This window comes from Coregonus lavaretus (genome assembly GCF_964263955.1).
Source record: "Coregonus lavaretus genome assembly, chromosome: 2".
In the NCBI taxonomy this organism is placed as follows: domain Eukaryota; kingdom Metazoa; phylum Chordata; class Actinopteri; order Salmoniformes; family Salmonidae; genus Coregonus; species Coregonus lavaretus.
This window is the reverse complement of record NC_139989.1, coordinates 9817472-9889399: the sequence shown is the minus strand read 5'-3', so window position 1 is coordinate 9889399 and position 71928 is coordinate 9817472. Positions and strand designations below refer to the sequence as shown.

Genomic DNA, 71928 nt, shown 5'->3' with positions numbered 1-71928 from the left:
ACGGAGCACCTTTTAATCCATTATTAAAAAATGGGCCGCCCACGAAAACTCATGGACCAGACAAGGAGGGCATTAATCAGAGAGGCAACAAAGAGACCAAAGATAACCCTGAAGGAGCTGCAAAGCTCAACAGCGGAGATTGGAGTATCTGTCCATAGGACCACTTTAAGCCGTACACTCCACAGAGCTGGGCTTTACGGAAGAGTGGCCAGAAAAAAGCCATTGCTTAAAGAAAACAATAAGCAAACACGTTTGGTGTTCGCCAAAAGGCACGTGGGAGACTCCCCAAACATATGGAAGAATGTACTCTGGTCAGATGAGACTAAAATTGAGCTTTTTGGCCATCAAGGAAAACGCTATGTCTGGCGCAAACCCAACATCTCTCATCACCCCGAGAACACCATCCCCACAGTGAAGCATGGTGGTGGCAGCATCATGCTGTGGGGATGTTTTTCATCGGCAGGGACTGGAAAACTGGTCAGAATTGAAGGAATGATGGATGGCGCTAAATACAGGGAAATTCTTGAGGGAAAACTGTTTCAGTCTTCCAGAGATTTGAGACTGGGACGGAGGTTCACCATCCAGCAGGACAATGAGCCTAAGCATACTGCTAAAGCAACACTTGAGGGGTTTAAGGGGAAACATTTAAATGTCTTTGTCAAGAGTTGCTGTAGGTAGGTGTGGTGTGGAATCAGGCGCAGGACGCAGAAGTTAAGTCCAAACAAAGTCTTTAGTAGATCAACACAAAATAATCCAAGAACAGCCCGGAGGCGAGAAAAGCGAGCACAGGCGTAACCAAACGGGCGCACTAAACATGTGCGTAAATCTCTCCTAAAACAACAAGGAGGCAAACTACTAAATAGCGCACCAAAATAGGTAGCGCAGCAACACGGCAAGAAAACAATTACACACAACACCTAACTAACAAAAGGAACTAAATAGGGTGCTTAATGAGACATAACACAAACCAGGTGTGACAAACAGACAAAACCAATCAAACAAGAAACATAGAACGGTGGCAGCTAGTACTCCGGAGACGACGACCGCCGAAACCTGCCCGAACAAGGAGGAGGGGCCGCCTCGGCCGAAACCGTGACAGTACCCCCCCCCTTGACGTGCGGCTCCAGCCGTGCGCCGCCCCCGGCCTCGGGGACGACCAGGAGGACGCGGAGCAGGGCGCGTAGGATGACCACGATGGAATTCGGTCAGCAGGGACGGATCCAGAATGTCCCTCCTCGGCACCCAGCACCGCTCCTCCGGACCGTACCCCTCCCACTCCACGAGATATTGGAGACCCCCCATCCGGCGTCTCGAATCCAGGATGGTCCGAACAGTGTACGCCGGAGCCCCCTCGATGTCCAACGGGGGCGGAGGAGTCTCCTCAATCTCAAAGTCCTGGAGTGGGCCAGCTACCACCGGCCTGAGGAGAGACACATGGAACGAGGGGTTAATATTCTTGTAATCAATGGGCAGTTGTAACCTGTAACACACCTCGTTCAATCTCCTCAGGACTTTAAAAGGCCCCACAAACCGCCGACCCAGCTTCCGGCAGGGCAGGCGGAGGGGCAGGTTTCTGGTTGAGAGCCAGACTCGATCTCCAGGTGCGTACACTGGCCCCTCACTGCGGTGTAGGTCGGCGCTCGTCTTCTGTCGACGGATGGCTCGCTGCAGATGGACGTGTGCAGCGTTCCACGTCTCCTCCGAGCGCCGCACCCACTCATCCACAGCAGGGGCCTCGATCTGGCTCTCATGCCAAGGTGCCAGAACCGGCTGGTACCCTAACACACACTGGAAAGGGGTTAGTCTAGTGGAGGAGTGGCGGAGAGAGTTCTGTGCCATCTCGGCCCAGGGCACATATCTCGCCCACTCCTCCGGCCGGCCCTGACAATATGACCTCAGAAACCTACCCACATCCTGGTTGACTCGTTCGACCTGCCCATTACTCTCCGGGTGGTAACCCGAGGTAAGGCTCACCGAGACCCCCAACCGTTCCATAAAGGCTCTCCAGACTCTGGAGGTAAACTGGGGGCCTCGATCGGACACTATATCCTCGGGTACCCCGTAATGCCGGAAGACGTGAGTAAATAGAGCCTCAGCGGTCTGTAGGGCAGTAGGAAGACCCGGCATGGGAAGGAGACGACAGGCCTTCGAGAACCGATCCACAACGACCAGGATGGTGGTATTCCCTTGTGAGGAGGGAAGGTCGGTAACAAAATCCACCGAGAGGTGAGACCAGGGTCGCTGTGGAACGGGCAGGGGTTGTAATTTACCCCTGGGCAAGTGTCTGGGCGCCTTACACTGGGCACACACTGAGCAGGAGGAGACATAAACCCTCACAACCCTGGCTAACGTTGGCCACCAGTACTTCGTACTAAGGCAGTGCACTGTCCGGCCAATACCTGGATGTCCAGAGGAGGGTGACGTGTGAGCCCAATAAATCAGCCGATCCCGGACCTCGAGCGGGACGTACGTCCGACCCACCGGACACTGTGGAGGGCTAGGGTCGGTGCGTAATGCCCGCTCGATCTCCGCATCGACTTCCCACACCACCGGTGCCACCAGACAAGACTCCGGTAGTATGGGAATGGGCTCCACGCACCTCTCCTCCGTGTCATACCGCCGGGACAGGGCATCTGCCTTCCCGTTCTGGGACCCAGGGATGTAAGTGATCTTGAACACAAACCGGGCGAGAAACATAGTCCATCGAGCCTGGCGAGGATTCAGTCTCCTAGCTGCCCGAATGTATTCCAGGTTACGGTGGTCGGTCAGAATGAGGAAAGGGTGTTGAGCCCCCTCAAGCCAATGCCTCCACACCTTTAGGGCCTGTACTACGGCTAACAGCTCCCTGTCCCCTACGTCATAATTCCGCTCCGCCGGACTGAGCTTCTTAGAATAAAAAGCACAGGGGCGGAGCTTAGGTGGTGTGCCGGACCGTTGTGAAAGAACTGCCCCGATACCGGCCTCAGACGCGTCCACCTCTACTTGGAAGGGTAAAGCGGGATCCGGGTGCGCCAGCACCGGAGCCGAGGTAAACAGGTCCTTCAGTCTCCCAAAGGCCCTGTCCGCCTCAGCCGACCACTGCAAGCGCACCGGACCCCCCTTCAGAAGAGACGTTATGGGAGCTGCCACCTGTCCAAAACCCCGGATAAACCTCCGGTAGTAATTCGCAAAACCCAAGAACCGCTGCACCTCTTTAACTGTAGTTGGGGTTTGCCAATTACGCACGGCAGACACTCGGTCCACCTCCATTCTCACCCCTGACGCAGACAACTGGTAACCCAAAAAGGAAACTGACTCCTGAAAGAACAGACATTTCTCGGCTTTGACATACAGGTCATGCTCCAACAGTCTCCTCAATACCCTGCGCACCAGGGCTACATGCTCGGCCCGAGTAGAACTGTACACAAGAATATCATCTATGTACACCACTACTCCCTGCGCCTGCATGTCCCGGAAAATCTCATCTACAAACGATTGGAAGACTGATGGAGCATTCATTAACCCATATGGCATGACGAGATACTCGTAATGGCCGGAGGTAGTACTAAATGCTGTCTTCCACTCATCGCCCTCCCTAATGCGCACCAAGTTATATGCGCTCCTGAGGTCCAATTTTGTGAAGAACCGTGCCCCGTGTAATGACTCCGTCATGGTCGCAATCAGCGGGAGTGGATAACTATATTTCACAGTCACCTGATTGAGACCGCGGTAATCAATACACGGACGCAAACCTCCATCCTTTTTCTTCACAAAAAAGAAGCTCGAGGACGCGGGAGAAGTGGAAGGCCGTATGTATCCCTGTCTCAGAGACTCGGCAATGTAAGTCTCCATTGCCCTTTTCTCCTCCTGTGACAAAGGATACACATGGCTCCGTGGGAGCGCAGCTCCTATCTGGAGGTCTATCGCACAATCCCCCTGTCTATGAGGCGGCAACCGTGCCGCTCTGGTCTTACTAAACACGAGTGCCAAATCCTCATACTCAGGCGGAATGTGCAGTGCTGGCATCTGGTTCGGGCTCTCCACCGAGGTCGCCCCTACGGAAACACCCAGACATAGCCCCTCACACTGAGCAGACCACCCTTTAAGAGCCTTCTCTCGCCACGAAATCGTAGGATCATGGGTTATCAACCAGGGAAGCCCCAGTACCACCGGATACGCAGGAGAGTCGATCAGATAGAGTTGAATCGTCTCCTCATGACCCCCCTGCATCATCATCCTAAGTGGCGCTGTGACCTCCCCAATCAACCCAGATCCTAACGGACGACTATCTAAGGCATGTACAGGGAAGGGCTTATCGACTGGAAGGAGGGGAATCCCTAACTTAACACAGAGTTTACGATCTACAAAATTCCCAGCTGCGCCTGAATCGACTAGCGCCTTATGCTGGGAACGAGGTGCAACCTGTGGGAAACAAACAGGTAATGTAATGTGTACGACAGAAAGCTCTGGGTAAGTAGGGCGCCTACTCACCTGGGAGGACTCCCCAATGTGTGACCTGCCATCTCCCTCACCAGGGGACCCTCCCCAGCACCTAGCCGCGGTGTGCCCTCCGCGGCCACAGTTGGTGCAGGAGACTGCCCCCCTCGGGCTCCTTCCTCTCCTCCCTCTAGCGCCAGCACCTCCAAGCTCCATCGGGCTCGGCTCGGAGGCGCTGGAGGGTGGAATGGGAGGCCCCCACCTGGGACGTCCGCGGGTCGCGAGCAGGGTGTCCAGCCGAATGGCCATGTCCACCAACTGGTCAAATGTTAGTGTAGTATCCCTGCACGCTAACTCTCTGCGGACGTCCTCCCGAAGGCTACATCTAAAGTGGTCTATGAGGGCCCTCTCATTCCACCCTGCATCTGCCGCCAGAGTCCGGAACTCCAGCGCAAACTCTTGAGCGCTCCTCATCCCCTGTCGGAGGTGGAATAGACGCTCCCCCGCCGCCTTCCCCTCTGGTGGATGGTCGAAGACAGCACGGAAGCGGCGGGAGAACTCCGCATAAGTGACTGTGGCGGCGTCTATTCCCCTCCATTCGGCGTTGGCCCACTCCAACGCCTTGCCGGTGAGACAGGAGATGAGGGCGGAGACGCTCTCGTATCCCGAGGGCGCCGGGTGTATGGTGGCAAGGTAGAGCTCCACTTGTAATAGGAACCCCTGACACCCGGCAGCGGTGCCATCGTACGCCCTCGGGAGCGAGAGCCGAATCCCACTGGGTTCCGGTAGTTGGACGGGCGGGCTGTCCGATGGTGATGGTGCGATAGGTGGGGGTGTGGGTACCCCGCTTGTCTCCCATCGATGGAGGGTGTTCATGACGCGGTCCAAGGCGTGCCCGATCTGGTTGATTCGATCCTCTTGACCACGAAAACGCTCCTCCATGACGTCGGTGGGTGCTCCTGCTGATTCCATATGTGGTGTGTAATTCTGTCAAGAGTTGCTGTAGGTAGGTGTGGTGTGGAATCAGGCGCAGGACGCAGAAGTTAAGTCCAAACAAAGTCTTTAGTAGATCAACACAAAATAATCCAAGAACAGCCCGGAGGCGAGAAAAGCGAGCACAGGCGTAACCAAACGGGCGCACTAAACATGTGCGTAAATCTCTCCTAAAACAACAAGGAGGCAAACTACTAAATAGCGCACCAAAATAGGTAGCGCAGCAACACGGCAAGAAAACAATTACACACAACACCTAACTAACAACAAGGAACTAAATAGGGTGCTTAATGAGACATAACACAAACCAGGTGTGACAAACAGACAAAACCAATCAAACAAGAAACATAGAACGGTGGCAGCTAGTACTCCGGAGACGACGACCGCCGAAACCTGCCCGAACAAGGAGGAGGGGCCGCCTCGGCCGAAACCGTGACAGTCTTGGAATGGCCTAGTCAAATCCCAGACCTCAATCCAATTGAGAATCTGTGGTATGACTTAAAGATTGCTGTACACCAGCGGAACCCATCAAACTTGAAAGAGCTGGAGCAGTTTTGCCTTGAAGAATGAGCAAAATTCCCAGTGGCTAGATGTGCCAAGCTTATAGAGACATACCCCAAGAGACTTGCAGCTGTAATTGCTGCAAAAGGTGGCTCTACAAAGTATTGACTTTGGGGTGGTGAATAGTTATGCACGCTCAAGTTTTCTGTTTTTTTTGTCTTATTTCTTGTATGTTTCACAATAAAAAATACTTTGCATCTTCAAAGTGGTACGCATGTTGTGTAAATCAAATGATACAACCCCCCCAAAAAATCAATTTTAATTCCAGGTTGTAAGGCAACAAAATAGGAAAAATGCTAAGGGGGTAGAATACTTTTGCAAGCCACTGTACAACATTCCTTACCCCCAGACACCCAGTAACAGTTAACTATATATCTACAGTGAAACAAAGAAAAGCTGTCTATGTATGCAATTACGTCACAATATGAAGGTGCTAACTAGAACCATAAAGGGTTCTTCAATTGTACCCATAGAAGAACCCTCTGAAAATAACTACTTTTGGTTCCATGTAGAACCCCTTCACTAATAAATGGTTTTACGTAGAACATTGTTAAACACAAAAGGCTTCTACCTGGAATCAAAAAGGGTTCTCCCTATGGGGACAAACGAATAACCCTTTTTTTCTAAGAGTGTATTACAGGAATTACTCCATATGAAAGACACAAATGCTGAAACACTGACCTTTCCATTCTGTCTCTGTCCTCACAGTGTTCTCATTGCAGTAGAGCCCAGACATACTTTAACTCCCGAGTCAGCAGGACTTCCATACAACAGGTTACGGGATGATATTTGCTCCAAATACAAGAAACGCTAACTGGGAAGTTGCTTATCCTGTTGAAGTAGCTTTAGGTTACACTGTTTAAACCATAGAGCCTGATCCATATATTTTGTCAGGGCTTTCTCTGTAAAACACGACAGATGAAGCAGTACATGTTAAATGACAGTAATGACATTGACACAGTGACAGTAATGTGCCAGTGATTGACTAGTAGATGGATGGATGAAGGGTGAGTTTGACAGACATAGGGTTTAGTGACCTCTGTAAAGCGAGGGAGTTAAGGGCAAATAATGAGACAGTGATGAAGGTGAAAGAATAGACACATGCAATGGGGCAGGCAAGACATGCTAACATCCAGTACTCATCCCAGATCCAGAGGAGGCTGCTAGATGTGACACATGTTAGAGGTCAGATTTATACCCCTAGCTGCCCAGCCCTACAAGGCCAAGGACACAGTAGCCATTGCCCCTGCCTAACCCCTAAATCCATTGGATTTACCCCTTCAGCCATGCAGCCATTTATTACCCAAAGGGGCCATTCCTGGGCCATGGTCTGACTATTCCCAAACTGTGTTGTGACTAGTATCCGGGAAAGTGTCCAGGAATGCAGGATATTTTCTGTGTCATCTGCCTTAACTGGGTTTGATGTAGACCACAGGAGGTTGGTGGCACCTTAATTGGGGAGGATGTGCTCGTGGTAATGGCTGGAGCGGAATTGGTGGAATGGTATCAAACACATGGTTTGATGCCATTCCATTCGCTCCATTCCAGCCATTATTATGAGCCGACCTCCCCTCAGCAGCCTCCACTGATGTAGACCAATGTCTCATCGTGCTGCATATACTGTATATATTAAAAGCCTGTACAGGTCCAGAACGATGCACCATTTTATTTAGTTTTCCTAACCCAAGCTCACAATCACAACATAGCTGGTGCCGTAAAGGACCAGAATCAACTGTATCACTATCATTGCTATTTGTTTAGTTGTCAATTGTTTGTTAGTGTTTTACCTCTTATTGTATAAATGTGTTGTTTATGGGTGTTGTGTGGCTTGTCTGCCACCAGGTGGCATGTTTTTTCTTGCACACAAAAAAGGAAAACGCCAGTAAAATAAAATCATCTGTATTACCTTACAAAACATTGCTGACACCAGTTCAACAGCTTTTGTCAACCAATAACAAAAACATAAGAAGTAAACAGCAGCCAGCTTGTCTCTGGACACATGAACATAGTGGTCCATTTTTAAGTGTCACTGTTTTTGTTATTGGTTGACAAAAGCAGTTGAACTGGTGTCAGCAATGTTTTGCAAGGTAATAAAGATGATTATATCATTGCTGGCCAGCATTCAATAACACTGAAATGATGTTACTGTCACACAAACATAATCTGTCCTCCAGTCATGTCATCGTAATCAGAAATACTGTCTAAAAATGTATTTACGTTGTTTTCTGGGGGGAACGGTGTACAAAACAAAAAGTCAATGATACAATGTTAAAGGCCATGTACAAGATCAATATGATGTGGGTCTGTTAGCTTTCTGACGACAAGACCTTCTGCATCCATCAATACACAGACAAGACCCACAACAACCCATTGTTTACTTAACATTTTATTTTCAATTAAATCAGGTTAAAGTTATTTACATCATTACATTGCTGTTATTACTTAATAGATCATCTTAAGGAAACAGCATTGTCTAACATTTTAATTACTATTGTCAAGTTATTAATAGTTATTTTCATCATCAATAATATCATTATTATTATTAGAATTGTTGAGTGCATTGTAAAGAAACTACCAAAGACCGGCAGAGGGAGGTGTTACGGAAGGTAAGTGTACTTTTCCCTATCCCTAACTCTGGCTGTGGAATAGATCCAGTCAATGACACTATACATTATTTACCATTGATTTCTATTGGGTACAACATAATCCAAAATACAACCAAAACAAACTGCAAATGCATCTAACAAATTTGTAGAGTCACCAGCTTGATGTATTCATTGCGTGCTAGGAATATGGGGCCAAATACTACACTTTTGACAATGTAATACACTGTAAGTGAATTTGTCCTAATACTTATGACTCCTTCATATGGGGGGACTAGATACATAAAGTGATTTCATTTCTAAATGGTAAAACAGACATCTATGAAAATAACCTAAAATAAAAGGTGACATTCTGTACTGTCGCCTCTAATTAAACATTTGATCTCAAAATGCTGGAGTACAGAGCAAAATTAAAAGTTTTAGCTTCACTGTCCAAATAAATACATAGGAGAGGGTAAAGTTGTGTCCATTCTCTACCGTACATTTCTATCTACACAAGGTTTTCGGGTCTGAATGCACAGGCACTCTTCCTATCATCTCTTTTTTTATCTTCAGATGAGCCTAGAGTAAGGCAGGTCTGAGAGCCCAGACAAGACCATCAAGATTAATTACCCATAAACAGTACTGGCTCCAAGCCACATCTGAAAATGTAATTCATATCATTTTATCACATTCAACCAAGTTTGCGGAACTACAGTACATTAAAATATAATTTTCAGTCTCTTTTTTTATCAACTGATTGTACGGACTCTTGGGTTTGAGGAGGGCACCTATGACTATTTATTTGATGCAAGTTCACAAAGTTTCCTCAAACTACCCTCAATTATAACGTTACTCAATTAATCTTCAATCAATCAATGTTATTTTCCCACATTGCCTTTAAGAGCAGTAGACAAAAGTGTTCTATCATCTTGGCTAAGTGCCATGCTTTTGCGCAGTACAAAAGCAAAATTCCAAGATCCAGCACTGCTTAACAAATCTTCTACTGTTTTTTACAAACAGATAACCCAGCATTCATTCAGTTAAAGAAACTAGGTTTATGGTATTTACAGGACAGGTTCCATTGCAGACCTGCCTCTGTGAGTTTTGTGTGATGCCATGCTCTGTCAGATCATACACAGATCAAAAGTGGGCAGTCTGGAGCATGAGCACGAAGCAGCTGATGCCACATAGGCCTTATGGGAAAGGTGGGGGGGGGGGGGGTGCAGCAGTATGGAACAGGTCACTGCGTGACGAGCACTCTCCACGCCGCCATCTGACCAGGGCCACACACACACATACACGTGCACATACACACACATTCACGTGCACACACACACACACTTCATTGGCAGAAATGGAGACAGACGACGTATGGCCGCCCCACCTACACTCCTGTGTTAGGAATGACTAGAAAATGATATGTTAGGAAGAGTAGAGTGTGTGGTTGATTCTACCATCTCCCTTTACTGGCTCTACACAACCATCTTAAGCAGACAGCTCTTCTCCCTTTTCATTTTCATCCATCTTCCTTTCTGCAGCATGGACCTGGTGACACTCTGGGCTGGCGTTATGACTGATGTGTGACATTTGGGCGGCTAGGTCTCTGGGTTGGGGGTGGCCAGCAGGGGAACGTTGTCCCTCCTCCTCCGGCCCAGTGGGGGGCGTCGGTACTGCTCCCCGTCGGCCAGCGTCTGGGGCAGCGGTTTCCTCTTGCTCTCGGGCAGCAGCAGGATGGAGAGCACAGCCAGCAGGGCCAGGGAGGAGTACACCACATGGTGCAGGAAGTAGCCGTAGTGGTTGCGCAGGTCCATGAGGGGCGAGGTGAGGCGGCCCACGCAGCCTAGGGCCAACACCGTGCCCACGCCACTGCCCCTGGACAAGAGGGTAAGGTCAAAGGTCAGTGATCTCCAAAAGAGGAAGGGCCAGGGAAGAGATAATACGAGGACCAAGCCTAAAATGACACCCATTGAAGTCCAATATGACTTTAAGACCTAATAATACACTTAATACAAAGAACAAGCCTAGATGAGGAAGACTCATGTGACAGTTGCTGGTCCTTACCTGATGATGGTGGGCATGATCTCTGCAGTGAAGAGGACACAGAGAGAGGCAGCCGCCTGGGAGGAGAACAGTCCCATCACTGAGAACACAGTGATGGCCGCCTCACTTAGATCTAAGAGAGGGACAGGAGGGAGAGTTAACTTAGCACTGAACTCCCCAGACTCTGACTGGTTTGTGATTACAGCTGAAACTGAGACATGGCTTTGACTTTCCTGCCACTGCAGTGTCCTACATGAACTGATATACCACTATTCAGCCACAAGGTGGCGCCATGCAAAGAGGGTCTGTGCTTCCAGTAATGAATGTCCATTGGGAAAATTATAGTCCTAACTACACTGAACAAAAATATAAAAGCAACATGTAAAGTGTTGGTTTCATGAGCTGAAATAAAAGATCCCAGAAATGTTCTATAAGCACAAAAAGCTTATTTCTCTCAAATGTTGTGCACAAATTTGTTTACATCCCTGTTAGTGAGCATTTCTCCTTTGCCAAAATAATCCATCCACCTGACAGGTGTGGCATATCAAGAAGCTGATTAAACAGCATGATCATTACACAGGTGCACCTTGTGCTGGGGATGATAAAAGCCCAGTTTTGTGCAGTTTTGTCACAACATAATGCCACAGATGTCTCAAGTTTTGAGGGAGCATGCAACTGGCATGCTGACTGCATGAATGCCCACCAGAACTGTTGCCAGAGAATTGAATGTTCATTTTTCTACGTGCGCAGCTTAGAGGGAACATAGGTTGGAACCGGTACTCGACCACGCAGGTCCCCAAAACAGGGGACTTTACATCTATTAAGGGCAACTTCCACCTTGAGCACCAACTTACACTCCATCAGTCCGAGGAGAATCAGAGATGCCAGCCCTGTCATTGTCATGGCGAGCAGCAGGATACCACGGCGGCCACACCTGTTCACGGTTGCCCATAACAACAGCCAGGCCCCTCCTCCCGCACAGACGGAGAGCAGATAGGTCCAATAGAAGCTGGGGGCTGTGCCTCTGACATCACCACGAAATGAGCTGTAACAATGACTGATGCCATGGGAAATGAACCTGACAGACAACAGGAGAGATGGAGATGGAAAATCATGGTCTGTTTGGCAACTACTATAATCCTATGGGTGCCTATGTTGATAGAAGTAAGGTTAAACCTTTACATTAGGTTGTTTGTATGTCATGCATACGCTATATGTGGCATACATACTGATACTACTATGTTTGGTTACCAGAATGTCGTACTACTTGGAATGAGTAACCAGTGCAGTTACTGAGTAGTTACATGTAATTACACAAAGAAGTTCAACTTTCATGTAACTACTGTAGTACTATTATTACTACTATGCATGCAACTATTTAAAGCTAAAATCCTTAATTGAAACAATAACAAAGCGATCACCCACCTCTCTTTTGGTAAAAAGCTGAGGGATGGGCCTGGAGAAATGTAACCACTCTCAAATTCATAGACAGAGCTATGGATGCAAGGACTGACCATCCATGATATCAAAATTATAGTTGTAACCATGTTTTGAGACTATACCGTGTTTGTTTACATTCATTTTGTTTACAATTCATTTATAAGTCCAAAAATGGATGTAGCAACTAAGGATTTCAGCTTTAAAGTGTGACCAAACGTGTGAGGGCTAACTTCAAATGGCACAGTTAGGTGACTTACGAGGTGAAGCCAAGCACACATATGTTTTTCCAGATGTTCCTGCTGTGTACGAGCTCTGGGAAGGACAGGTGGGGGCGTGTAGAGGGAGACGGCTCCGAGTCCAACTCTGCAATAATGACAACAATGTCATACCACCATGTCACACTGGAGGCATCAGCAGAGACGTTTTCAAACAATAGACAGCAAATCTCATGAAAAGACCCATGCAAAAAGACAAAATGGTTCCCACACACCTGTGAAGCTCTCATCATCCCTCTCTCTATCGCTTCCTTCACTGAAGGAATTCAGATCAGCAGATCTCTCAGAGAGAAGAAGCCAGCGAGGAGACTCAGGAAATACTCCTGGAATACTGAAACAAAACAGACATTTTCATGTAAATTCCTAGCTTCCATATTACTATTTTCTCTCTCCTGAAACGGCAATGTTGTTATATTAGAAAGGAAAAAAATAAGAATATGCCACTTAACGGACGCTTTTATCCGAAAGAGACTTTTACAGTCATGCATGCCCACTACAGAATCGAACCTACTATCCTGGCGTTGCAAGCACCATGCTCTACCAACTGACAGAGGACTGCATTTTATTTTCTCTGTGTTCAATTTGCTATTTGCAATAAAAGGAAATGCTGTTAACAAAAGTCTGAGAAGAACACTGCACCTTGAAGACAAATGCTAATGTATTCTGACTTTAGCTAATAGCTGAATGAAACAGGGGGCTTTAAATCAATACAATGCTGTGGTGCTCTCAGCAAGTCAGTTTGCATTTAGGTCTTTAATTAAATTACTACCATATTCCCCACTCCCTTGTCCATAGTTTTCTGTCCTCCAACACAGCACACACACACGCACGCACACACACACTCACCCATAGGTGAGGAACAGAGAGAGCGGTGCAGCCCCAGCTCCGAGTAAGCCCCTCCAGGACTGGCAAGACAGAGCAACACCCAGCAACAGCAGCTCCCCAGCAACCGTAGTTAGTCCTGCCACCATGGTGACCAGCAGACGTAGTGAGGGATCACAGAGTTCAAGACCTGTCAATCAAACAGACAAAACAATGAATGATTACAGACACAACAATGTTGAACAATGAGTAAATAGGTTTGGTCTTTGGTCAATTCTCAAAATAGTTTTAAATTGCAGTAGTCATGGCAGTAGTGTTTTGATGCTATTATTAGAGCCTTGTGTACTATGGCAAGGGTTCCTAAACGTTTTCACTTGGGCCCCCCTTACAGCATTGGGGAACATCCTGACAAGTTATAAATAGCTCTCTAAGGTATGCAATGACTAACATGACAAGAGGAACTGATGATGCACTAACCAATTTCGAAATCGCACCTTGTGCATTCTACTATTACAACTTTCAAGAGTACGTTTAAAGCCGGACTGAGTTCCTTTGTGGGGGTACGCCCGCGCCCCCCATGCCGACCCCTCGCGCAGTCTGGGAACCACTGTACTATGGAATCAGTATCTGGAGACTACTCACGTGTGATGTAAAGCGTGAGGTAGACACCAGCGCTAGCAGCAGCCAGGCAAAAGCGCATGACAATAAAGATACGGGGGGAGGTAGAGACACACACAAGTACGCCAAATACCACCGAGAGGGTTAGCGAGGTGAGCAGTGTCTTCAACCTGCCCAGTCTGAGAAAATAACAAAGAAGAGAAAATACAAAGATCTGTATCAGTAGGGCATAAGCAGAGGCCTCTGAACACCATGGGCCGGTTTCATGGAAATTAAAGCCAGGAGTAGGCCTTGTAAAAACAGAGTTTAAAAAAAAGAAGTTAGTCCTGGATTAAGCTAGTAACGAACCAGGGTCATTTTAGATCAAATGTTTTGTAATGACCATTTAAATACATAGTAAAATACATATTATGGACACCTATTGTATATTCCCAGACTGATCAGGACTGAGACTACAAATATACTCAAACCATGTTCATTCCATCACATTTTCAGGATCCAAGTGTCTGGATTCAAGTGCAGTCTAGGCCTGAGTCTGTGAAACTGTCACCAAAAGCGTCATTCTTGTTTGCTAATTCAATTGGCTTCATCTCACTCTCAATCCTCAAGAGGTCTCGTCCCCCCAGTCTAACCCTCGCCTTATCCGCTGTATTTCTTGTATCATCTTACCTGTCAGCAGCAAAGCCCAGTCCCAGGCATCCTGTCAGAACACCCAAGATGAAGGACACCTCCTCGACTGGGACCAGCCAGTACTGACCACACACCAAATCCCACTGGGAGAGGAGAGAGAAGGAAGGAGGTGGAGAACCAACAGACGATTAAGGAAAGAGAAGAGATGGAGGTAGACATATGTTTTGTTACTCACAATCATTTCATCAATAGGACATTGTTCCAGATAATACAAAACAACTCATTTCAACCAAACTACACTATATTGAAATGTTATTTCAATCAGCTTGAGCATGGCTTTGTTATTATATCTGAAGTGCTCCATTGGTGCATTTGCTACTGTTGAAAGCGAAGTGATTACAATGAGATAGCATCGTTTCTGGGCAGAGTCAGTAAGCTGCTGCTAACAATGCCTTATGTAATTGGACCCTATGCAGGGACGCATAAAGACCCTGTCACATACTATCACTCGTCCTATCACTGGTCGGCTGCACTATATACACTGAACAAAAATATAAACGCAACACGTAAAGTATTGGTCCCATGTTTCATGAGCTGAAATAAAAGATCCCAGAAATGTTACATACGCCCAAAAAGCGTATTTCTCTCAAATGTTGTGCACAAATTTGTTTACATCCCTGTTAGTGAGCATTTTATCCTTTGTCAAGATAATCCATCCACCTGACAGGTGCGGCATATCAAGAAGCTGATTAAACAGCATGATCATTACACAGGTGCACCTTGTGCTGTGGACAAAGAAATGCCACTCTAAAATATGCAGTTTTGTCACGCAACACCATTCCACAGATGTCTCAAGTTTTGAGGGAGCGCGCAATTGGCATGCTGACTGCAGGAATGTCCACCAGAGTTGTTTCCAGAGAATTGAATGTTAATTTCTCTACCATAAGTTTTAGAGAATTTGGCAGTACGTCCAACCGGCCTCACAACTGCAGACCACGTGTAACCACGCCAGCCCAGGACCTCCATATCTGTCTTCTTCACCTGCGGGATCGTCTGAGGGGGGCTGGGGCGGGGTGCTGAGGAGTATTTCTGTCTGTAATAAAGCCCTTTTGTGGGGAAAAACTAATTCTTATTGGCTGGGCCTGGTTCCCCAGTGGGTGGGCCTGGCTCCCAAGTGGGTGGGCCTATGCCCTCCCAGGCCCACCCATGGCTGCACCCCTGCCCAGTCATGTGAAATCAATAGATTAGGGCCTAATGAATTTATTTCAATTGACTGATTTCCTTATATGAACTGTAATTCAGCAAAATCTTTGAAATTGTTGCATGTTGCGTTTATATTTTTGTTCAGTAGTTACCTCACAAATGAGAGCACAGTCGATAGCATTCATATGGACGACGTGCTTGGAAAAAATAAGAAATGCCAAACTTGCACACAAACAAGTTCACAAACTGCCCAAACCAGTTATGAACATGAATAAAAAGCATTATAATACCCTTGGCCCGAGACCTATGCCTTCCGTTTCTTCCCTCTTATACTAAAACCTCCATGTCAAAGGAGCATATAGACGTCTGCCCTGACAATTCTACTACAAAATGGTTTTACAAGGCATCTGCTTGTTTAGTTCAGTATTTCTACTGAAGCCTTATTGATTACTGGTGGAGACTGGTCAGGGCTGTTCTGGCTTCTGTGAGAAGTTGCTGAAGCAGCTATACTGGTCGATCATGACTAAAGGTAAAAATACACTCTGAAACCAACCGCTGAATCAAGCTATCTGTCTATGAACAGAGAGACGGGATGATATTCCTGCTGTCTATAAGCACATGGTAAAACCGTTGCAGTAGTCTGTCTCTTAAATTAGAATGACTCCTTGAGACCAGTGTATGTTTAGCTAACCACAGAGGGCAACGGGCTGATAGAACAGCTTACAGAAGCACTGGGTTTCCCACCCACGTCACCACACATGGAATTAAAAACAAATAGAGAGAGTCCACAGTGAGCCAAGTGAGAGCTAAAGACCGCCATGGAAAAATGTGGGTGTGGTGGACAAGAGTTCTGCTAAAGACATTAGGCCTGAAGCGTCATAAGGTATTGTAGAATAAGTACACACATCATTAAATGAAGAAAGGCATGATGACATTACCCAAGACCTCACTCTACTGCTGCAAAGCCTTGGATCATGTTTTCTGACACTGAGAGTGCTGTGACTGTTTATGACATTCTTAATCAAAGCAGTGTTAATGGTGAAAGGATTTTTTACCATGTAAGGGTAGCAGAGCTTCACTTCTTATCAGAATCTACTCAGTAATGCATTATGTCATTGTTAAACAATCATTCCCTGTTCCGCTAGCAGCCATTTCGATTCTGAGATAGCAGCCATTTGGATTCTGAGACCGGGAAATACAAACTAATCAAGAAAACAATGAGACCGACAAAGTTCCTCGAGGTACCTCAGTAACAATGTTAATTCTCAATCCTTCTGTGACGTTGTAGTCCCAGCCAGCATCACAGTTCTCCACCCCGGACTGGGTACCGTTGATATACTGCTTGCACTGAGACAGCCCCCCGCTCTCCCCCACTCTGCCCCCCTTCTTCCAGGGCAGGGAGGCGTTGAGGACCTGCGGAGCAGGCAAAGGTCCCGGGAGTCGGCAGTTGTGGGGCGAGGAGAGGGTGAGCAGGGGATCCGAGGAGAGAAGGAAGGCCAGGAAGAGATTGGGCAGGATGGAAAGACAGATGAGCATCCTCTGTTTCTTCCTCCCCAGGGCCAGGATCATCACCTCCCCCGTGGGAGGCAAGGAAGGGGGAGGTGGGAGGGAGGAGGAGGGAGCAGGAGACGAGGGAGTGGGAGAAGAGGGGAGGGGGGGGGGCGGACAGGGGGAAGGGGAGGGGAGGGGGGACTCAGGTGAAGTCATAACTGAGGGTCAGAGAGGTTGTGGTCAATCCTCAGATGAAGTGGGAAATATCTGTGAAGGGAAAACATTAAGGATTCACCAGTACTACTTTATCCCAAATATATTATTAGCTACAGTGCACCTGCAGAATATGATGAAATAACAACAATTGTTCTGTGAGTGAATGGATCTTCTTTCTTATTTAAACAGTCCGTTTTTTACTTTAATTGTGCATAATCATAAACCCTGGCAAATGACATCTCCAATCCCATAATAGAGGGAGCAACGCCAACCACATTAAGTAATGTTTAGCTTATTATTCAATTGGTGGATATATCCATTCTATTGCTGGGTGAATCACACAGGAAGTGTTTATTTGTAGCATGGTTATACACGTGTAGGGAATACGTTATACAGCTGTTTCCTATCGCCCAAGAACAAAACAAGGTATTTGGACACTGTTATAAGCCTACACTATCAGCGATAAGTGCACATGGTCCATTCTGTTAATGTTCTAGGCTGCTACAAGGCCAGGAAGTTCTGCTAAAGGAATTCCAGTTACATAAGTGGCTTTTCAGACAGGGAACAGTACTGCATGGAAGGAAAAGAGCCAACGCATATTTTAATAGAGGTAACATAGAGCAACACACAAACCACCAGAAAAAAAACATTCATAACATTGTAACATCCCACTGGGCACGGACATCAATTCAACGTCTATTACACGTTGGTTCAACGTAATTTCATTGAAATTACGTGGAAACAACGTTGATTCAACCAGTCTATGCCCAGTGGGATTAATAAATTATGAATAAATGACAAGCCTAAACTGAAATGGTGTTGTCATATTAGGTCACTGACACAAGTGGACGCACGCACCTGCCCCGGGCAGACAGAGAGCAAAACACATGATTCTGTAAATATACAATATTGTCAGTCTGCGTAGCAAGGGGACAGTAGCAGCAAAATGACTTACCCCTTTCCAGTGTTATTATAGTCGTCGGATATTATAATAAATCCGGTGGGTTAACGATTGCCCACTGTCACTTTCAAACGTCCGTTTTGGTAAAGCCAAAACATTGCAGGGGATAAAGGGAACAGTGTTCCGAATTGAGTTGGATTTTCACCGCATTCCCTTTACTCTTCCTATGCGTCTTCTCTCTGTCGGCTGTCTATTATTCCATCCTACTGTCCCGGGGTAGTATTGTATGAAGAAGCACTGTAAACTAAAGTCATGTCAGAAGAAAACGCAGTTTCAACATAGACACCTACTGAAGCAATTTTTTTGGCTGTATTGTCATGCTCGACTTCTACCGTCCCTGATTTCTAACGTTGTTGCGCGACCCAAGTTTATGTCCGCCGACATGAAACAAAGTGTTAAGTAATTCAATAATACATTATTATTTCAGACATTATCTTAAAGGGGACGGGTCACAGCCATAGTCGAACCGATCCTCTCTGGGACAAAGGGGTGGAAAACTGAATTGGGGAAGCGACATTCAGACTCGTGAGAAATCGGGCGAAATCGTTGAGGAGACGTCCCCCTCTTTCACTGCAAATGAAACCATCTACCGCATGGTGGGGCCATAAATCATAGATTATTCTCAAGGTTGAAAGAGCGCGCATTATGAGTTGTACTACACTGAACAAAAATATAAACGCAACATGTAAGGTGTTGGTCCCATGTTTCATGAGCTGAAATAAAAGATCCCAGAAATGTTCTATAAGCACAAAAAGCATATTACTCTCGAATTTTGTGCACAAATTTGTTTACATCCCTGTTAGTGAGCATTTCTCCTTTGCCAAGATAATCCATCCACCTGACAGGTGTGGCATATCAAGAAGCTGATTAAACAGCATGATCATTACGCAGGTGCACCTTGTGCTGGGGACAATAAAAGGCCACTCTAAAATGTGCAGTTTCGTCGCACAACACAATTCCACAGATGTCTCAAGTTTTGAGGGAGCGTGCAATTGGCATGCTGACTGCAGGAATGTCCACCAGAGCTGTTTCCAGAGAATTGAATTTTAATTTCTCTACCATAAGCCACCTCCAACGTCGTTTTAGAACATTTGGCAGTACGTTCAACCGGCCTCGCAAACGCAGACCACATGTATGGCGTCGTATGGCCGAGCTGTTTGCTGATGTCAACATTGTGAACAGAGTGCCCCATGGTGGCAGTGAGGTTATGGTATGGGCAGGCATAAACTATGAACAATGAAGACAATTGCATTTTATCTATGGCTCATTGCGCTCTAGCGGCTCCTTGTGGTGGGCCGGGCGCATGCAGGCTGACTTCGGTCGTCAGTTGAAGGGTATTTCCTCTGACACATTGGTGCAGCTGGCATCCGCGTTAATCGAGCGGGTGTTAAGAAGCGCGGCTTGGTGGGTCATGTTTCGGAGGACGCATGACTCGACCTTCGCCCCTCCCGAGCCCGTTGGGGAGTTGCAGCGATGAGACAAGATCGTAATCACGAAAAAGGGGGTAAAAAAATATTTTTGATCTTTTAGGCATGTCATAGAGAAATGTGGGGTAACTAGCCCCCCAAAGTGTTGGAAAAAAATTGGTGGCATAAAGTGGTTTCTGTGAGGGGGTTTAACAAAATTATTCTGAGGTAAATTGATCTAATATTTCGTCATTTAGAAAAAGTTATATATTATAACCTAATTAAGTTAGATCTATACACTTTTTAAATATATACCATTAGGGGAGCCTAAAGACAAATAATCCACTTGTTTAGAGATAAAAATGGAAAACAGTCTTTAATAAAGCAGTAAAATTTAAGGTGAGTGTGTTGGGGACAACTGCAAAATAATTGACTAGGCAATCAGGATATATAATAAACAGAGTAGCAGCAGTGTATGTGAAGTGTGTCTATGTGTGTGTCTGTGAGTGTGTGTGTGTGTGTGGCATTAATATGCATGTGTGTGTGTGCGTGTGTGCGTGTGTGAGACAGTGCAAAAATAATTAAGATAAATAAATAAATAATAAAGAGGGTCAATGTAAATTGTCCAGGTAGCCATTTGATTAATTGTTCAGCAGTCTTATGGCTTGGGGATAGAAGCTGTTCAGGTGCCTTTTGGTCACAGACTTGGCGCATCGGTACCACTTGCCGTGCGGTAGCAGAGAGAACAGTCTATGACTTGGGTGGCAGGAGTCTTTGACAATTTTTTGGGCCTTCCTCTGACACCGCCTGGTATAGAGGTCCTGGATGGCAGGGAGTTTGGCCTCAGTGATGTACTGGGCCGTAGTCATATGATTAGATGTGCGTCTTTAAATCCTCTACACCTGTCTGAAAATGTGGGCACAATCAGAATGTAGACAAGATCAGGTCAAAGGATGCATGTTAGAACCAGGCACAATAAACAGGGCTTAAGAGGTCTGAACCTCTTAAAGATGTCGCAAGTGGTGTTCACTAGGTCGCCTAACTACCCCGTTCCTTCGTAAAAGCGTGTCCCCCGCTACATTCTAACAAGTCCCTTCTAACAAGTCGCTTTTGATGGATGTGCTGGGGTGCCATCCCAATTCTGACACCAATGTAGACTGTCAATACACTAAAAAGGTCCAAGGTTTTAAGGTTTTAAGGTTGCTGCAATATATAGAAATATGGCAAATTAATTTGTGTGCCACTAATCAACCATTTAAAACCTAATTCTGTTTTTTAAAGCCACACTCTAAGATGTGCATATTACATCAAAGAGTGGTGGGACACCAATAAAAACGTAATAGAGCGATGCACCTCGTGACATTTTCACATGCAAATAGCACCTGATTTTTGTTGACAACTCAGGGGTTTGAATAACTTTTAAATAATAGGCTTTTTGAAGGTTAAAGGGGCAATCAGTGATTCGAAAAACAACAAGCAGGCACTAACTTTGGTAAACAGCTGATGGAAGGGCTGGAGAAATGTAACCACTCTCAAATTCAGGCAGAGCTATGGATGCAATGACTGGCCAACCATGCAATAAAAACCCTGTTTTAAAACTACAATGACAATGACAATGTTTACAAACAATATTAAAACAGGCTTATGGCCGGGATTCAATCAGAACACGCGTTGTAGTGCGCAAGACATTTAGAGGTATTTTCCGAGTAAGCTGACATCTGCAGAGTTTACCGTTTATTGAGATCTCCACGAATGCGGGAAAATTGCTTTTAAAAGCTGCATTGTCAGCAGCACTCTAACAATGATTTATGGCCTTTATTTTGGGGTTTGATGGGGTATGACAGTTTGACTTAGTTCATGTGGCGATTATACGTGAAATGAAATTATTCAATAATCAATGGCTATATCATTCATTTAAAAGTCAAGAAATGGATGTGCCAATCCCAGATTGTCCCTTTAAGCTTTGTCTATGATATTCATTATGACAATAAGTGCTTGAAAATCGTCTGTTAATTTCCTGTTGCAAAATACCCCTCCATTTATTTTCTAGTTGTGGGTTTATATATCTTTTTCTAACATGCTTGCTGTTGAGTAACTTGGGATGAGGTGAAATACTGTCTTTCCTCATTCTGTGGAGACATTGCAGCAGTCCTGGGACCACAGATTGCCCCACAGAGACATTGAGGGTAATTTCAACACACACGTGAACTCTCATAGCCATTGCATGCACCAGCATCAGTATGCAGCTAGCTATACATTGTCTTACTCCCTCTTTAACAAACATAACATTTCCTAGAGGTCATTAAAAACTGTGAGCACATGTCATGGTACTTTATCAAAGATGTGTGTCAAAAAAATGGTTTCCTATCTATCTGTCCCTTGACTGCTATTGCTGCCACAGGAAAGCTCACTCCTGTGTGCTGATGCTATCTGTTTTGGTCTCTGTCCTGTGCTGTGTTGAAATATTACCCGTCCCACAAAGGCCGGCCCAGATTTCTACCCATAAAACTACCATGTCATTGTGTCTGTTTTTAACGGCCTTTGTGAACAGAGTGAAGGGGGGCATCTCTATATGTGCCCTTACATAAAATACTACACTGGAGAAGCAAAATAGCAGGAGATAACTGGATTTAGGCATAGACATTATTATAGCCATTTTACATTTAAGTCATTTAGCAGACGCTCTTATCCAGAGCGACTTACAGGAGCAATTAGGGTTAAGTGCCTTGCTCAAAGGCACATCGACAGATTTTTCACCTAGTCGGCTCGGGGATTAGAACCAGCGACCTTTCGGTTACTGGCACAACGCTCTTACCCACTAAGCTACCTGCCGCCCCATTTTAGATGCAATATAATCACTTGGAGGAGATTGGGCTAAAGTGGAATTGTTATTATATTGGGATGCATTATATTATATTATCAGCTAAAAGGAGAAATGGCATATGCCTGGATTAATTTACACATTTGTATTTCAAGCAGTAGTGGTCACACATGTTTAGTGTTGTTCCCAAAATAGTATTTTGGACCCTTTTTGTACCTTGATTTTCTGTAAGTCAGAATACACAGACTGTTGAGAAAGAGCCATAAAAATAATTTTTATTTTAGAAATGTTGAATTGTACAATTACATAACTTTTGCCTGATATCTAACATTTCTTGACAACTTCCTTATTCTTAGTGGTGCTTAATTAAATTAATATTTTTGAAACCATAAAAGGTATTGGGTAATCATTCTTGCCATGCAATTTCCAAGAAAATGTAGTGGAGGTAGAAAGTGTACTGAAATCTGTGTCATCTAACCAAAGACAAAAGGCTTTTAAAGTACTTGGAACTTTGTGTTCTTTGACTCACAGCCTTTGTTGACTTACGCACTAACCCTGTATTATGTCAACTTTTGGGATACTCCCAGATGAAAGCACTTATGTAACTGTTTTATAACAATGTATAGGAATGTACAATTTCCACCAGTGTGACAAAAGAGCATATTTTCATACAGAACCACACATAGTGGCTGTCATTCTCTACAGCGCTCCCCAACACACTCAACAGCCCTCTTCCCTGGCTGCATTCTCACCTCTGGGCTGTAGGTGACGCTGTGACAAGATGTGTTTGAGAGTGTCCAATTCATGTGTGAGTTGCCCTATGAGAATCTGCAGCCGGTGGTTCTCCTCATGCAGCTGCAGAGCCCTTTGGTGGGTGAGCTGTATGCGTCGCCTGGCCTTGTCTCGGCTCTTCCTCACGGCAATATTGTTCCTCTCCCGCCGCAGTCGATACTCCATGGTGTCCTTGGTCAGGCCCCTCTTCTGCAGGGGGCTTCGCAGGGGGCCGGGAGGAAGGGGGAGGAGGAAGGGAGAAAAGTCCTGTAGGACAGGGAGGAGGGATGTAGAGGGTTTGGAGGGAAGAGATAACTTAGAAATGTAGAAAGACAAAATGGATGCAATAAAAAATAAAAAAATTCAACATTGAACTACATGTTAACTGCAACATTATGCATTCTCATGAACACAGAAACCAAGCGGCGTATCCATATACCTGTTGCAGTATGTGACTCTGTTGGCCGGCAGTCTCTGTGGAAGGTGCGTTGTGGCAAGGTGCGTAGGACAGGTATGACAATCCCATCATCTGCTCTGCCATTCTGTTACTGCCAGTCCTAACCAATCCCTGAGCCCCCATCGACTGGCTGTATGGAATCCCGTCCTTCTGAGGCATATCATTGGTAAAAGGTGCCGGGGTCGATGGGTCAGGGTTCAAGGCCACGGTTGTAGAAGCGTGGGTGGGAGTCTGACTGAAGGTTGTGTATGTGGCAGAAACTGTAGGGCTGTACTCTTGAATCACAGAACACTGAGACATCTGTTAGGGATTCAGACACATTATAGTCACGTTCAGACACATTCATTATCACGTCCATTGTGAGTTAATAACATGATAACTATAGGCCTATTGTAGTGTTTTAAAATGCAAACAACATTCAAGTACTAACATTGTTAAGATTTATTTATATCCCTGATGAAATTCTCTTTTTGCACAACACGTAGCCTACAGTACATTATTGTCGGTTTTGTACTTGCTTCAATATATTATGAGCATTTCCCACCAGAACATTGACTGACTTACCTCTGAATTTGTTTATCGTCGTACTGCCTTTTCTGTTTTGTGAGTTCCTCCCTCAATGTTCTGCTCATAAACACTGTTAAGACAGGTACTCATCTGATCATCACACCATCACTTCCTCGTAAGTTAAACACCACCTCTCTCTCTCTCTCTCTCTCTCTCTCTCTCTCTCTCTCTCTCTCTCTCTCTCTCTCTCTCTCTCTCTCTCTCTCTCTCTCTCTCTCTCTCTCTCTCTCTCTCTCTCTCTCTCTCTCTCTCTCATGACCCATGGGCTTGTTTTTTCTTATCTCCTTGTTTCTTGCCTATAATTTACTTCTCCTTTTTTAGGATCACATCCTGACATTATAACTTTTTGGGGGACATTTTAAAAATATATATGTGGCTGTACATGGGCATCATTAAAGAAATATTCTGGAATATTTATTTCATGCTGTTCTATGGTCAATAATATATATCCATTAATTATTTAAGAATATAACCTATAAATGCCTCATGAACTTAGTACATCTCAACTGTCTTATCTATAGACATACATAGCCTACAACATCATTGGTCTTATACTACACTGAGTGTACAAAATTGTAACAATTTCTAAAAACATGTTTTCACTTTGTCATTATGGGGTATTGTGCGTAGATGGGTGAGAGAAATAACAAATGTAATCAATTTTGAATTCAGACTGTAACACAACAAAATGTGGAATAAGTCAAGGGGTATGCATACTTAATGAAGGTACTGTATCTGTGTTTGGTATATATACAGTATGTGTTATATACAATGAATGTTCAAAACATTAGGAACCCTGCTCTTTCCATGACATAGACTGACCAAGTGAAACCTATGATCCCTTATTGATGTCACTTGTTAAATCCGCTTCAACCAGTATAGATGAAGGGGAGGAGACAGGTTATAGAAGGATTTTTAAGCCTTGATACAATTGAGACATGGATTGTGTATTTGTGCCATTCAGAGAGTGAATGGGCAAGACAAAATATTTAAATGCTTTTGAATGGGGTATGGTAGTAGGTGCCAGGCACACCGGTTTGACTGTGTCAAGAACTGCAACGCTGCTGGGTTTTTCACACTCAACAGTTTCCCCCGTTTGTATCAAGAATGGTCCACCACCCAAAGGACATCCAGCCAACTTGACACAACTGTGGGAAGCATTGGAGTCAACATGGGCCAGCATCCCTGTGGAACGCATTCAACACCTTGTAGAGTCCATGCCCCGATGAATTGAGGCTGTTCTAAGGGCAAAAGGGGGTGCAACTCAATATTAGGAAGGTGTTCCTAATGTTTTGTACACTCAGTGTATAAGTATACATTATACCCCTACCAAATCAAATCAAAGTTAATTGGTCATGTACACAGATTTGCAGATGTTATTGCAGGTGCAGCGAAATGCTTATGTTTCAAGCTCCAGCAGTGCAGAAATATCTAGCAATACAAAAACAATACATACATAATCGGAAAAGTTAAAACATATTTGAAATATCAGAACGAGCAATATCAGAGTCCGGATATAGTTATATAGGATGAGCCATGACTAGAATACAGTATATACATATAAAGTGGGTAAAACAGTATATAAACATTGTCTAAGTGACCAGTGTTCAATGACTCTATATGCATTGGGCAGCAGTCGTCCATAACCCAAAATATGAGGTTATTATGTTGTATTAGTTGTTTATGTTTTTGTTGTTTTGTCTTATTCACCATGGGCATTTTGCATAAGTGCAATGTGCATAATCCATAATTATTTGGACATGATATTGTAATCAACGTGATACGAATTACGAAACTCTTTCTAGCAATTCCACTGTCCCTTAGCAAGTTCCGTACTTGCAACTTTTAATCAAAATGGCGGCTTCCTATAGCGAAAACGTGAGTTGGGCAATATGCTTTAGTTTTATGTCAAGATTTTGGATATTTATTGAAACGTTTCAAGATTATTAACCTTATTTCTGCCATATCTCATGATTGAAAAGACCGCAATTATCCAGCCACTTCACACAGGGCTTGCCATAGCTATTTAGTCAGAATTTGACTAGCTAGTTAGATAGCTAACTAATTAGCTTAGCTAGTAGCCAAGTCCTGTAGCTAGCTAGCTGTAGTAGCTAACAATGGGACAGTGTTTGCCTGGGTTTACTAACTTTGACAGAAGTATTATTGTAATATTTTGATTTGCTATTTTCTTTCAGGATTTGATTGACAGTGATGGACCCAATGCTGTGCGGCTGTTGAACAGTCTCACTGAACAGGTTAGGTTCAGAATACAGCTAGTTACAGATTTGACACCAGATAATGAGAACCAAATATTTGTGGAATCCATTACTGAGCGTTACAGGTTTGCCTATACCAAACGACCTATACAAAACGTCTAAAATGTCCGTGACCAGTTGCAGGTGGTTCTTTTGAATTTCGAAAATGCTCCATTATTAAAATAAATAAATGTTTTGCTCCATGAAATAATCCAACAATATGTACGCCGCAATCTTGTCTATTTAAAAAACGGAGCATTTTCTAAATTCAAAAGAACCACCTGCAACTGGACAAAGACATTTTAGAAGATTCAGTTGAAAAATCTATGACAACGTTTTGAATAGGCAAACCTGTAACACCCAGTAATGGATACCAAAAATCTTTGGCTATATCACATTATCTGGTGTACGATCTGTAGCTTGAATACAGCCAGCTGTTTGTCTTCTGTAGCTTCTTGCTAATGATGTGACATACAGTACCAGTCAAAAGTTTGGACACCTACTCATTCCTGGGTTTTTATTTATTTATTTTTACTATTTTCCACATTGTAGAATAATAGTGAAGACAACAAAACTATTAAATAACACATGGAATCATGTAGTAACCAAATAAGTGTTAAACAAATCAAAATATGTTATGTTTGAGATTCTTTAAAGTAGCCACCCTTTGCCTTGATGACAGCTTTGCACACTCTTGGCATTCTCTCAACCAGCTTCATGGGGTAGTCACCTGGAATCCATTTCAATTAACAGGTGTACCTTGTTAAAAGTTAATTTGTGGAATTTCTTTCTTCTTAATGCGTTTGAGCCAATCAGTTGTGTTGTGAAAAGGTAGGGTTGGTATACAGAATATTTGGTAAAAGACCAAGTCCATATTATGGCAAGAACAGCTTAAATAAGCAAAGAGAAACGACAGTCCATCGTTACTTTAAGACATGAAGGTTACTCAATGCGGAAAATTTCAAGAACTTTTAAAGTTTCTTCAAGTGCAGTTCCAAAAATCATCAAGCTCTATGATGAAATTGGCTCTCATGAGGACCGCCACAGGAATGGAAGACCCAGAGTTACCTCTGCTGCAGAGGATACGTTTGTTAGCGTTACCAGCCTCAGAAATTGCAGCCCAAATAAATGCTTCACAGGGTTCAAGTAACAAACACATCTCAACATCAACTGTTCAGATTTGACTGCATGAATCAGGCCTTCATGGTCGAATTGCTGCAAAGAAACCACTACTAAAGGACACCAATAACAAGAAGAGACTTGCTTGGGCCAAGAAACACGAGCAATGGACATTAGACCGGTGGAAATCTGTCCTTTGTTCTGATGAGTCCAAATTTAAGATTTTTGGTTCCAACCGCCGTGTCTTTGTGAGATGCAGAGTAGGTGAACGGATTATCTCCACGTGTGGTTCCCACCATGAAGCATGGAGGAGGAGGTGTGGGGGTGCTTTGCTGGTGACAGTCTGTGATTTATTTAGAATTCAAAGCACACTTAACCAGCATGGTTACCACAGCATTCTGCAGTGATACGCCATCCCATCTGGTTTTTGCTTAGTGGGACTATCATTTGTTTTTCAACAGGACAATGACCTAAAACACACCTCCAGGCTGTGTAAGGGCTATTTGACCAAGGAGAGTGATGGAGTGCTGCATCAGATGACCTGGCCTCCACAATCACCCGACCTCAACCCAATTGGGATGAGTTGGACTGCAAAGGGTGGCTACTTTGAAGAATACTCCTGAGTGGCGCAGTGGTCTAAGGCACTGCATCGCAGTGCTAACTGTGCCACTAGAGATCCTGGTTCGAATCCAGGCTCTGTCGCAGCCGGCCGCGACCGGGAGACTCATGGGCGGCGCACAATTGGCCCAGCGTCGTCCAGGGTAGGGGAGGGAATGGCCGGCAGGGATGTAGCTCAGTTGATAGAGCATAGCGTTTGCAACGCCAGGGTTGTGGGTTCGATTCCCACGGGGGGCCAGTATAAAAAAATATGTGTTCACTAACTGTAAGTCGCTCTGGATAAGAGTGTCTGCTAAATGACAAAAAATAAATAATAAAAATAATCTCAAATATAAAATATATTTTGATGTAACACTTTTTTGTTTACTACATGATTCCATATGTGTTATTTCATAGTTTTGATGTCTTCACTATTATTCTACAATGTAGAAAATAGTAAAAATAAAGAAAAACCCTAGAATGAGTAGGTGTGTCCAAACTTTTGACTGGTACTGTAGCTACGGTAGTGTTTATCAGTCATATCTATTACTAGTTACTGAGATCTATTACCAGTCACTCAGATGTATAAGGTCAGTCTGTACACATTCAATCCTAGGTGGCATCAGTTACAGGGCAGGTTCGAGATTTGCTAAAGAGGGTCCAAGATGGAAAATTCCAAACATCCAAGGTAAGTACTATTATAGGATTCACACATAAGGGCATTGAGAGTTCACATTGGCGTGGACTCAAACAGGCAGCATTGTCTCTCTCAAATGATTTATGCAAATGTAAATTTCCCACTCTCTTGTAGGGTTTGTCTTTCCTTGACCTTAGATATCAGCTGCTGCTGTTTTACCTGCAAGATGTCACTCACCTGATCAGTCTTAAATCCGAGGGTGGTAGTGTGAAAGACAGTGGTGCCCTTCACAGACTGGTCACCGTCAGAACAGTAAGATACCCTTCATTGCTGGTCACTACATGTTGTACCACTCAGTGTGTGGGGCTGTACATGTGCAACCTCTCCCATTTTCATCATCCCACATTCAAATGACTGTTGACTTCTTGCATAGTCTTCTTGGTCTTGTCTGGGCTCATGAATGCTATCTTGGACCTCTGTTGCTATATTCTAACTATTGTGATGCTCTACTTAAAGGTTTTGGAGAAGATGCGCCCTCTGGACCAGAAACTGAGATATCAGATTGATAAATTGGTGCGAACAGCAGTGACTGGGAGCTTAGGTGAGATGTGATATTGAGGAAAGGAAGCAAGTCTTTTAATTGTTATGAAAAATGTATGTACTTATCAGAATGCATGTGATAAACATTCCTTGATTGTATTGCAAATAGTTTTTTTTATATTTTGTAGGGGAAAATGACCCATTGCAGTTCCGTCCCAATCCGGAGAACCTCGTTAGCAAAGTAAGCACTTCTCATCTCTTGGCATCCCTCAATCTATGTTAGATGAATACAATTATAAACTGGGTGTTTCGAGCCCTGAATGCTGATTGGCTGACAGCCGTGGTATATCAGACCGTATACCACGGTATGACAAAATATTTATTGTTACTGCTCTAATTACCTTGGTAACCAGTTTATAATAGCAATAAGGCACCTCTGGGGTTTGTGGTATATGGCCAATATACCACTGCTAAGTACTGTATCCAGGCACTCCGTGTTGCATCGTGCAAAGAACAGCCCTTAGCTGTGGTATATTGTCCATATACCACACCCCCTCAGGCCTTATTGCTTAATTATATTATTATTCATTTTGTTGCATTGTTCCCTATCGCAGAATGAAATCTGGTTTACGCAACAGCTTTTGAATGTCCTTACTTTTTAAAAAAATCTAAAAAATCATTCCATAGCTAAGTGAATCAGAAGACTCAGAGGATGAAGATGGAGAGAAGGCTGAAGGCACTGAGAAAAAAGTGCCATCTAGTGGCAAGAAATATGTTCCCCCCAAGATTGCCCCAATGCACTATGGTAATGTCAAATATAACAGTATTTTATCTTCCTCTCTGTTGAATTGTATTTAGACATCCCCTCTTAAAAATGCACCCAAAGCTTTCTTATTTCTGTGATGGATGATAAAAAAACAAAACCATGGCTGTGATGTATAACACCTCTTTACTTGACCAACAGAGGGAGACCTGACCGATGCAGACAAAAAGAAGGAGCTGGCGGACAAGCAGAGGCGTGCCGCCCTCCGCAGCTCTGTGATCCAGGAGCTCCGGCAGCAGTACAGCGATGCTCCCGAGGAGATCCGCGAGCACAGGGACTTCCAGACGGATAGACAGAGCCGAGAGCAGCTGCACAGGTCAGTGCTGTCATCATCACACATTGATGACACAATCATTGATTAGATTATTGATTTGTTTCTCATTTAACTGTGTAGTACTACAGTAGTTTGAGTCCTCTCATTTAGAGGGAGTCCCTTCATGTATTTATTTTCTTCCTTTAGGAAAAACTTTGAGGAGTCGATGATGGTGCGTCTGCAAGTGCCCCGAAATGAGAGAAGTGCTAAGAAGAGAGGCATGCTGGGAATGTCTGGTCAGCTGAGCGGCATCACACGGTTCAGTGACATCACAGCCCTGACGGGCGGAGAGGGACAGGTGAGTTGGACACATTTAAGTGACACACACCAGTATTCTACAGGTCACACTCCTTGCTGATATGCAGTGAATGATAATATAAGATACAGTGGGGGAAAAAAGTATTTAGTCAGCCACCAATTGTGCAAGTTCTCCCACTTAAAAAGATGAGAGGCCTGTAATTTTCATCATAGGTACACGTCAACTATGACAGACAAATTGAGCATTTTTTTTCCAGAAAATCACATTGTAAGATTTTTAATGAATTTATTTGCAAATTATGGTGGAAAATAAGTATTTGGTCACCTACAAACAAGCAAGATTTCTGGCTCTCACAGACCTGTAACTTCTTCTTTAAGAGGCTCCTCTGTCCTCCACTCGTTACCTGTATTAATGGCACCTGTTTGAACTTGTTATCAGTATAAAATACACCTGTCCACAACCTCAAACAGTCACACTCCAAACTCCACTATGGCCAAGACCAAAGAGCTGTCAAAGGACACCAGAAACAAAATTGTAGACCTGCACCAGGCTGGGAAGACTGAATCTGCAATAGGTAAGCAGCTTGGTTTGAAGAAATCAACTGTGGGAGCAATTATTAGGAAATGGAAGACATACAAGACCACTGATAATCTCCCTCGATCTGGGGCTCCACGCAAGATCTCACCCCGTGGGGTCAAAATGATCACAAGAATGGTGAGCAAAAATCCCAGAACCACACGGGGGGACCTAGTGAATGACCTGCAGAGAGCTGGGACCAAAGTAACAAAGCCTACCATCAGTAACACACTACGCCGCCAGGGACTCAAATCCTGCAGTGCCAGACGTGTCCCCCTGCTTAAGCCAGTACATGTCCAGGCCCGTCTGAAGTTTGCTAGAGTGCATTTGGATGATCCAGAAGAGGATTGGGAGAATGTCATATGGTCAGATGAAACCAAAATAGAACTTTTTGGTAAAAACTCAACTCATCGTGTTTGGAGGACAAAGAATGCTGAGTTGCATCCAAAGAACACCATACCTACTGTGAAGCATGGGGGTGGAAACATCATGCTTTGGGGCTGTTTTTCTGCAAAGGGACCAGGACGACTGATCCGTGTAAAGGAAAGAATGAATGGGGCCATGTATCGTGAGATTTTGAGTGAAAACCTCCTTCCATCAGCAAGGGCATTGAAGATGAAACGTGGCTGGGTCTTTCAGCATGATCTCAACCCCATAGAAAATCTTTGGATGGAGTTGAAAGTCCGTGTTGCCCAGCGACAGCCCCAAAACATCACTGCTCTAGAGGAGATCTGCATGGAGGAATGGGCCAAAATACCAGCAACAGTGTGTGAAAACCTTGTGAAGACTCACAGAAAACGTTTGACCTGTGTCATTGCCAACAAAGGGTATATAACAAAGTATTGAGAAACTTTTGTTATTGACCAAATACTTATTTTCCACCATAATTTGCAAATAAATTCATAAAAAATCCTACAATGTGATTTTCTGGATTTTCTTTCCCCTCATTTTGTCTGTCATAGTTGACGTGTACCTATGATGAAAATTACAGGCCGCTCTCATCTTTTTAAGTGGGAGAACTTGCACAATTGGTGGCTGACTAAATACTTTTTTCCCCCACTGTATATATGCCATTTCGCAGAAGCTTTTATCCAAAGCGACAGTCATGCTTGCATAATATTTTACATACGGGTGGTCCCAGGAATAATGGGCACACTTCAGATTTATTCTCCACTGCTGTGTTATGATATTAATATATGATAGTGTCATCCCTTCAGGACACGGATAACCCAGGGCCCAAGAAGAAGAAGAAGAAACTAATGAAGAAGAAAACTAAAAGAAAAGGTGAGCCTGAGTTTTGTTGACATCATTGAATACATTTACATGCACAGGAATAATTCGATATTAAACTGATTATGGCAGTATGCAGATTATGCAATAGTCATGTAAACACCTTACTCTGCTTATCTTAATCGGTGTAGGGTCAAAATCGAAGTAAGCATACGCCGATTAAAACACCTAATTTTCTGAGCAATAATTAGAATTATTTAGACACAAACACCTTAATCGGCGGTCCAGCGGTGTATTTGATCTGTGCATGTACTAGCACAAGCTGAGCGAGCTTCCCGGAACAATTGAATGCATGCGTCTTAGAAGTAGTTTTCACATGCAAACGTTGTATGTCAGAACTCAGAATCAAATATGCTTCCCAAAAATGACATGGGCTCTGTGGTAGAACGTTTATTTTGATTGGCAATTTTCTGCATTTATCAGAGTGCCATCAAATAAAAATCATATCACATTTTATTGGTCGCATATACATATTTAGCAGATGTGATTGCAGGTGTAGCGAAATGCTTGTGTTCCTAGCTCCAACAGTGCAGTAGTATCTAACGCTTCACAACAATCTAAAAGGAAAATAATGGAATTAAGAAATATATAAATATTAGGACAAGCAATGTCGGAGTGGCATTGACTAGTATACAGTATATACATATGAAATGAGTAAAACCGTATGTAAACATTAAAGTGACCAGTGTTCCATTATTAAAGTGGCCAGTGTTCCATGTCTATGTACATAGGGCAGCAGTCTCGAAGGTGCAGGGTTGAGTAACCGGGTGGTAGCCGGCTAGTGACAGTGACTAAGGTCAGGGCAGGGTACTGGGTGGAGGATGGCCTTGAGATAGAAGCTGTTTTTCAGTCTCTCGGTCCCAGCTTTAATGCACCTGTACTGACCTCGTCTTCTGGATGATATGGGGGTTTACAGGCCGTGGCGGTTGATGTCCTTGATGATCAGTAGCCTGATTTCAGACGTGTCCATGTAAACAGGATTATTAGGGAACTTGTTCTTCTTGCAAAGCATGTAAACGTTAATTGAACTATTATTAATCTGACTATCCACAATCAAATTGTGTGCATTGCATGTAACCGTACTCATTGTCAGGCGATCAGTGATTTATTTTGTGTATTCAATTGATTCTCAATGTTAGACCATTTTACAATGACTTGAGTGCAGTGATTATGCATTGTTAGTTAATCAACATTGTTCTTTGCCTGCAGCTTTCAGAAGATAGGATCAAGAATGGAATCCTAAAACCACAAAGCAGGATGAAGAATGTTGTTTTAGGCTAAATGGGATAATTCACTTGGAATAGCTTTTCAGGATCATTTTGTGACTGTAGGTGCTCAAACCATGTGTATTATAAAGGAGCATTTTACCCAATATTTGTTTTCATACTATCATTAGTCCTTGTTTGAGTCCCTCATGCATTTTAAGAATGTTTCAGTATCATGATGCTCAAAATTCCATCCATTTGGACTTCAGAGCAGATATGTTTTCCTTATTGGGCATAAACTGTGACTGGTTAAGCCACACATATTCAGGACAAGTGAGGTAGCTTAGTGGTTAAGAGCGTTGTGCCAGTAACCGAAAGGTCGCTGGTTCTAATCCCCGAGCCGACTAGGTGAAAAATCTGCCGATGTGCCCTTGAGCAAGGCACTTAACCCTAATTGCTCCTGTAAGTCGCTCTGGATAAGAGTGTCTGCTAAATGACTAAAATGTAAATGTAATTTAAAACAATGCAATTTAAGGACAATCAAACATGGTCTAACATTCATCCATACTGAATTCACTCTTGCTCAAATTCAAGTGTATTCTTGAAATACATTAACTAATTGTTCTCTAACGCCCATATTTTGTAGCATAAGGGCCTGTTGGATAGATTGTTTATTTTTTTCAATTTAAAGTTGAGTTCTTGTTTTTCCAATCAACAAACAAAACACAATCCACAGTCGCATACAATCAGTTGAAATGTCTATTTCCAAGTACTTGATTGTTTCTGCCTAAGCTAATAAAACCTTATTCACTGCTTTAATACATACAGTAAGGTTTATTTTACATAACAGTACATAGCATGCTCCACGAATACAAAAACGCAATTTGCTTGAGACCTTTAAGTAAGATGTGTAAATTGTCATTCTAACTCACAAGGGTGTTGGGCACCTGCAAAAGATCAAGGCCACGGTTTCTTGTCTGACCTATCCATGTTCACGAAGCATAGTCCTGCCTTTCATGAAGAAGCTTTTACCCTTTTCGCCAAAATCAAGCCTAAAAGTAGAAACTAGTTTAACTAAAAACAGCAGAATGCCAACTTACAATTAAACAGTTATTTTGAGAAAGTAATGTCAAAAATGTAGATTTCAGCCTAAATAGACATACCCAATAGTAATTAATAATGTATCATGAGAGGGCCATAAACAATACCTAGTACTGCTTATTTATACTGCCAGAAATTCAAATGAGGGTACACAGTACAAATATTTAAAAAAAACAATCATGATTTGTTTTCCCCTTTAACAGAAGTGGGGGAATAGGGCTTGAAATGCTTTTCTAAATATAGTAATCAAATTATAAACGACACTTACTATAATATTCCACATTAACTGTAAAATACATCATACTGAATGACAGTACAAAATTGGCACCATTTCACAACTGTACTGGTCATTTTCTGTGGAGCCAGATAGCTGCCAAAAGGTTTAACGTACGTATCATTAGAAAATCCATTTGTAAATTGTTAGGATCGTAAGAAAAGCCATGAGTGAAACATGAAACGTAAATGTGAAATTTCATCTGTGAACATACAAACACCATGTTACGATTACGAACTAATGTTTTAGACTTGAACAAATCTTGTTGCAATTCTGGCGTACAATAATACCTTTCAGAGTTTAGAAGTTTCATCTCACCAACAACAAAAAAAACATACAAACAGCCTGTGAGGAGTGCTACTTGAACAAGCATAATACGGTATAAAAAAAACAAGTCAGGGAAACCGGAAAGAGGTATCCTGCACGTAAAAGTCTCCATTCTCTAATACTCCTCAGTAAAGTTTATTTCACATTTAGGTCACTAATGTAATGGATCTGTTTGGTGTAAGGCCTCTAAATACTTAAGCAAAATTGTTAAAGCACATGCAGTGGCTGATAGGGAAACAGATCTGGCAATAAGAATAGGTTATAGATGGTCTTGACCATTTGGGACCCCATGGCTATTTAGCTCAGGATAGGTTATAGCCAAGATTTAATCAATATTTAGTTTTGTCTCATTTATTGATATAGCCTCTGCGTGATGGGGTTGTGCAACGCAAATGGCTATAACAAGCCTACATACAGTGGAATTCGCAAGTACAACAGTCAAAATGGCTAATATAAGGCCTACAGTCTGTGCTCCCAAATACTGTAAAAAGTGTGATTCATTATGTTACATGATCGCCACAGTAACACCACGCAGCTATACAAATATAATTATGCAATTATATGGCCATTAAATAACACAACAGCATGGCATATTTAGATAGTGGAATAGGCTTAGCCTAAATCATATTTACTTTCTATTTTGCAGCCCAGGCGGTTATTCTAGACACGGCTCTTCTGTGTCTTTATAGTATCATTCTCACAAGTAATTTGCTGAAGGCCCAAGCCTATACTACGCCATCTACTGGTATAACGTCGTTTTGGAAATTAAACCGGAACCTGCAAAGCAACTAACTTCTGTGTTAGAGTTGCTTGATTGACTAGCTATGTTCGGTTCATGTCCTTTGCAGATGCCACATTCCTGACAAAAGTTTGTACATATAAAAATTATCTGTAACCGAGTAAAGGGAGATGTAAAGTAATAATTGACAACTCCGTTGTGTCCTCCTCCCAGAGTGCAAAGAGCCTTGGCGTGACCCTGGACAACATCCTGTCGTTCTCCGCTAACATCAAGGCGGTGACCCGATCCTGTAGGTTCATGCTCTATAACATTCGGAGAGTACGACCCTGCCTTACACAGGAAGCGGCACAGGTCCTAATCCAGGCACTTGTCATCTCCCGTCTGGATTACTGCAACTCGCTGTTGGCTGGGCTCCCTGCCTGTGCCATTAAACCCCTACAACTCATCCAGAATTCCGCAGCCCGTCTGGTGTTCAACCTTCCCAAGTTATCTCACGTCACCCCGCTCCTCCGCACACTCCACTGGCTTCCAGTTGAAGCTCGCATCTGCTACAAGACCATGGTGCTTGCCTACGGAGCTGTGAGGGGAACGGCACCTCCGTACCTTCAGGCTCTGATCAGTCCCTACACCCAAACGAGGGCATTGCGTTCATCCACCTCTGGCCTGCTGGCCCCCCTACCTCTGCGGAAGCACAGTTCCCGCTCAGCCCAGTCAAAACTGTTCGCTGCTCTGGCACCCCAATGGTGGAACAAGCTCCCTCACGACGCCAGGACAGCGAAGTCACTCACCACCTTCTGGAGACACTTGAAACCCCACCTCTTTAAGGAATACATGGGATAGGATAAAGTAATCCTTCTACCCCCCCTTACCCCACCCCAAAGAAAGAAAGAAAAATAAATAAATGGTAAAGTGGTTATCCCACTGGCTATAAGGTGAATGCACCAATTTGTAAGTCGCTCTGGATAAGAGCGTCTGCTAAATGCTAAATGTAATTTAACGTGTAAATGTTGATTCAGTCTTAACATAGGGTGTGTACGTTTACAGATCTAATTTAACGGTTACGTTTTATATTTCACACATGGCTTTTCTTATGATCCTAACGTTCAACCTTTTGGCAGCTATCTGGCTCCATCATTTTCTTCCCAGCGTCCTCTGAGCAACACAGACCCTATTCAAATGCCTGTCGATTCTTTACAACTCCAGCTTTAAGCACGACATGATTTTGTCCCTCTAACCAACAAAATGTGGTCTTGTTTCAATTCTACTAAAGTACTTTATTTTTTAATGTTGAAAGCTCTAAATCCATCCGAGAACATCACATCGAGATTATACTGCTTTTGCTGCAATCGCTAGGGTCTCCCGTTTCATATGCTGTATTGTAAACGGAGCTGCGAGGTTCACAGGCAGGGACGTGTCGCAATGCAAATGAGGTGTCAGATTTCACATACTGCATTTCAGAGAGCGGCATGTGAAGCGGAACAACCAGAGCGTTCACGGAGTGCACAGCAATTGATGTTGCGCCATTCACAGATCGCCCTGTACACAAATGTCGGTCTGAACCGCTCAAAGTCCCCTAAATAGGAGACTTAATTTTCCAAAATGCTTTGCAACTCTTGGACAAAAATCAAACAAATTAGTAATTTTTACACAATGTCTTTATTTTTTTTTCTAATTACAGACTTATGGGTTAAAAATAAAAAAAAGCAAAACTTTTTTTTACCCACTCTCGTTTCCAAAACCCAAACCTCTCCACACAAACCCCCCCCTCCCCTAAAATAAAAGCTCTGCTCCTCTTTTTAAATTAATCAATGACTTTAGCCCCACTCCTGGTCCTCAGACAAGCCGTGGCTGCACTGCGCACTGTCAGAGACGGGGCCAGGTAACCCCCACCCCTTCTCTGGTCCCATTTTTCTCACTCTCCCAACTAAAACAGCTGCTGCCCTCTTGACTTTAGCTCTCTCTCTATAAATGTGTGGCGGTTGGTTGTGTATTGTCTGCGAAGTGTGTGGGCCTAGTGTGTGTGTGTGTAAGACAGCTCAACGCTTGTTGTAGTAAATGCCCCCTGCGGTGGCCCTGTGGTCACCCTGACCCCCTCCCCCCCACACAGACAGGATGGGGTGAGTGTGCATAGCAGGAGCAGAGAGAGAGAGAGACCCTGCCGAGACATTGGGGGGCGCCGCGGCCACCGGAGGAGGGGTTGTCAGCCTCCACTGGTCCTGAAACCTGAAACGACAAGAAGTGGTCTAATATACAGAGAGAGGAGAGGGGGAGAAAGAAGAGAGAGGGACATGAAGAGGAGGAAGTGAAGGACAAATGGGAGGAGAAGCAGGACAGAAAGGCAGAGGGGTGCAACGAGGGAAAAAAAGTTCCAGGCCCACAAAAATAAACAAATGGCAGAGCTCTGGCCATGCTTTCTTGGGGTGAATGCTATGGCCTAAAGGGTGGTACAATGTTTTTTTTACCCACTGAACAGCAACCACTGTCAAAATTACCAAATGCTGGAAGACACTGAAAACAAGAGAGCATGGGATGGAACCAAAGGGAGATGGTAACAAAAGTGATGAAGGTTAAAGGATGGGGCAGGGTAAGTGGCAACTGGTCAGAGAACAGAGAGACAAGGGAATATGAGAACTCCAATACCACAACTTTAAAAAATAAACAACATTCTTGCTATTGGAAGTTTCACATGTACAGTACATTAAAAAAACAAAACAGATTCCTTTCTCCTCGATGTTTGCTTTTCGAATGTAAGCATTTGGGGGCTGTGTTGGGTGTGAGGGTCACAGCCAGACAAAGGAGACACATCTGCAGCCTGAGATAACATCTTCTCAAAAGAAATGCCACCAAATCTCCCCCACGGCCATCATATACCTTACCAGGGTGACCGCACCAACTCCGCACACGCACGCTCACACACACACAATCGCACACTGCGGCCAGTCTGTCTGTCCAGGAGAATTTTTTTTTTTTTTTTTTTTTTTTGGTCTTTTTTCTTCTCAGGGTTCCTTCCTTTATTGGGGGACTTTTTTCATTCTTTTTTTGTATGGGCACGGGGGGGGGGGGTGATAGTAAGGAGGTTGGGGGGTATTAGTAAGGGGAATACCACGATGTTGTTCGCCCTCGGCCCCTGGAAAAGAGAGAGAAAAAGAGGGTGAGTTTCTTGATTGGCTTAAAAAGACGGCCTGGTGAGATCTCAATCCTTCAGGTAGACTGGGGGGGAATGTATGCATAAAGATGTTTTATTTTATTCATACCATCATAATGGTAGTGTGCCTTTGATAAGTGTTGAATTACCACAATTTCAATTATGAAGAATAATTGACAGTACAGAAACAAGCTGAAACCAGCTTTGTCAACAGTAAAATGTTTAATTCTCAGATTATACAGGACTATGAAAATAATAGTAGGGGTGTGGGGACAGTGAGGCACTGGCTCTCCCTCTTTCTCTCTCGCGCTCTCTCTCTCTCCCTCTCTCTCTCTCTGTGTGAGAGCAGCTCCTGAGGTCGCTGTAGGGAGAGAACCTGAGAACAGCAGCCTCCATCCCACCCTACAAACCCTCCCAGCAGAATGACAGGAGCACTAGAACAGTCACAAACAGTCATTCACATGGCACATGCTATAGGACGGGCCACATACATACAGCTCGAGCATGCAGACAAACAGACTTGACTGACCCATTCTCCTGACAACCTGGACCATCTCAAAACACAGACAGCATCAAAATCAAATCACACATTGCTTTTCCATTCTCACACGTCACCACCATCAGAACCAGGCATCCAGTGCCCACAAACACAGGGGTCACACTAGAGCAGAACCCACTGGTTAGAATGCTGAAGTCAAAATCAGGCTGCAGGAATGAACCCTCCATTCTGGAAGTGAAGGCAGTGGGTGGGACTGCCTGGCCAAGTGGCCATCTAGCCTATGTATCTGATGCACCAATGTGTAGTTAACAACCAAGTTGGTTTTAGCAACAAGGCAAAGCACCCGCACTCTCCCCATAGCGGGCCAACCATTCCTAGGTTAGCCCATCTATAGGCAATATGCATGAGCCCAACCTGGACTCAGAGCATTTTGTATTATTCTGTACGTAAATTCGAGACACTCCATGTTACGTTTCGTATGTATTAATTTGTGGATGTCAATCACCCATTTCGTATGATATAATACTAATTGTAATTCGTAACATATGTTACAAATTTTCCAAATGTAAAACGTTACGAATTTGCAAAACATATGTTACGTGTGGCTAACGTTAGCTAGCTGGCTACTGTTAGCTAGGCTAGGGGTTAAGGTTAAGTTTTGGAGTTAGGTTAAAGGGTTAAGGTTAGCTGAAAGGGTTAAGGTTAGCTAAAATGGTTAAGGTTAGCTAAAATGGTTATGATTAGGGGAATGGTTAGCTAAGTAGTAAGTAGTTGAAAAGTTGCTAATTAGCTAAAATTATCTGTGACGAGATTCGGACTCCCAACCTTTGGCTATGTAACCATATTAAAACGTAACATATCATACTAATTTGAGTGTCCCGGTTTTACATTTACTATATTATGTCTAGTCTATGAGACCAGGCTGATGAGCCATCTATCATAGCACATAGGGCATGAGATTCTGACTTGAACAAAATAATTTCCAATCACAGGATGTCATCCTACTAATTGTCTTAAATAGGTCTTTGCAGATTTAAAATAGGCTATCATTCAGTGATTGTTGATTGACAATCATATCAGCAGCTCTCACAGAGGGGCCAATGAGATACTAAAGATGACCAACTCCGATATCATTGGTCTAGGTGAATGGAAAGGTTGGTCCATTGGTCAGAATCTCATTGCCTGTCAGTTGGTGAGGATGCTCATTTTGCTTGCTCTGCAGCCCTTCAGCAATACATATAGAACAGGACATGGGCCAAGAGACAGAGCTCCACCACGAGGCCCACTGTGAGCACTCAATGAGTCATCACGGGAACCCCCCTCTCACCTCACACTGAGAGACACAGCAGGACACACACTCCAGGGAGACACACCAGACTCCTAGTGCACAGCGCTTTGATCCACTCCAGGTTTTACATACATAGGGGGCAGGCTTTTGTATGGATTGAAAACAAATACAGATAGCAGGGATGTTGCTTTGGAAAGGTCACAGGCAAACCACGGCTCTGGAGCAGCTGCACCTGGTGAACACTCAACACACTGTGTTGATGAGACGGAACACACAGATGGATATATTCTATTACTCTGAACACAGTGCACCCGTCTCCTAAAAGTGAATCATTAGAACAACATCTAGTTAACTGAGCGGAAGACTACAACAGGAAAACGAATACTAAACTCAGCAAAAAAAGAAAAGTCCCCTTTTCAGGACCCTGTCTTTCAAAGATAATTCGTAAAAATCCAAATAACTTCACAGATCTTCATTGTAAAGGGTTTAAACACTGTTTCCCATGCTTGCTCAATTAACCATAATTAATGAACATGCACCTGTGGAACGGTCATTAAGACACTAACAGCTTAGACGGTAGGCAATTAAGGTCACAGTTATGAAAACTTAGGACACTAAAGAGGCCTTTCTACTGACTCTGAAAAACACCAAAAGAAAGATGCCCAGGGTCCCTGCTCATCTGCGTGAATGTGCCTTAGGCATGCTGCAAGGAGGCATGAGGACTGCAGATGTGGCCAGGGCAATAAATTGCAATGTCCGTACTGTGAGACGCCTAAGACGGTGCTACAGGGAGACATGACGGACAGCTGATCATCCTCGCAGTGGCAGACCACGTGTAACAACACCTGCACAGGATCAGTACATCCGAACATCACACCTGCGGGACAGGATGGCAACAACAACTGCCAGAGTTACACCAGGAACGCACAATCCCTCCATCAGTGCTCAGACAGGCTGGACTGAGGGCTTGTAGGCCTGTTGTAAGGCAGGTCCTCACCAGACATCACCGGCAACAACGTCGCCTATGGGCACAAACCCACCGTTGCTGGATCAGACAGGACTGGCAAAAAGTGCTCTTCACTGACGAGTCGCGGTTGTCTCACCAGGGGTGATGGTCAGATTCGCGTTTATCGTCGAAGGAATGAGTGTTACACCGAGGCCTGTACTCTGAAGCGGGATCGATTTGGAGGTGGATGGTCCGTTATGGTCTGGGGTGGTGTGTCAGAGCATCATCGGACTGAGCTGGTTGTCATTGCAGGCAATCTCAACGCTGTGCGTTACAGGGAGGACATCGTCCTCCCTCATGTGGTACCCTTCCTGCAGGCTCATCCTGACATGACCCTCCAGCATGATAATGCCACCAGCCATACTGCTCGTTCAAGACAGGAATGTCAGTGTTCTGCCATGGCCAGCGAAGAGCCCGGATCTCAATCCCATTGAGCACGTCTGGGACCTGTTGGATCGGAGGGTGAGGGCCGATCCGGTGCAGTCCATGAGGAGAAGATGCACTGCAGTACTTAATGCAGCTGGTGGCCTTACCAGATACTGACTGTTACTTTTGACCCCCCCCCCCCCCTCCCATTTCTGTTAGTCACATGTATGTGGAACTTGTTCAGTTTATGTCTCAGTTGTTGAATCTTATGTTCATAAAAATATTTACACGTTAAGTTTGCTGAAAATAAACGCAGTTGACAGCGAGAGGACATTTATTTTTTTGCTGAGTTTATATCATAAATATACACACACATACCAATTAATGTTTAAGCAACAATGCTAACGTGTCTACCTAGAGAACTTATTTGAAATAGAAACCATCCATGGTACACTAAAGACACCTATTTGCATTTATATCTTAAATGGCATCTTAATTATCCTTATGGTCGCATCAACATTCTAAAATGGAATCCAAATGGTTGCATCAAGTCACTTTGCCTGTCACCTTTTTAAGCATTAATGACCAGCACTGTGGGAGAGATGCTCACTCTCAGTCAACAGTGTGTATACGTAATGAAGCTCCAAGTCGTACAAAGAGCCTGCCACTCATACATGTACAGCCTGGGAGGATCGCACTGCCGTGCACTGAGAGTTTGGCTGCCTCCTCTGAAACGGTTGTAGGTGGTGCATGCAACAAGACCGCTCCACACTGACTGACCCACCTGACTCCCTCCACCAGTCTTGCTTACCTTTCCACTCACCATAACCCCACTCTAAAAGAGAACCTCTCCTCCACTGTACTCTGGATACACACCTTCACTGATATTGCTGGAATGTTGTTCAGCAATGCTAGCCAACGCTTCAGTCCCCTCCCACTACCGACAGGCTTATAGACATTCAGTGCCTATAGAAAGTCTACACCCCCCTTGGATTTCTTCACATTTTATTGTGTTCACAGTGGGATTAAAATAGATGTAATTATCATTTGTTAACAATCTACACAATATACTCTGTCAAAGTGGAAGAATAAAAAGTTAGAATTTAAGATGAAAAATAAAACTAATATACCTTGAAATGGACAAGCATTTACACCTTTGAGTCTTGGGTATTTATTTATTTATTATTATTATTATTTTTTACATTTGAGTCATTTAGCAGACACAGATAATGACTTACAGGAGCAATTAGGGTTAAGTGCTCAAGGGCACAGACAGATTTTTCAACTAGTTGGCTCGGGGATTTGAACCAGCAACTTTTCGGTTACTGGCCCAACCCTCTTAACCACTAGGCTACCTGGGTAAGTCTCATAAGAGCTTTGCTGTATTGTGCAATATTTGCACATTATTCTTTAAAACATTTCTTCAAGCTCTGTCAAGGTGCTGGGGATCATGGCTAGGCAGCAATTTTCAAGTCTTGCCATAGATTTAAGCAGATTTAAGTCTAACTTGGCTACTCAGGAACAGTCACTCTTCTTGGTAAGCAACTCCAGTGTAGATTTGGCTTTGTGTTGTAGGTTATTGTCATGCTGAAAGGTGAATTCCTCTCCCAGTGTCTGGTGTAAAGCAGACTGAAGCAGGTTTTCCTCTAGGATTTTGCCTGTGCTTAGCTCCATCAAGCATACCCATACCATGATGCAGCCACCACCATGCTTAAAAATAAGAAGGCATTTACTCAGTGTGTTGTGTTGGATTTGCATTTAAGCCAAAAAATGTTATTGACCAAATACTTATTTTCCACCATCATTTGCTAATAAATTCATTAAAAATCCTACAATGTGATTTTCTGGATTTTTTTTCCTCAATTTGTCTGTCATAGTTGACGTGTACCTATGATGAAAATTACAGGCCTCTCTCATCTTTTTAAGTGGGAGAACTTGCACAATTGGTGGCTGACTAAATACTTTTCCCCCCCACTGTACATATGCATGTTTTGGAATATTTATTATTCTTTTCACTCTCATTTAGGTCATTATTGTGGATTCACTACAATGTTCTTGATTCATCCTCAGTTCTCCCATCACAGCCATTGAACTCTGTAGCTCTTAAAATCACCAATGGCCTCATGGTGACAACCCTAAGCGGTTTCCTTCCTGTCCTGCAGCACAGTTCAGAAGAACGGTTTTGTTCCACCAGCTTCAAAAAGCTGCAATAACTATATTCTGTGTTATTGAAAAGATAATTCACAGTGATTAAAATGGTACAATGATACCCTACACTATTCAGTGCTTGTTTTCTCACATAAACTGAAATTGAGCGAACAGAGTAGAATTTTAGCAAACAGGAAATGACAGAGCGATTTCCACTAGATAACACAGCCACAAAGTCAGAACATTTTGACAACAGCTGCTGCTCTGGCGGGAGAAATCAATAGGCAAATATCACAGCCAATCACAACACTGGTGGGTAAGTGATACTATGAAACACTATTAGCGGCAGATATATTATGGATATATTCTGAAATTACAACGCAAACATTTTAAAAGCCGTCTGGCTTAGTTGGTTGAGCATGGAGCTTGCAAAGCCAGGGTTGTGGGTTCGATTCCCACGGGGGACAGTAACAAATGTATGTATGCGCTCAATACTGTAAGTCGCTCTTGATAAGCGCATCTGCTAAATGACTAAAATGTAAACATAAAAATAAAAGTGTAGCACCTTCAAGTCAAATTTTACTTCTGAAATAATTTAGGTTTGCCTAAGCAAAGGGGGTGAATATTTATGCCACAGCTATATTTGTTATTACATTTTAAATATTTTGTAAAAATGTGTAGAATTTTATTTTCACTTCGACATCATGGAGTATTGTGTAGATCAAAGAAATGTTTTTATTAAATCTATTTCAATCCCACTTTGTAACGCAACAAAATGTGAAAAAAGTTATATGGGGTGTAGACTTTATATACAGTGAAGGAAAAAAGTATTTGATCCCCTGCTGATTTTGTACTTTTGCCCACTGACAAAGAAATGATCAGTCTATCATTTTAATGGTAGGTTTATTTGAACAGTGAGAGACAGAATAACAACAAAAAAATCCAGAAAAACGCATGTCAAAAATGTTATAAATTGATTTGCATTTTAAATGAGGGAAATAAGTATTTGACCCCTCTGCAAAACATGACTTAGTACTTGGTGGCAAAACCCTTGTTGGCAATCACAGAGGTCAGATGTTTCTTGTAGTTGGCCACCAGGTTTGCACACATCTCAGGAGGGATTTTGTCCCACTCCTCTTTGCAGATCTTCTCCAAGTCATTAAGGTTTCGAGGCTGACGTTTGGCAACTCGAACCTTCAGGTCCCTCCACAGATTTTCTATGGGGTTAAGGTCTGGAGACTGGCTAGGCCACTCTAGGACCTTAATGTGCTTCTTCTTGAGCCACTCCTTTGTTGCCTTGGCCGTGTGTTTTGGGTCATTGTCATGCTGGAATACCCATCCACGACCCATTTTCAATGCCCTGGCTGAGGGAAGGAGGTTCTCACCTAAGATTTGACGGTACATGGCCCCGTCCATCGTCCCTTTGATGCGGTGAAGTTGTCCTGTCCCCTTAGCAGAAAAACACCCCCAAAGCATAATGTTTCCACCTCCATGTTTGACGGTGGGGATGGTGTTCTTGGGGTCATAGGCAGCATTCCTCCTCCTCCAAACACGGCGAGTTGAGTTGATGCCAAAGAGCTCCATTTTGGTTTCATCTGACCACAACACTAACACCCAGTTCTCCTCTGAATCATTCAGATGTTTTTTGGCAAACTTCAGACGGTAATGTATATGTGCTTTCTTGAGCAGGGGGTCCTTGCGGGCGCTGCAGGATTTCAGTCCTTCACGGCGTAGTGTGTTACCAATTGTTTTCTTGGTGACTATGGTCCCAGCTGCCTTGAGATCATTGACAAGATCCTCCTGTGTAGTTCTGGGCTGATTCCTCACCGTTCTCATGATCATTGCAACTCCACGAGGTGAGAACTTGCATGGAGCCCCAGGCCGAGGGAGATTGACAGTCCTTTTGTGTTTCTTCCATTTGCGAATAAATCGCACCAACTGTTGCCACCTTCTCACCAAGCTGCTTGGTGATGGTCTTGTAGCCCATTCCAGCCTTGTGTAGGTCTACAATCTTGTCCCTGACATCCTTGGAGAGCTCTTTGGTCTTGGCCATGGTGGAGAGTTTGGAATCTGATTGATTGATTGCTTCTGTGGACAGGTGTCTTTTATACAGGTAACAAACTGAGATTAGGAGCACTCCCTTTAAGAGTGTGTTCCTAATATCAGCTCGTTACCTGTATAAAAGACACCTGGGAGCCAGAAATCTTTCTGATTGAGAGGGGGTCAAATACTTATTTCCCTCATTAAAATGCAAATCAATTTATAACGTTTTAGACATGAGTTATTCTGGATTTTTTTGTTGTTATTCTGTCTCTCACTGTTCAAATAAACCTACCATTAAAATTATAGACTGATCATTTCTTTGTCAGTGGGCAAACATACAAAATCAGCAGGGGATCAAATACTTTCTTCCCTCACTGTAGGCGCTGTACCTTCTCAATGATTCTCTATACGCCCAGTTTGGGATTGGGATTGAGCATACTCTTCCTTGAGCACTCTCTCCTCAGTACTCTCTCTTTGCTGCACATTCTGAAGCCAGGTCGGAAAAGCAACACTAGCGTCTACCCCTTCAGTGTTTGTCCTAACAAATTACTTACACCTATTCGGTGCTTTAAGGTCTGCAAACAGTGAGTGGGTACAGGCCTGGGGGGTTGGCTTCAGGCTTTACGGTGTCCTCTCTCCCCACCGTCTCCCTCTCTGATCAACTGCTCATCCTCACTACTTCCATAATTTCACTCAGTACTCATTCTATTGCCCTTCAACTCGCTCTCCCATACACTTCCTCTCTCCCCCTTTTACACCTCCCCCCGCTCCCTCCTCCCCCTCTCTCAGGTAATGGCCAACTGTCTCTCAGTCTCAGGGTATTAGTGTCCCGGGGTGCTCACCTGAAGGCCCGTCCTCTGCCTCTGGGCGGTGTGTAGCCGCTGTAGTAGCGTGCGCGCGACGGGTTGAAGTTCCCTCCTCGTGAGCGGAAGCGGGCACGGGGAAACCCGCGGTCTGTGGTGCTGATGCCTGGCCTGTTTGTTCTCTTCACGCCTACCTGCCAGGACCAAGACAAGGGAAACCACAGGTTAGACAATAGCACAGGGGACACAGAGTTCAGAAGGGCACAGGGGTCAGTCCCATTTAACTCCCAGTCAATGTAGGAAATCTAACTGAAAATCAGTTCATACAGATAAATTGCACTTTCACCACTCTGAAGTTCTGCATAACTTAATCTGTAACCTAATAAACTATAGTCATAGTGGGAGGACCACACAGCATATCATCGCGTGACTACAAGTTTACTTCGATATGATGGTTATTATATCAATATTTGCGCATAAATATCTGTAGTTGCCATGGCAAGCCTGTCGTGACTTTTTTCAACATGTACTTTACTGGCATAAAAAGGTTGGATGGAAACCTGGTCCATGAAACAGTGTTGCGTCCTCACCTTAATCTGCCTTCCTCTGAACAGAGACTCGTCCAATGCCATGGCCGTCCTCACAGACTCCTTGTCTGAAAACTCGATATAGGCAAACCTGCAACAGCAGCAGAAATATAATGGGTCACTAAAACGACATCTCAGAAAATGGGCGTCATGAAGCACTAAAATCATAGAGCACAATTCACTGAACAATCATGGACACCTATTTTTCAATAACTCCCTAATAATGAGAATAAAGTGTGTGATAAGCAACACTTTGAAACAGTTTAGCAACCCGATCATCCTAACTGGTTTCTCTCATACACAAATACGAGCTTTAGAAAAGAACTCCAGGCTATTAGAATAAGCAGTTACTTTCAATGAACTAAAGTAACACTACTGAGACCTGAATCACAGAGTGCTATTAGCTAGTTTAATTGCATTACTTAAAGTGGAAAGGGAATGATAAAAGCTTTTATATGATTCATGAATTGTACACCTGTGTGCGTGGCTATTAAATGGACATGGAAATGGGCACGAGTGAGCTAGACCACCATGTCAGTAAAGAAATCCTCTGTGCTGCAGTCCGAGTCATCTTTATAGAGAGTTAGGGCAATGTGGTTTCAGTCTGAACCTTCAGAGAGCGCCACTTTCTCCTCCTTATGCAATTTGTTGACACACAACACCCCCCCATATGGGGGGGGGGGGGTAGATCAGCTTTAATATTGCAGATAGATTAACCTCCATCAATGTAATTGTCTGCATCACTTCCAATCCCCCATATGTTTTTTTTTCCTCCCCTCGCAAATATACATACACACACAAATACATATCCTTTAAAAAATATATTTCCCTTTATTACTTTCCAACCCTACCACCCCTTCCCCAATTGGAGAAAACTAGTAAACATCAATGTTTGGCCTCTACTTCCAGCTTATAAATACTAGAAACATTTTATGGACACAGTCAACTCTACAATAATTCCACCTTGTTTGTTTTTACTCCTGAACTTCCTCTACCCTCAACCTCTCTGATCATTTTCATGATGTCCATCCGGTTTGCTTCTATATGCCATATCTCTCCAACTGTGCTCCTTCACAAAAGCTCTCAATCTATTACTTATTATGGACACAGCATGCCCTACATTAGTTATCTTGCTGTTATTAGTTGTTGTTAGTAGTTGTTAGTCCCATCCTTCAGCTCCATTCAACACCTCTCATCTATCTCTTAACCATCCATATTGGATTTCTATTTGCCATATATTTCTCAACTGTACTGTTTCACAAAAGTTCTGAACCCTTCTATTCTCATTGTTTCTACAGATTGTAAATTGAAAATATATTTTTTTGCTAAAAGTATTATTATATTATTGATCGACTGACTATAACTTTTCAGATCACCCAGTAGTGCTATCTGCAGGGTTAGCTCCAGGTAAATATTGCAACCCTTCAGCCATTCCTGGACCTGTGACCAAAAACAAGCCACAAATGGACAGTACCAAAACAAATGATGTAATGATTCTGTCTCTTCGCAGCAAAACCTGCAGAGCTGGGAAGATTGTATCCCCCATATAAATAACATTCCATTGGTAGCAAGAATTTTGTATAATAATTTAAATTGGGCTTTGTGTAGCTTAGTTGGTAGAGCATGGCGCTTGCAATGCCAGGGTTGTGGGTTCGATTCCCACTGGGGGCCAGTATGATTCTTTTATTTTTTTTAAATGTATGCACTCACTAACTGTAAGTCGCTCTGGATAAGAGCGTCTGCTAAATGACTAAAATGTAAATGTTAATTTAAAAATGCAAAGTTTTGAATCCGGCGTCGTTTTGCATATCAGTTTATAAACACTATGCCATGGAATCGGTACGTCGAAAATCTCTTCAACTATTTTGCAATCGATACGGGATGGCTGTCAATCCTTTGGTCCTTAAATGAAACTGGTATACTTTTTTATTTAACCAATTATGTTATTTATTGCAGGGCCGACAGACAAGTTCCTTACTTTTTTCCCCTTCCACTTTCCTCTTCCATTTTTGCGGTAATGCTGCAATTATTTGGTTGTAATTTTGGTTAGAGCAGACATTTCCATATGTTATTGTTAGCTGCATGTGCGACATAACTCCAACAGTCCTACAGTTGAAGTCGGAAGTTTACATACACTTAGGTTGGAATCATTAAAACTCGTTTTTCAACCACTTCACAAATTTCTTGTTAACAAACTATACTTTTGGCAAGTCGGTTCAGACATCTACTTTGTGCACGACAAGTAATTTTTCCAACAATTGTTTACAGACAGATTATTTCACTTATACTTCACTGTATCACAATTCCAGTGGGTCAGAAGTTTACATACACTAAGTTGACTGTGCCTTTAAACAGCTTGGAAAATTCCAGAAAATGATGTCATGGCTTTAGAAGCTTCTGATAGGCTAATTGACATCATTTGAGTCAATTGGAGGTGTAACTGTGGATGTATTTCAAGGCCTACCTTCAAATTCAGTGCCTCTTTGCTTGACATCATGGGAAATTCATAAGAAATCAGCCAAGACCTCAGAAAAACTATTGTAGACCTCCACAAGTCTGGTTCATCCTTGGGAGCAATTTCCAAACGCCTGAAGGTACCACATTCATATGTACAAACAATAGTACGCAAGTATAAACACCATGGGACCACGCAGCCATCATACCACTCAGGAAGGAGTCGCGTTCTATCTCCTAGAGATGAACGTACCTTTGGTGCGAAAAGTGCAAATCAATCCCAGAACAAAAGCAAAGGACCTTGTGAAGATGCTGGAGGAAACAGGTACAAAAAGTATCTATATCCACAGTAAAAACGAGTCCTATATCGACATAACCTGAAATGCCGCTCAGCAAGGAAGAAGCCACTGTTCCAAAACCGCCATAAAAAAGCCAGACTACGGTTTGCAACTTCACATGGGGACAAAGATCGTACTTTTTGGAGAAATATCCTCTGGTCTGATGAAACAAAAATATAACTGTTTGGCCATAATGACCATCGTTATGTTTGGAGGAAAAAGGGGGACGCTTGCAAGCTGAAGAACACCATCCAGACCGTGAAGCACGGGGGTGGCAGCATCATGCTGTGGGGGTGCTTTTCACAAAATAGATGGCATCATGAGGAAGGAAAATTATGTGGATATATTGAAGCAACATCTCAAAACATCAGTCAGGAAGTTCAAGCTTGGTCGCAAATGGGTCTTCCAAATGGACAATGACCCCAAGCATACTTCCAAAGTTGTGGCAAAATGGCTTAAGGACAACAAAGTCAAGGTATTGGAGTGGCCATCACAAAGCCCTGACTGCAATCCTATAGAACATTTGTGGGCAGAACTGAAAAGGCGTGTGCGGGCAAGGAGGCCTACAAACCTGACTCAGTTACACCAGCTCTGTCAGGAGGAATGGGCCAAACTTCTGCCAACGTATTGTGGGAAGCTTGTGGAAGGCTACCCGAAACATTTGACCCAAGTTAAACAATTTAAAGGCAATGCTACCAAAAACTAATTGAGTGTATGTAAACTTCTCACCCACTGGGTATGTGATTAAATAAATCATTCTCTCTACTATTATTCTGACATTTCACATTCTTAAAATAAAGTGGTGATCCTAACTGACCTAAGACAGGGAATTTTTACTAGGATTAAATGTCAGGAATTGTGAAAAACTGAGTTTAAATGTATTTGGCTAATGTGTATGTAAACTTCTGACTTCAACTGTACCTATGATATCATTTACGAAGATTATACCTTTAAAACATTTTTCCTAAAAATACTGGCTTTTATCAGTTAGTATATTTGAGTTGAACCACAATATTTGTTGCATTATTTGTTCTGTCGTTTCTGGAGGATTAAATTGAAATTGTAACCAACTTTCTATAGCTTGTTTTAGAAATAGTGATATTTGGGAGATGATTGCCTTTTCAAATAACTGAAAGTGAGAGGTTGTAATCTGAATAAAGGGAAAAAGGCCATTCTTGAACATAGGGTGAGACAATCTTACTAATTTGCTAGAGAACCAGTTCGGATTTACAGTGGGGGAAAAAAGTATTTAGTCAGCCACCAATTGTGCAAGTTCTCCCACTTAAAAAGATGAGAGAGGCCTGTAATTTTCATCATAGGTACACGTCAACTATGACAGACAAATTGAGAAAAAAAAATCCAGAAAATCCCATTGTAGGATTTTTTATGAATTTATTTGCAAATTATGGTGGAAAATAAGTATTTGGTCACCTACAAACAAGCAAGATTTCTGGCTCTCACAGACCTGTAACTTCTTCTTTAAGAGGCTCCTCTGTCCTCCACTCGTTACCTGTATTAATGGCACCTGTTTGAACTTGTTATCAGTATAAAAGACACCTGTCCACAACCTCAAACAGTCACACTCCAAACTCCACAATGGCCAAGACCAAAGAGCTGTCAAAGGACACCAGAAACAAAATTGTAGACTTGCACCAGGCTGGGAAGACTGAATCTGCAATAGGTAAGCAGCTTGGTTTGAAGAAATCAACTGTGGGAGCAATTATTAGGAAATGGAAGACATACAAGACCACTGATAATCTCCCTCAATCTGGGGCTCCACGCAAGATCTCACCCCGTGGGGTCAAAATGATCACAAGAACGGTGAGCAAAAATCCCAGAACCACACGGGGGGACCTAGTGAATGACCTGCAGAGAGCTGGGACCAAAGTAACAAAGCCTACCATCAGTAACACACTACGCCGCCAGGGACTCAAATCCTGCAGTGCGAGACGTGTCCCCCTGCTTAAGCCAGTACATGTCCAGGCCCGTCTGAAGTGCATTTGGATGATCCAGAAGAGGATTGGGAGAATGTCATATGGTCAGATGAAACCAAAATATAACTTTTTGGTAAAAACTCAACTCGTCATGTTTGGAGGACAAAGAATGCTGAGTTGCATCCAAAGAACACCATACCTACTGTGAAGCATGGGGGTGGAAACATCATGCTTTTGGGCTGTTTTTCTGCAAAGGGACCAGGACGACTGATCCGTGTAAAGGAAAGAATGAATGGGGCCATGTATCGTGAGATTTTGAGTGAAAACCTCCTTCCATCAGCAAGGGCATTGAAGATGAAACGTGGCTGGGTCTTTCAGCATGACAATGATCCCAAACACACCGCCCGGGCAACGAAGGAGTGGCTTCGTAAGAAGCATTTCAAGGTCCTGGAGTGGCCTAGCCAGTCTCCAGATCTCAACCCCATAGAAAATCTTTGGAGGGAGTTGAAAGTCTGTGTTGCCCAGCGACAGCCCCAAAACATCACTGCTTTAGAGGAGATCTGCATGGAGGAATGGGCCAAAATACAAGCAACAGTGTGTGAAAACCTTGTGAAGACTTACAGAAAACGTTTGACCTGTGTCATTGCCAACAAAGGGTATATAACAAAGTATTGAGAAACTTTTGTTATTGACCAAATACTTATTTTCCACCATCATTTGCCAATAAATTCATTAAAAATCCTACAATGTGATTTTCTGGATTTTTTTTCTCATTTTGTCTGTCATAGTTGACGTGTACCTATGATGAAAATTACAGGCCTCTCTCATCTTTTTAAGTGGGAGAACTTGCACAATTGGTGGCTGACTAAATACTTTTTTCCCCACTGTATATCCTTTGTTGGCAATGACACAGGTCAAATGTTTTTTGTAAGTCTTCACAAGGTTTTCACACACTGTTGCTGGTATTTTGGCCCATTCCTCCATGCAGATCTCCTCTAGAGCAGTGATGTTTTGGGGCTGTCGCTGGGCAACACAGACTTTCAACTCCCTCCAAAGATTTTCTATGGGGTTGAGATCTGGAGACTGGCTAGGCCACTCCAGGACCTTGAAATGCTTCTTACGAAGCCACTCCTTCGTTGCCCGGGCGGTGTGTTTGGGATCATTGTCATGCTGAAAGACCCAGCCACGTTTCATCTTCAATGCCCTTGCTGATGGAAGGAGGTTTTCACTCAAAATCTCACGATACATGGCCCCATTCATTCTTTCCTTTACACGGATCAGTCGTCCTGGTCCCTTTGCAGAAAAACAGCCCCAAAGCATGATGTTTCCACCCCCATGCTTCACAGTAGGTATGGTGTTCTTTGGATGCAACTCAGCATTCTTTGTCCTCCAAACACGACGAGTTGAGTTTTTACCAAAAAGTGATATTTTGGTTTCATCTGACCATATGACATTCTCCCAATCCTCTTCTGGATCATCCAAATGCACTCTAGCAAACTTCAGACGGGCCTGGACATGTACTGGCTTAAGCAGGGGGACACGTCTGGCACTGCAGGATTTGAGTCCCTGGCGGCGTAGTGTGTTACTGATGGTAGGCTTTGTTACTTTGGTCCCAGCTCTCTGCAGGTCATTCACTAGGTCCCCCCGTGTGGTTCTGGGATTTTTGCTCACCGTTCTTGTGATCATTTTGACCCCACGGGGTGAGATCTTGCGTGGAGCCCCAGATCGAGGGAGATTATCAGTGGTCTTGTATGTCTTCCATTTCCTAATAATTGCTCCCACAGTTGATTTCTTCAAACCAAGCTGCTTACCTATTGCAGATTCAGTCTTCCCAGCCTGGTGCAGGTCTACAATTTTGTTTCTGGTGTCCTTTGACAGCTCTTTGGTCTTAGCCATAGAGGAGTTTGGAGTGTGACTGTTTGAGGTTGTGGACAGGTGTCTTTTATACTGATAACAAGTTCAAACAGGTGCCATTAATACAGGTAACGAGTGGAGGACAGAGGAGCCTCTTAAAGAAGACGTTACAGGTCTGTGAGAGCCAGAAATCTTGCTTGTTTGTAGGTGACCAAATACTTATTTTCCACCATAATTTGCAAATAAATTCATAAAAAATCCTACAATGTGATTTTCTGGATTTTCTTTCCCCTCATTTTGTCTGTCATAGTTGACGTGTACCTATGATGAAAGTTACAGGACTCATCTTTTTAAGTGGGAGAACTTGCACAATTGGTGGCTGACTAAATACTTTTTTCCCCCCCACTGTACATATTACCTCAATTACCTCGACTAACTGGTACCCCCCCTCCCTGCTGTTATTTTATTTTACTGCTGCTCTTTAATTTTTACTCAACACTTTTTTACTTTTTTTTTACTGCATTGTCGGTTAACGGCTTGTAAGTAAGTATTTCACTGTAATGTTGTATTCGGCACGTGGCAAATAAAATATGATTTGAGCTACCATTTAAATAGGAGTGGTTAAAACATGCTAATAACGGTCCTCTGAGTATATCAAAAAAGGTTTGGTATACCTCGACTGGTACGCCATCCAACCCTGGAGTTTTCCCTAAAGTCTTTAATTGCATCCAGAAGTTCCTCATCTGTAATTTCACCTTCACATGAGTCTTTCTGTATGGCTGTTAATTTTACATTATCAATAGAAAAAAATCGCTACAATTAGCTTCAGTTAGAGGAGATGGAGGCGACTGAAACGAAAACATATGCTTAAAGTACTTTGCTTCCTCCTTCAAAATATAATTTGGTGAATCATGGGTGACTCCGTCATTTGTAACCAGTTTCAGTAAATTATTTTTGGTAGCATTTTTATGTTGAAGATTAATAATGAATTTGGTGCATTTTTCCCCATATTCCATCCAGTTTGCTTTATTTTTTAAATAATATATTACACTTGATCTTTCTAAAATAAAGTTTCCATTTATTTTAGTTTTTCCTCTAATTTATTCTGAGCCTCTATGTTACAGTTTTTATTGCTATCTGTTCTGATAGACCTTCTATTTCCTTTGTTAGTATGGACTCGACCTAAATTGTTTTTGTTTTCGAGATTTTCTGAATTGCATGGTCTCTAAAGGCACATTTAAGTGTCCCATTCAATAAGGGGATCTATGTTGTCGAAAAAATCAGTTATAAATTATTCTGTCCTAATTAAAAACGAGTTAAATTTCCAATATCCTCGCCCATGTGGAAATTCAGTAAGAGTAATGTATATGCCATTTATATGATCGTCCGACCGCATTCTGTCCCCTATAAACACTTTTAAACTTTTGGTGCCAACAAGTACGACATAAGAAAGAAGTCAAGACGACTAGCTTGATTGAGTCTCCGCCATGTATATACAGTGGGGAGAACAAGTATTTGATACACTGCCGATTTTGCAGGTTTTCCTACTTACAAAGCATGTAGAGGTCTGTCATTTTTATCATAGGTACACTTCAACTGTGAGAGACTGAATCTAAAACAAAAATCCAGAAAATCACATTGTACGATTTTTAAGTAATTAATTTGCATTTTATTGCATGACATAAGTATTTGATACATCAGAAAAGCAGAACTTAATATTTGGTACAGAAACCTTTGTTTGCAATTACAGAGATCATACGTTTCCTGTAGGTCTTGACCAGGTTTGCACACACTGCAGCAGGGATTTTGGCCCACTCCTCCATACAGACCTTCTCCAGATCCTTCAGGTTTCGGGGCTGTCGCTGGGCAATACGGACTTTCAGCTCCCTCCAAAGATTTTCTATTGGGTTCAGGTCTGGAGACTGGCTAGGCCACTCCAGGACCTTGAGATGCTTCTTACGGAGCCAATCCTTAGTTGCCCTGGCTGTGTGTTTCGGGTCGTTGTCATGCTGGAAGACCCAGCCACGACCCATCTTCAATGCTCTTACTGAGGGAAGGAGGTTGTTGGCCAAGATCTCGCGATACATGGCCCCATCCATCATCCCCTCAATACGGTGCAGTCGTCCTGTCCCCTTTGCAGAAAAGCATCCCCAAAGAATGATGTTTCCACCTCCATGCTTCACGGTTGGGATGGTGTTCTTGGGATTGTACTCATCCTTCTTCTTCCTCCAAACACGGCGAGTGTAGTTTAGACCAAAAAGCTCTATTTTTGTCTCATCAGACCACATGACCGTCTCCCATTCCTCCTCTGGATCATCCAGATGGGGGTCATTGGCAAACTTCAGACGGGCCTGGACATGCGCTGGCTTGAGCAGGGGGACCTTGCGTGCGCTGCAGGATTTTAATCCATGACGGCGTAGTGTGTTACTAATGGTTTTCTTTGAGACTGTGGTCCCAGCTCTCTTCAGGTCATTGACCAGGTCCTGCCGTGTAGTTCTGGGCTGATCCCTCACCTTCCTCATGATCATTGATGCCCCACGAGGTGAGATCTTGCATGGAGCCCCAGACCGAGGGTGATTGACCGTCATCTTGAACTTCTTCCATTTTCTAATAATTGTGCCAACAGTTGTTGCCTTCTCACCAAGCTGCTTGCCTATTGTCCTGTAGCCCATCCCAGCCTTGTGCAGGTCTACAATTTTATCCCTGATGTCCTTACACAGCTCTCTGGTCTTGGCCATTGTGGAGAGGTTGGAGTCTGTTTGATTGAGTGTGTGGACAGTGTTCTTTTATACAGGTACCAAGTTCAAACAGGTGCAGTTAATACAGGTAATGAGTGGAGAACAAGAGGGCTTCTTAAAGAAAAACTAACAGGTCTGTGAGAGCCGGAATTCTTACTGGTTGGTAGGTGATCAAATACTTATGTCATGCAATAAAATGCAAATTAATTACTTAAAAATCATACAATGTGATTTTCTGGATTTTTGTTTTAGATTCCGTCTCTCACAGTTCAAGTGTACCTATGATAAAAATTACAGACCTCTACATGCTTTGTAAGTAGGAAAACCTGCAAAATCGGCAGTGTATCAAATACTTGTTCTCCCCACTGTATTTTAAATCATCCATCTACCTTGCGGATCTGTTTGGACAATTTGCACATTTGGATCGAAATTACGGTCAATTAATATCATCACCACTTTTGAGTTTCTTTGCCCATGGGAGAAGTATATTTCGCCCCCCCAGTCCTTTTTCCACACAACTTCATCTAGAATTGTTGAGTTTCCTGTAAACAATATATATTATATTACTTATCTTTGAAACATGTAAATATTGTTCTTCTTTTGTTATTATCTGCTAAGCAATTACAATTATAACTGGCTATACTTATTTCACCACTTACCATAATGAGATACAGGTTTCAAATCTATTTATCATAATATATGTTTGTAAATTTACCAATAAAACCAGTGATTGAGTGTCCATATAGCTGTACCATGATATTTGCATTTCTACTAAGTAACCCTCCAATTGTTTGCCACTATTCCCCCCGCTAAAGCCCCTCCCCATCCCAAGTTGGGTTTCATCCCAGTGATCGGCATACCACCCCCGTCCCCTGGATCCCTAGGCCCCCCCGAGAGGCCAGGACCCATCCTTCGAAAACAGCACACTGTGCCACCCACAAAACAGAAGCAGGTCAAACACCAAAAGCATTTCCAATGCTCTCACCTCAATATATTTATATAGCTATTTAAAAAATATCTATTCAAATATCTTGCATATCTTAATTTCCATCATTATCAATTAATATGCGTAATAATGTCGGCAGTTCATGCGAAGTATTGTTACCTATAACCCGGATTGCCATTGTATTACATTACATTTTTATCAAGCAATTCTTATTTTAGCAAACAATTATTGTGGTCCATCCTATATTCTCCCTAACATCCTTACCCCCTTGCAACAGATGTGGGATACATACACACGCACATACTCTAATACACTCAACCCCTTTCCTCTACAATCAACCATAAGCTCAGATGCTCAACGGTTGTTACATCCCAGAGCCCAACTCAAGAAAGGACCTGATTTACAAATGCATATACAGTTACAGCTGTTTAAGAAAGCATGCAAGATTGAGCAAAAATTTACAAAAATGTGCGATTTGATTAACCTATGTCAAGTCCTAGGAGATGGAGATCAGATCCACCCTCTTCCCCTGAGACACAAACACTCTGGTCCCCCGTTGTAACCATTTTTCCAAGCATCTCCGAGCAGTCAGACCTTTGATTATTTTGTGCCACAAGGGCCACAATAATATGCCCCCTCTCTGATTGTCCGAGTGTGACCCCCTCCCCATGGGTTACTGCAGCCAGTGTTGCCAGCACTGCCACTACCTGGGTGGGGGTACCCCACCGGAATCCCCACCGGCTAGGTACAAGGTCGACAAGGTTCTCATTAGCAGCTTTGAGAACTTCCTTGTATATTATGCTCTCCCATCAGGGGGCTCTGGCTTTGTTGGACCAACCCTGCCAGGCAGGCTCAGAATCTTTAGGGGGCGGTGCTGCTCTAGTAGGTCTCTGACTGAATTTATCTTTCTATTTTGGCTGCATATAGGTAACTTACAGCTGGGCCATAAAACAGATGGGGACTTCTCTTTGGTGTATGGGTTGCTCAGGTGGGTGTCTAGGATATAGGGTTGGGGACCGTTCCATCATGACAGGACAATAAAATAATAGATTAGATGTATACTTTACTTTGTGTCGTGGAACATTTGGTTGTCAATATACAGTTTATCAACTACGACAGCAACACGCTTCCCTTTTAATCTATTTTCCTTGAAGATTGCAGAACGGCGCAAAGTTCTTTTCCCAATCTCCCTCGGGAACTGATCATTCATGCCTATTTTCGTGCCAGCAAGTCTTTTACCTAGGCTTTTAACCATTCCTTTATCCTTAAAGAAAGCAAATTTGGCAACGATTGGAAACTCATACAGTGAGGGAAAAAAGTATTTGATCCCCTGCTGATTTTGTACGTTTGCCCACTGACAAAGACATGATCAGTCTATAATTTTAATGGTAGGTTTATTTGAACAGTGAGAGACAGAATAACAACAACAAAAATCCAGAAAAACACATGTCAAAAAAGTTTTTAATTGATTTGCATTTTAATGAGGGAAATAAGTATTTGACCCCCTCTCAATCAGAAAGATTTCTGGCTCCCATGTGTCTTTTATACAGGTAACGAGCTGAGATTAGCAGCACACTCTTAAAGGGAGTGCTCCTAATCTCAGCTTGTTACCTTTATAAAGACACCTGTCCACAGAAGCAATCAATCAGATTCCAAACTCTCCACCATGGCCAAGACCAAAGAGCTCTCCAAGGATGTCAGGGACAAGATTGTAGACCTACACAAGGCTGGAATGGGCTACAAGACCATTGCCAAGCAGCTTGGTGAGAAGGTGACAACAGTTGGTGCGATTATTCGCAAATGGAAGAAACACAAAAGAACTGTCAATCTCCCTCGGCCTGGGGCTCCATGCAAGATCTCACCACATGGAGTTGCAATGATCATGAGAACGGTGAGGAATCAGCCCAGAACTACACGGGAGGATCTTGTCAATGATCTCAAGGCAGCTGGGACCATAGTCACCAAGAAAACAATTGGTAACACACTACGCCGTGAAAGACTGAAATCCTGCAGCACCTGCAAGGTCCCCCTGCTCAAGAAAGCACATATACAGGGCCGTCTGAAGTTTGCCAATGAACATCTGAATGATTCAAAGGAGAACTGGGTGAAAGTGTTGTGGTCAGATGAGACCAAAATGGAGCTCTTTGGCATCAACTCAACTCGCCGTGTTTGGAGGAGGAGGAATGCTGCCTATGACCCCAAGAACACCATCCCCACCGTCAAACATGGAGGTGGAAACATTATGCTTTGGGGGTGTTTTTCCTGCTAAGGGGACAGGACAACTTCACTGCATCAAAGGGACGATGGACGGGGCCATGTACCATCAAATCTTGGGTGAGAACCTCCTTCACTCAGCCAGGGCATTGAAAATGGGTCGTGGATGGGTATTCCAGCATGACAATGACCCAAAACACACGGCCAAGGCAACAAAGGAGTGGCTCAAGAAGAAGCACGTTAAGGTCCTGGAGTGGCCTAGCCAGTCTCCAGACCTTAATCCCATAGAAAATCTGTGGAGGGAGCTGAAGGTTCGAGTTGCCAAACGTCAGCCTCGAAACCTTAATGACTTGGAGAAGATCTGCAAAGAGGAGTGGGACAAAATCCCTCCTGAGATGTGTGCAAACCTGGTGGCCAACTACAAGAAACGTCTGACCTCTGATTGCCAACAAGGGTTTTGCCACCAAGTACTAAGTCATGTTTTGCAGAGGGGTCAAATACTTATTTCCCTCATTAAAATGCAAATCAACTTATAACATTTTTGACATGTTTTTCTGGATTATTTTGTTGTTATTCCGTCTCTCACTGTTCAAATAAACCTACCATTAAAATTATAGACGGATAATTTCTTTGTCAGTGGGCAAACATACAAAATCAGCAGGGGATCAAATACTTTCTTCCCTCACTGTATCTCTGTCCTCTTTGTCAGAAACAGTGTACACGTTCGAGTTGGATTTTATCGACAGCGTCGAGTGGGATTTGAAGCGCTGTAAGAAAGAAGTCCTTCACAATTTTTTCGGTAACCTCTCCTTTTTCTTGGATACCCGTAAGTACTAGATTTTCTCTCATCAATCTAGTCTGTATGTCTAGTAAGGCTTCTCTCAGAAAGTTGTTCTCCCTTTTAAGTTCCTTAACGTCCGTTTCTATCTTAGTGACTGTCCCTTTTAGCTTTTTTGTATCTTTCTCCATTAAATCGCAGCTTTTTCATCACTCATTGCAAGACTCGCCTTCAACTCGTTTACATCCTAACTGACCAACTCTAGTATGCCGAGGTTTGTCATTTATCGACTTCAACAAATCGCTTTCCACACTTACCAGTCACAGTGGTGAAAAGCATACATCATCTGTATCCGTCGAGGAGTCACGTTCTCTTGGAGATTGATTCTCCTCGTTTACCCTCCATCATGTTTGAGTGTTGCTTGTTGTTGTAATATTTGTCGATACATTTCTCTAGCCTTATGATTTGTTTGGTGTTATTATCCAGATTGAATGTTATCATTCACAAGTATATGAAGTGCTAATATTTAGTCTAACTTACTGATATTGAATATTACGTTTTTTTCTTGAGGTGATTCGCATCGCTGTGCGTTCAATACGCCATCTTGTCACGTGTCTGAATGTTTGTGTCCTCTGGTAAATGTGTGTATTATGTGTGTTAATCTGTATCTATATGTTTGTGTCCTCTGGTAAACGTGTGTAGTATGTGTGTTAATCTGTATCTATATGTTTGTGTCCTCTGGTAAACGTGTGTAGTATGTGTGTTAATCTGTATCTATATGTTTGTGTCCTCTGGTAAACGTGTGTAGTATGTGTGTTAATCTGTATCTATATGTTTGTGTCCTCTGGTAAACGTGTGTAATTGTATTTATTTTTGTAACCTGTATTTAAACAGGGAAATCCCATTGAGATCAAGGCCTCTTTTACAAGAGAGTGCTGCATGTACACAATTCATAAAAATTCACAACATGACGATCAACATAGACATGTAGATGATCTTGAGGCTGAAAGTCTTAACTCTAGATCACACAGATCTAGATGACTTGGACAATGTACCTACGTACCTGTGAATAAAAGTGCACTACTTTGCTAACCTGCACATGGACTGTATGCAATTACCCTCTTGGATGCCGAGAGGGTATAGCTAGTAAAATAGTGTCTACACCATCTTTAGGGTGGAGACTGTAAACATGTGCTCACAGATCTGTAAGTGAAAGAGCACTGCTGCACATGGAGGGAATGGGGGTGTAGGCATTTACCCTTTGGGATGCCCTGTGAACTTGTCACACAGGATGGTGACTCTGTTGACTGAGCCGCAACCATGGAAGTGAGCTTCTAGCTCCTCCGCCGTGGCGCCGTAATCAACCTGTCCACCGAGAGGGAGAACAGTGAGATACCTCTGACACACACAGAGTGGCTAGTCAATTCCGCATACTGAATCAAACACCAAATTTAGGTTTTTGCATTCAAAGAAGTGTGAAAATCATGCATTGATGTCAATTTGAAACTTTGCTACACACATCATATGATAGAATTCACCTTGAACCCGATAGGCCTAACCAGGTGAATTCCACATACAACCCAAATAGAAACACCATCTGAGGTTAAGAGGGGGTGAAGCCTTACGTTTCCAACATAGATAGATCTTGCGTCGGCTTCCATTTTCTCCTCGATGGACATGATGACGGGACCGGCTAGAGAGAGCAAAATTGAGACGAGGAGTGAAATTTAAAATGGTGAACTTCAGAACAAACTTATACAGATTTGGAAGGGTCTGATATTAACTAATCTGTCTTGTAGCTGCTCTGGAAACTTCCGTGAAATACAACAATCATTCTGTCTTCTCAAACAGTCATTTTTGGGAGACATTCTGAGGCACATTATTGCTCTTTCTTCCCACAAACTCACCTGGTGGAGGGCTAAGATTCATCTGTTTCTCCACTTCGTTCTGCAACTCCTTCAGCTTTTCCGCTTCCTCCTCCATCTCTCGCACCCGAGCTTTGATCGCCTCCAGCTCCTGAAAAATCAATACACAGATACCCATCAATTACAACACACACCACACCGCAGGACTGACAGACATCATCGGAAGAAAACAAGAAATATTTACTAAAGGAATTAATTCATCATATTCATCCATGCCGTGCAAGCGCATGACACACTTGACATTTCAGTAGCCTAAGCTGACACTGTTCCTGCACTGGCTGCTGAGTGGAACAGCCTTGCATATGACCATCCCATCAGCTCAGGGTCTTTGTAACAGGCAGCATTTATTCACCATTAATTTCACAGACTTCTCGCTCCGCAAGAAACCCCACCGCCCCAGTGATGGTCAATAAGACGGTGGTGCCACACGTCATGTTGGGTGGGATCCCTTATTGGTTTCAAGCCTCACAGAGCAGGCTCCCTTGACACTGCTGCATTGCAGCTCAATGGGAGTTGCTCCAAATCCATCCTGGACTACTGACACTATTTGCATTGCAGTGAAATCCATTCCAGGTCTTGGGGATATCATACATGGTCCCATTGATCATAAGAATCAATAAACAAATTCAACAGCTTTGACAGGCTTCAAGAGGAAACAGTGAAATTCATGAATACATGGCTTATTTGATTCGGTGATGACTGGCTGCATTTTGTTGCATATTTACTGTAGTCTCTTCCCTCCTTCCGAAAATATCTAAGGATGCATGCCCAGCCCTAAAAAATACCGCACCCCCAGTCTCGTGCTTACAGAATTGCTTTCGAAAACATTCTATGCCAAAGACCACGATCACACTTGCATATAAAATCAGAAAAATTGTAGATAACATTTAAATGCAAGCCAACAGCTTTAATTTCAGAGTATTTGCAAACCGCATATTTGCACACTACTACAGTAATATCCATAACCCACTAATTTTTCAAGAGATAATACCTCCTTATAATAGTCAAAATTACATTATTATTTTTTTATACTTGCGTTTTGCATGTCACTCAATGTCTTTAGTGGGAGAATACACTTGCATGTCAGGTGCATGTCAGCAACATCCCAATTATTAGCTAGCTAACTGCCCAACTAACATTAGCTCGTCGGCTCCCTCCACTATATCCAGGCCAAATATCCATATCCATTCATCCATACTACAACAGAGCAAGTGCCGCATACCTTTTGCTTGCATTTTAGTTATATACAGTTAGATAGTTAGTCAGCACATTACAACGCGTGTTTACTAGTCAACACTTAATTTTCACGGAGTTGACGATCATGTTCAGTATGCGCATCAGCGCTTCCATTTCAGCAGCTGTCAGCGTTTGAGAAAATAAAGGAGGCGTGTTTACCGTGAGCTCTCACCGTGTCTGCGGATGGACTCGCAATACCGCGGCTAATGGCGGCCTGTCCTACCCTCGCCCCTGTCGACATCTCCGTCTTGCATTTTTGCGACGAATATTTTTTTTCCCCACTAGGTCGACAGCACTGGCGCAGAGAAACTACCACCGCTGCTGCGCCAACATGGCCGCCAAAATCACGCATGTCACCACCCATTTGTACTAAGCCACAATGTCGGTTATCGACCAGGAGATAAATGACACACCACGGGGAATAATAATATAGCTGATTGCAGCTTAAAATAACGTATTTACACCCGCAATCTCTATTGTACAATACACATGTATTATCTCAATTTGAGTGAGGTTTTGGGCATAAACTATGTTCTTCACTTACCGGGTCCTCGATCGCGGCCTCTCCCTCCTCTAATCCCGGTTCCTCATCGCCAACACCCGGGTCTTCTAGTTCTGGGTGCCCTGGGTCTGAGTCCAGCAGGGATTCCTCCGTCATCCCCGAGTCCATTCCGTTACCGAACTCCGCCATCTCCCAATTCCGGCTTATCCGACGCGCCTCGTGGCTTAAAGCAACGTTACAGGCCCCTACTCACACAGCTGGAGAGTGAGTGGGGCGAAAGAAAAAAACGGCGGAAAACGCCGCTTAGGAAAGTTAAAACCTGAAATAAAAGGCCAGCTTCGACTCTAGCCACTGTCCGAACGGGTTCCAACTACAATTGCACAGGCTACTTCAGTTTTCTGTATCGAATTTTCAGCAGAGAGCCTAACGTTACAGTTTATTTACATTAAGAAATATACATAAAATCGAAGATTCACTTCAGAGCGCCGTGTCCTCACTTCAGAAATGGAAGTCGGGGGTGGAGTTACGTACTGCGGGCGTAAACTCGCAATCTTATTAGTCAGTTAAGCATTGTAGACACACCTTCTACCGTAATTTCCTGGCGTCTATTGGATAAATGGCAGCACATTTATGCGTTCCTACCAATTTTGCCTTACACTTCAAACTCTGATTCGATAAGAAATCTGTCAAATACAAAGCCAACCCCATTTGTCTTTCGACCTATGACTGTATTTTCAGATATTTCACCAGATGTATAAATGTGAAGCATCCGCTTCGCGTTTCCACAAACTACCAAATATGGTAGTGAGAAGGCATAGTCACTTTATGCATAGTCACTTTAACTCTACCCACATGTACATATTACCTCAACTACCTCAACTAGCCGGTGCCCCCGCACATTGACTATGCAACGGTACCCCCCTGTATATATAGCCTCCCTACTGTCACTTTATTTTACTGTATATATAGCCTCCCTACTGTCACTTTATTTTACTTCTGCTCTTTTTTTCTCAACACTTTTTTGTTGTTGTTTTATTCTTACTTTTTTTGTTTAAAATAAATGCACTGTTGGTTAAGGGCTGTAAGTAAGCATTTCACTGTAATGTCTGCACCTGTTGTATTCGGCGCATGTGACCAATAAAATTTGATTTGATTTGATTTGAGAAGAAGCCCAGTGCCCGGCATTTGGAAAAGATGGAAGGAGATGATTTTGACTAACATTCTGCCAAATTTCTCATCGATAAAATGTTTGATCTCAATACAGTTTTCTGTTCCCAAAACTAGAATCTGTTATGAATAGAGTGGACTAAGTCTTGTACACTTTACCCTTTGCCAACATGTTTTTTTAAATCGCGTTATTTAGAAGGAGTGCAAAGGCGAATTGAGTTAATGAACACGCGTACTTCACATAGTAGGCGTTCCCTAACGGAAATATGCCGACGCATGCTAGAACTGGCCAATAGGATCTCGCTTGCTCGTGCTTGGCTCTGCACACCTCCTTGCGTGTTCTGCCCACTATAACTAATTTGTTCCCATTGGAAACGATATGCTGTGGTCTATCTTGGTTTAGTTATATAAATCTTTGCAACTAGTGTGACACCTTCGAGTCAGGTGAATCCACCTCAATGACCTTTCACTGGCAGCAATGCACACTTTCAATATTGAAATAATAAAAATGACAAAAATCCTCAGAAATGGTGGTGATTGATGTTACTGCAAGAAACGTGTAGTGAGAGAAAGCTTTGTGAATAAAGCACATTGCTAAATGTAATTTATACCATTATTATACTACCAGATCAGGTTGCAGATTAGGTTGTAATCTAAAAACTAAATGGCTGGCTGTTTAATAACTGTAAATATCTAACTGCAGACGACCGATGTATACTGAGAGCTCCTCACAGGCAGTAGCACTATCATCACCCTATGCTACTGCGTCCACGTGCCCAGGCCCCATAGGCGTATCCAAATGAGCTTTCACAAAGGCCCAATAGGCATCCCACCTCTGCCACCAGTGTAGCCGACTGATGTATACAGAAGTACAGTAGTTGGGTGCGATTGTACTATCCTGCGGTCCAGAGACAAGAGCTCTACCATCCATGCCAAAAGCCCAGGGGCCTCATTTATCAATCATGCATAGGCACAAATCTGTGCGTAAACCATGCGTGGGATAATTTCCACGAAAAGTGTGAGATTTATCAATATGAACGTTTGCTTGAGAGTGTGCGTAAATTTACGCACAGCCATGACCATGTGTATGCACAGTGCCAAGTGGTGGAACTGCTTGTCAAACGTAGAATGGGGAAAAGGTGTTGGAAATGGTGAGAGTAGGCCTAATAATTAAATTATTTTCCGATGTAATTGTATTTCCATTGTGAATTTATGCAACATACTGTATCTTGATAGGCTATGTATAATTTGACCACATCAGTGCATTTGGTTACGATAATAATCCATATAAAGTAAAGTAATTTGTTAAATTAGAGGCATGTGTGAAAGTGAAACCATTGTTGAAATACTATTTTAAAAAGATTGAGATAATGGGAAATCGAATGCCAGATGGCTGATCTTGCTCTCTTGGAAGATTTGGCACACGCTACTTTTAGCAGAGAGCGCGTTTTTAGAGACAAGTGGGGCTTTTTTTCAAAGTACAGATTGGCTCATCAGATATCGTTTCCCAAAACCAATCTTATAGGATCTTTGCGAGGATTTAAGACCTACTTTAGACAGGCAAACACATGCCATTCCGGTGCACATCAAACTGCTATCCACCCTAGGGTTTTTGGCAACGACACTTTTAAGCGGGAGCTTGCCAATCCGCATCTCACATCCGTCGATGATCCAATGTTTCGGATGCAATCATCAGCAAAGCGAACTGTAACATACCATTTCCATACAGCATCGCACAACAGGTTTAATTAAGTCAAGAGGGGATCAATGGGTTCTCAAATATGAATGGAGAAAAGGCTTCCACTCTTTATGTGCAGGTGATAGGTTATGTGATGCGCAAAAGACGCTGCTGAATGTAGCGGCAATGTGGAACGCACGACTCCTTCATTCTGCAGAACAGCTAAATTGACCTAAACGCCTACATGAGCTGTTGGAGATGGATGCTTATTGATGAGTGTTGCCTACTCATTTGAAGTATATTTGCCATTGCTAAAGCAACTTAATTGTCCTAATGGTCCACTTGAATGTGCACCGGAGTGGCATGTGTTTGCCTTCTTAAAGTAGGTCTTAAATCCTCGCAATAACCCTATAAAATTGGTTTAGGGAAATTATATCTGATAAACCAATATGTACTTTCTGCAGAAAAAGTCCCACCTGTCTCTTAAAACGCCCTCTCTGCGAAATGCAGCGTGTGCCAAATCAAGCAAGATCAGCCATCTCTCATTCGATTTCCCATTATCTCAGTCTATTATAGTATTTCAACAATGGTTTCAATTTCACACATACCTCTAATTTAACAAATTACTGTACTGTATATGGATTATTATGTAACAAATGCACTGATGTGGTCAAATTACATTGAACAAAAATATAAACGCAACATGTGAAGTGTTGGTCCCATGTTTCATGAGCTGAAATAAAAGATCCTAGAAATGTTCCATACACACAAAAAGCTTATTTATCTCAAATGTTGTGCACAAATGTGTTTACATCCTTGTTAGTGAGCATTTCTCCTTTGCCAAGATAATCCATCCACTTGACAGGTGTGGCATATCAAGAAGATGATTAAACAGCATGATCATTACACAGGTGCACCTTGTGCTGGGGACAATAAAAGGCCACTTTAAAATATCACAGTTTTGTCACACAACACAATGCCACAGATGTCTCAAGTTTTGAGGGAGCGTGCAATTGGCATGCTGACTACAGGAATGTCCACCAGAGATCTTGCCAGAGAATTGAATGTTAATTTCTCTACCATAAGCTGCCTCCAACATCGTTTTAGAGAATTTGGCAGTACGTCCAACCGGCCTCACAACGGCAGAACACGTGTAACCACGCCAGCACAGGACCTCCACATCCGGCTTCTTCACCTGCCGGATCGTCTGAAGGGGGATGGGGTGCTGAGGAGTATTTCTGTCTGTAAAAAAGCCCTTTTGTGGGGGAAAACCCATTCTGATTGGCTGGGCGTTGCTGCCAAGTGGGTGGGCCTATGCCCTCCAAGGCCCACCCATGGCTGCACCCCTGCCCAGTCATGTGAAATCCATACATTAGGAGCTATTGAATTTATTTCAATTGACTGATATCCTTATATGAACTGTAACTCAGTAAAATCTTTGAAATTGTTGCATTTATATTTTTGTTCAGTATATATATAGCATGTCAAAGATACGTTGCATTCACAATGCAAATACAATGAAATGGAAAAATGATTGAATTATTACTCACAATTTTAAAACCTATTTTCCCCATTCTACGCTTGACAAGCGGTTCCCTTATTCTACCACTTGGCACTGTGCGTACAAATGGTCATGGCTGTGTGTAAATGTACACACTCAAGCCAACGTTCATATTGATAAATCTCACACTTTGCGTGGACATTTTCCCACGCATGGTTTATGCACAGATTTGTGCTTACACGTTATTGATAAATGAGTACTAACATGGCAAAAAGGCAAATATGCTATTGGTTCATCATGAATTTACAAATACATCAATTCTCTTGGCTATGATAACAAGGACAAGCCTATTACAAAGGACTAGTGAAATTCATTTACCAAGCAATTAACCTAATTCACATACCCATAACATGCTAAGTAGACCAGTTTTGTTGTTCAATTGATTTTATTTGTTTTCTGTATACCAAAAGAAAACTGAATGGAGATCCAACACAAAATGAAAGTACAAGTGAGGAAAAATATAAGCTTAATCAATATTCTAACATCTTATAACACACTGCCACCATTATTGTTCAATATTCATACCAATACCATCTTTCTTGAGAAAAGAGGCATCATAAAAACCGTTATGGGTCAATAATAATCAAAACAGTGATGAGAGTAATGATAACAATAGCAGAAGTAGTACAGTTATAACAATAGTGATAATCAAGTGACAATGAAAAATGATTAGAATAAAAAGCAGATCTCCATAAAACCTATCTACCTTGGACAGTGCAACACCGTGTAATCCCATACTTGAAGCACTGCAACCTAGTCCTTGTTTTAGACAAAAGCTACAGCTCAACACCATTAAAAAACCATTAGTAATTATGAAGGACATTTTAAAACTTTTAGTCTTTGAGCCCAATCAAGTGCCTTCCCCATGTTGTGAAGGCTGAAATTAATTAATCTGTAGCTCATGGTAAAAATGTTGGACTGGCTCAAGTGTCAAGACATGGAAGTTCCTTTACAGTTTGCATGAAGAACATCTCTCCTGCTCTCTGTCAACCTCAAGATTGCTTTTTGGTTTTTTTAAATGACAGAAAGCAAAAGGAAGGATAACTTTGGAATATCAGTTTTTCGTAATATATTTCTTTTTAAAAAATCATTTAATTTTGCATTTTGTTAAAACTATTAATAGTAACATTATTAATAACAATAATATACAACATAAAACCGAAGGAAAAACATATTTAGTATTTTATGCGTCCTTCAAAACAGCACCTTCTTTGTTAGCTCCGTCTTGACTTTTTGTACGTCCCGATTGCTTACAAAAGGTGACTAGAGTACCCAACTGACTCCCCTCTCTTGGTTTCTGGACTAGTTGCATTATTTCTACCCGGTACAAAGATGACAAGTATTAGCTTGCAACCACATATGTTTAAAGACAAAGAAATATAAATTAAACCCCCAAAATTCAAATCCTGTTCTTTTCTTATCTTTGTCAAATCTGTTTCATTTGACCTCCACAGGAAGTTGATGTATATTGATGGTTATAAGCAATAGCACTTGTTCCAATCTTATGGAATGATCCGTTGTGGATATTTTAATTGACCAAATAAGAAAAAGGGAGGAAATATACAATTTTCTTGCTCCACATACTCATTCAATAGATCTTGCACACCAGTAGTGAATTAATAGGAAATAATTCAACAATAGTGTCTGGACTAAGAGACTCCTTGCACGGCAGTAAGGTCTGATCCGCCTTTTGTTTGGTGTTTAATGAGCCAATACATACCTTTTTCCTGACAGACTGCAACTATCAAAAAACAATGTTTCAATTTAATTATTGTGACTTACCATAAGACATCCAACATGCGCATATTTCATTAAGTAGAAAGACGCTCTGCATAAGAATGCTTCAGAATAAAAACGTTTCATACAATGTGAAACACATAAAAGTGCTGTATAATGAGTCTGCCCTCTTCAGCCTCTCATCCCCCCCCCCCCCCGCCCATCTATAGAGGATTGTCATGAGAACAGAGTGAGTTGGTCTCTAGTCCCATAGGGTTCTAGTCAAAAGTAGTGCACTATATAGGGAATAGGATGCCATTTCAGCCGCAGACAATGTGTTTACAGGAGGGGATAATAATCTGTTCAGTTTAACAAGCCAATTCTAGTCACAACCAGTTAAAAGTACCTTTAAAATCCAAGTAAAGTGAAATACACCTTCTCCTCTAATTGAACACTCCACCTGTATCGTAACAAAAAGGTGTTGATACAGATCAAATCAAGACTGCTTGAGTTCAAAGCCACTAAAACAGAGCTACTTCTCATTTGTTCTGGTCAAATGACTTGGGAAGAAGTATACTGCAGGAAATGTAATATCGGACCCCGTCTCAAACACAAGTGCCTGGTCCACTTTTAAAAACACCAATTTCTAGGAGCACTTATGAGGATAAGAATCT

At 43.0% G+C, this 71928-nt stretch overlaps 4 protein-coding genes across 5 annotated transcripts; 1 reads left to right on the top strand and 3 right to left on the bottom strand.

The window, feature by feature from the left end:
* Nucleotides 1-8346: 8346 nt before the first annotated feature.
* On the bottom strand, nucleotides 8347-18723 carry slc22a17 (solute carrier family 22 member 17). The gene is made up of 10 exons (XM_084186919.1): nucleotides 18246-18723; nucleotides 16829-17341; nucleotides 14420-14523; nucleotides 13775-13929; nucleotides 13157-13322; nucleotides 12526-12641; nucleotides 12293-12398; nucleotides 11450-11673; nucleotides 10617-10728; nucleotides 8347-10427 (listed from the first exon to the last, which is right to left on the bottom strand). The coding sequence occupies exons 2-10, from the start codon at nucleotides 17288-17290 to the stop codon at nucleotides 10151-10153; spliced, it is 1722 nt and encodes a 573-aa protein (XP_084043045.1). The 5' UTR covers nucleotides 17291-17341; nucleotides 18246-18723; the 3' UTR covers nucleotides 8347-10150.
* Nucleotides 18724-22729: 4006 nt separating this feature from the next.
* cebp1 (CCAAT/enhancer binding protein (C/EBP) 1) lies at nucleotides 22730-24345 on the bottom strand. The gene is made up of 3 exons (XM_084172099.1): nucleotides 24271-24345; nucleotides 23689-24006; nucleotides 22730-23516 (listed from the first exon to the last, which is right to left on the bottom strand). Exons 2-3 carry the CDS (start codon nucleotides 24004-24006, stop codon nucleotides 23199-23201), a joined length of 636 nt encoding a protein of 211 aa, XP_084028225.1. The 5' UTR covers nucleotides 24271-24345; the 3' UTR covers nucleotides 22730-23198.
* Nucleotides 24346-26111: 1766 nt separating this feature from the next.
* On the top strand, nucleotides 26112-34708 carry LOC311137391 (neuroguidin-like). Its single transcript, XM_084171854.1, has 11 exons — nucleotides 26112-26151; nucleotides 26469-26528; nucleotides 28861-28932; nucleotides 29056-29193; nucleotides 29398-29482; nucleotides 29610-29662; nucleotides 30109-30226; nucleotides 30386-30560; nucleotides 30705-30855; nucleotides 32610-32676; nucleotides 33892-34708. Exons 1-11 carry the CDS (start codon nucleotides 26128-26130, stop codon nucleotides 33903-33905), a joined length of 957 nt encoding a protein of 318 aa, XP_084027980.1. The 5' UTR covers nucleotides 26112-26127; the 3' UTR covers nucleotides 33906-34708.
* A 3257-nt stretch (nucleotides 34709-37965) lies between these two features.
* On the bottom strand, nucleotides 37966-65643 carry LOC311104947 (polyadenylate-binding protein 2-B-like). Of its 2 annotated transcripts, none has more exons than XM_084146935.1 (7): nucleotides 65175-65643; nucleotides 63377-63485; nucleotides 63095-63162; nucleotides 62728-62834; nucleotides 48217-48304; nucleotides 47666-47820; nucleotides 37966-39455 (listed from the first exon to the last, which is right to left on the bottom strand). In XM_084146935.1, the coding sequence occupies exons 1-7, from the start codon at nucleotides 65319-65321 to the stop codon at nucleotides 39416-39418; spliced, it is 714 nt and encodes a 237-aa protein (XP_084003061.1). In that variant the 5' UTR covers nucleotides 65322-65643; the 3' UTR covers nucleotides 37966-39415. The 2 variants fall into 2 exon arrangements, with proteins under 2 accessions (XP_084003061.1, XP_084003062.1); XM_084146936.1 differs by lacking the exon at nucleotides 37966-39455 and adding an exon at nucleotides 44227-44342 and having other exon boundaries at nucleotides 65175-65638.
* Nucleotides 65644-71928: the final 6285 nt, after the last annotated feature.

Coding starts and splice junctions, on each gene's coding strand:
- slc22a17 (XM_084186919.1), bottom strand. CDS start 17,290: ATGACTTCACCTGAGTCCCCCCTCCCCTCCCCTTCCCCCTGTCCGCCC. Junction 14,524..16,828: donor GAATTAACATTGTTACTGAG/GTACCTCGAGGA, acceptor CTCCTCTCCCAG/TGGGATTTGGTGTGTGGTCA. Junction 13,930..14,419: donor CTGGGCTTTGCTGCTGACAG/GTAAGATGATAC, acceptor TTATTTTCTCAG/ACTGGGCAGGTTGAAGACAC.
- cebp1 (XM_084172099.1), bottom strand. CDS start 24,006: ATGTCTCAGTGTTCTGTGATTCAAGAGTACAGCCCTACAGTTTCTGCC. Junction 23,517..23,688: donor AGAGTCACATACTGCAACAG/GTATATGGATAC, acceptor CCTGTCCTACAG/GACTTTTCTCCCTTCCTCCT.
- LOC311137391 (XM_084171854.1), top strand. CDS start 26,128: ATGGCGGCTTCCTATAGCGAAAAC. Junction 26,152..26,468: donor CGGCTTCCTATAGCGAAAAC/GTGAGTTGGGCA, acceptor ATTTTCTTTCAG/GATTTGATTGACAGTGATGG. Junction 26,529..28,860: donor TGAACAGTCTCACTGAACAG/GTTAGGTTCAGA, acceptor ATTCAATCCTAG/GTGGCATCAGTTACAGGGCA.
- LOC311104947 (XM_084146935.1), bottom strand. CDS start 65,321: ATGGCGGAGTTCGGTAACGGAATGGACTCGGGGATGACGGAGGAATCC. Junction 62,835..63,094: donor GATCTATCTATGTTGGAAAC/GTAAGGCTTCAC, acceptor CTCGGTGGACAG/GTTGATTACGGCGCCACGGC. Junction 47,821..48,216: donor TCAGAGGAAGGCAGATTAAG/GTGAGGACGCAA, acceptor TGGTCCTGGCAG/GTAGGCGTGAAGAGAACAAA.